Here is a 72,089-nt window from a genome sequence, read left to right as displayed (position 1 = left end):
TTTAGTCGAAAATACATTGGCATGTATGTTTGCAGATCAGAACAGTGTGGTGAAAACTAGTCCCTTGCCAGTATGACTCCCAGCAGTCATTTTCCATTGCAATTTGAATATGCTGTGCAAGACTTTAATTGTCTGCTCTGTCACTTCTATGACTGCTTTAAAAAATAGACAATGTGTCTTATTGCAGGGGTTCATAACTGTAGTAACCAGTCTTTTGTGGCCTTCTGGTTGAGGTCAGAAAAGGCCCTAAACATACCCCCACGCACTTGTGTCTATTCCCTTCCAGACGATCATGTTGGAGCAGACACTCCAGAGTACAGTTCCTTTTAATTTCATAAATATTTCATATGTTAGCATACATATGCCTCTGTAAATCTGAGAGGTCTTGTTTCTGATACTCTCGAAAATACACAGTAAATAATGTTGCATGAAAACTTCTTACTGTATCATTTATTAGAAGTCCAGTGTCAGTGAATGGGAGCAAGCTGGGGAGGAGAATGCTGACTTTAAAGCATGACCGAAGCATCAAAAGTTCCACAGGAACTTAAGGAAAAATTTCTTAAACAGTGAGGGTGACAGAGCCCTGGGACAGGCTGCCCGGAGAGGTTGTGGAGTCTCCTTCTCTGGAGATCTTCAAAACCCGCTTGGATGCAGTCCTGTGCCACGTGCTCTAGGCGACCCTGTGTGTGCAGGGGGGTTGGACTAGATGATCTCTAGAGGTCCCTTCCAACCTTAAGCATTCTGTGATTCTATGATTCTAAGCTGGTTTTATTTTTCCCAGGGGAAGTGCATCTGAAAGTGAATTTGGAAAATAGTTACTACCCTTGAATAACACTTTCTTTTTAGCTCTCACTATAGAGGAAGAGAATATAATACTACACTATAATCATTTTTTTGAAATTATATAGAACAAATATATACACACACATTTTTATATTCTTCCTTTTAAAGTGTTTCAAAATGATAGTTATTTAACCAGTTAGTGTATTGCAAATGAATTTTGACTTCCTACAAACAAATATCAGCAAGGATTGACCTCCTATAATCAGACCATGTTTCAGCTTAGCATGATATCCATAGCTTAATGTGACCTTTAGTAGGTAGTTAAGAGACTATACCTGTCTGTGAAAATGTTTTATAAAACGATGTATACTATTATAGAATTGTAGTAAATACAGCAGTTGGGTGTGCGCGCGTAGCCTTTGAGTTAGTATCTAACACAAAATAGGTTACATATGATACTATGAGTTATTTAAACTACAGGTTTGCCGATGTCAAAACAGATCAAGAGTTCTTTAGAAACACAACAGCCTTGTAACAGTCTTAGACAACAAGCCTTAGAACAGCCTTGTAAACAAGAGCATGGTTATTTCAAGGATGATTCCAAACCAGCAATACTGAACTCGAGCTAATATACTATGGCTCTCATCGGGACTCATTAGTCCGTGCTTATAGTGGGGCTTATATGAGCTGTAGTCACATAACTTACAGGTTAATTATGATTGCAGACGAAGTCTACTTGAAATATGGGAAGGTGTGACTTCATGCAGTACTTTTCTGTGTAAGATTATGCAAGTTCTACTTGTTTTACAAGTGATTTCTGTGAATATTTCAAGCTAATGCTCTGGGGAGAATGTAAAGGAACACGGTAAGTGTAAAACAAATCCAGATTTTGACACCCTGAACGATGCTTGAGGAGCTCTGTCTTCTCCTTGAAAATATTGGTGTTTTTTGAAAAGATTGTTACTTTCAACCTCACCCATAAATCTCTCTCCCCTTTCTTCATGGGAATACAGTTAAGTAAAGGAGAATATTGCTCTGGATGCTCATCAGAGCATCCAGACTATTCACTGGAATAGAAAGGAATTAAATTCATAAACGAATGCTGCTTGTATTGTATTTTTACATCATAAGAGAAGTATCTCACTTCCAAGGGTTAGGAGTATCCTCATAGCCTGTCATTCAGGACTAGTATACAACAGTTTTGTAAGACAAAGCGAAATTTTATAAAAATTTCATTTAAAAAAGGAAAGTCGGAAGTGCCAGAACAAAAAATCCTAAAGGGACTGTACTTCATTTGTAGATTTAACCTTAGGAATTAAATAGGTTTCTTTATATCGATGCAGTATTTATAGTGTGAGCCCATTTTGGTCTTCAAGACATTAATCAAAGTAAGTATGGGTCTACTGGTTAAGTGAAGAGGAGATGGAATTGCTGAGAGGCATCTTGGCCAGAAACATATTAATCAATAATGAAGATTTATGCATCTGCATATATTCTGAGTGCTTGCTATGATCAATGAGCTAAGCTGATGAACGTCATTGCAATGAATATCATTGAATTTAAGAAATATTTATATTGTTCATCTCGAAATCTTGATTGATATGATGGTAGTATTTTGTATAAACAGTGACTCAAAGAAAACTCACAGGAAAGAAACTGAAAGATGCAGTAACTCGTGTGTAATTTATTGCTTTGATCATTGCATTCTCAGAAAACTTTAGCAGATGTTGCTGCAAGTTTATATTTTAATTCACATGACTTTTGCTTAAGTTTCAGCTAAAAAATGACCTGTTTACTCAAAAGGGTAAGAAGAATATTTTCTTTCAAGTTTCCAGAAACAAACTTTTAAAGAAAACTGAATGAGAAATCATTCAGTTTTAATCTGTGGTTACATTTATATATACATTTATATGCATTTTTTTTATCTAGATACTGGGTTTGTTTGGAAAACCATAGCATTGTGTGGTTAGTGCATTTTAAGTGTTTTTGTTTGAGGTTCATCCTGATTCAGCTCATCTTAGCTGTTACCTTCATTATCAGAGTAATATTTTAAATTTCCTAGAACCATAATCCTGTTTGCCTTACTCCATTAGGATAAAAGGAAATAAAATCCTTACAAGTGAACTCAGGATGACAATATTTCTATTGTTTAATTCACATACTTATTTACACTTATTACAGTTCGACAAGCTGATTATGCATGTTGTCTAACTATATTTAACCAAACTATGAAGCCTACCCATTTTTTATGGCTTGCCAGTTCCAGCACCATTTCCCGGTATTGTTTGTATAGGCAAATAAGGGTAGCTTTGGAAAGTATGTATAGTGCAGAAATAAGTCTTATTGGACTTTCTCTGCCCAGTTGGCCATGAGATCAGACCACTTGGTCAAAAGTACCTGTTGGATATAGCTCTTATCCTTCTCTTCAGTACTTCCAGTTATTTTGTGTCCATCATTCATAAAGCTGTATTCATAATTTACAGGAAAGATATGCACTTTTTAATAAAGTAAAATTTGCAACCATTATGACTAAAATCCAATATAGTATCTTTTTTTTTCTGCCTTTTTTTTTTTTTTGGTAGAAGAACTGAGGAGATACACTTAGAAGATACCCTTTATAGTACATTACCAAATCAAAATTTAACTCTTCACTTTTGTAAAATATGAAAAGCAAGCTGCATTATATGAAACTGCTGGCATCAAATATTAAGTTTTGACACAGAAGTTACATGAAGGGTACATGCTGGGAGAAGCAGTTAGGTTGTTATATGCAGGAGGCAAAAATATTCTAGTCATTCACTTGCACCGTTTTAATCATCTCTGTTTTTTCTTGCCTTGCTCTTCTGTGGGTCAGAAGAGCAAACAAATTGCACTACATTTTATGTATGGTGCTTTTACCCCAACATTTTCCATTTATAAAGGATTTGATTTTTACAGCAAGTTTTGTCAACTCTTATTTTGGCATTAAATGATATGTTGTTCATATGGCAAAATGCAGTGACGCAAGCAGTCGCCTCCTAGCATTCTGTTTCATTGAAGCTTATGCTCAGGCATAGGTAACTGTTCTCTCATTAGAGAAATGTTGCTGTTATTTGGAAATCTCTGAGTAGACACACTCATTGAAAGTATACTGACATCGAAAGAGCTTTCCAATTGCCTGTATTACAGGGAATATGCATTTAAGAGAAGAGGATAATAAGGAAAGCGCACATACAGTTGTTTCGTAAGATATGTAAGGTAAGAATCAGCTTCTCCAGCATTGCTTTGTGAATTTTTCACTCAGAATTATTCCTGTTTATAGTATAAGCAATTTTGACATTTGACCAGAACAGTCAAAAACTTTGTACTGAGATATGTTGTTTATCCTAGATGTGACAGTGAGCCATCAGAGGCATGTTGTCAGCAGTTCTAATGCATTCAATGCAGATATGACACATTCTCTGTACCCTAAAGGACAAACAGTAAATCACATTTTGTTCTGTCAGTTCACTCTTTTTAGTAGAGATCCTTTAAAGAGGAGGTGAAATGTTTTTCACTTTTCTAACAAGAATAACAGATTTCTGCTGACTGCAAGTCAAGGCATTATATTTTTTTATATGACAGACAGATTTCTTTTTTTTAAATAGCATTTTGGAGAGACAAGTTGGTAAATGGATTAATTTCCTTGTGAATTCTTAAGCTATTAAACTACATGGGGAAAATTATTCTGTCCATTTTAATGTATTTAACAAATCTTTTGTGCTTGTTTTATAATGACCTTTAGCATTGTAGGGCAAGTATAATGGGGACAATAGTTGAGGGGTGATGTTCATGCAATGTTGGAGTGTAGGAAGTGGCTGGAGGATGTTCCACATGTGTGTTAGACCAAAGGTGCAAAAGATACCACGAGAGGTACAGCATTTCAGGGTCCAGGAAGGGCATATGCTCACGTATGCAAGACTTAAGGGCAATGCAGGTTTGAGAAATAGGAAGAGCACATAAACAGAGGAAATAAAATATATAAAGAACATTTTTTTGTTGTTGTTGAAAAATACATTAAAATAGAAATATGCCATGGAAATATCAAGCTGTGGCTCCCTGGAGTCAGAAAAAAAATGGTTGCTTTTAAAAATTTTATGTGAAATTCACTTTAGTTCTCATCATTCAGTTCCTGAAGTGTTTTGATGATAATATGAAGGACTCCCTATTAGGCAAAGAGATTGGTTAACAAGATCAAACGTTAAGAGCAAAGGCATGTTGAAAATCCAGTATCTCTTCTCATCTACCTATTTTAACAAAAGTAGTGGAGGCTCGGTTTCATATTTTCTTAACTTTTAGCTAAAAGTTCAAAATAGTTTTTGGAAATCAGGCAAGATGATTCTAACTTTCAGACAGTAGTAGTGTCCATGAGGCCCATAGAATTTAGTGGCGTTCAGGGTAGAATTTTGTACAGGATGAGCGAAGCGTGTCTTGTTAGGTTTGGCATGCCTCACGAAGAGGAAGAGTCTACACACTATAAAACCTCCAGTTTCTGTGTTTCACTCACTGCATCCCATTCCTAGTTCATCTACTGAAATTTGTTGATATGGCATTTCTGTCACATTGTTTCTTACCATCCGTTTTCTATGCACTTAAATGTCTGGGAATGCTGATGAGAAAATTGGCTTTGTTTTAGGAACCTAGGTTACTTTCAAGTTCAAGACTTTTGATTTCTGCAGAGTAGAAGTAATCTTTCTCTATTTTTCAAACTCCCATTTATATGATAAAAATAGAGAGCAGATGCACAAAATGGAATCAAAACACAGATCAGTATCAAAGTGTAAAACTTCAGTATAATGACAGACATAGTTGAGCTGATTTATCTCATCTCTCTTGGCTAATAGCAGGAAGTGGTTTATATGTTTAAATTTAGTGTACATGGCTGGTAGCTTTTCCAGGTCTTAAAATCCTTCTCTGTTTCAAATCCTTTTGCAATGCAGTCTTCTGTTGTTGTATAAGTGAGACTTGGATAACAGCCTGTGCATTATTTTCCTTACTTTATAGTGAGTATGATATTAAATTTTCCTATGTATGTGTTTTCCATGGTACATTGACGTTACTATTTTTCTTTCAAAAGCTTACAACCACAGTAGTAGAAAAAACACAAATATATTTTTTCAGTGTTAGCCCAAGGCAATTGTAAAAGTATATGTGGATATGTATGCTTCTGCTTCTTGGAAAGTGAGCCACACATGATAGAATATTATACTACTACTATTCTTCCCATGAGTATAAGTTCAGAGAGGCGAACACAGAACTGCTCACCTTAGGTGAGTTTGGGTGCTGAAGCCATGTGTAGTGAAAGTACAAATCATATGCTCAGGTCCTAAGGCAACTAACTGCACTTTCCAGATGAGGGTCAGAGCAATATCAGACCTAGTAAGCATATTACGGGATGCTCAGAGTAGAAGTCTGTTTCACAATATATGGCACATTCCCTTTTTAGTGATTTCTGTTGTAGGTGCAAGGGAAATTTCTCCTTCTGCCAAATTTGCATCTTCTTTTTGTCCAACTTTAGTCTTTCCTTCTGTTGCTGCAAATTCTAAATACCAGAGACCTTATAACTAACTGGCAGTCTTGCTTTTTCTTTATTAAGTTCATACGAAAGTATTAAAACTTAATCATTTCCACTAGGTTTTCTCTCTCTTAGTTTTCTCTAATTTCTCTTTTTCTCTAATTTCTCTATTATTCTCTGAATAATAATTCAGAAAATATTATTTTCTGTAAGATACTTAACTGATTTGTTAAGGAGTCGTATAACTTCTAGTTGCAGTATTAAGGGATACTAACATCCAAGTATTCACTGAAAAAAAAGAGCGTCTTTTCTTCCTGTCACATATAATATATACTAGTTATATGCTATATATGAAATATTAGTAAATATGTAATTCATCTAAGCGTAGAACTCTGAACAAAAGCTGGTTTTATTATGCCATCTGTTTGCACTGAAATACAATTTACAAACTAATGATATTTTCAGTATGAAGACAGCTGACCTTGTCATTGATGCAAACTTTCAAGGTGTAAAAAAAGAAAGTAAATCAAAACTTGCCTTTTACATTGGATAAAGTGCCTGTAAACAGATGATTAATGGTTTGCTGTGTGACCTGTCTCGCTAATAATGAAATATTCAAATACAATAACCTTTCCCATCTGTTCAGTGAACAGCTGCGACTTGGTGTTTGGCACCTGATCTTTGTAACAGTTAGACTCCCTCTTTACATAGGTAACAGAGGTGATACATCAGAGGCCAATAATATTATAAAGTGGGTCAGCTAAAATGACATATACAGATGCACTTGGAGCCCGTTCCCAGCTTTGGGTGAAGATTATTGGCCCTGAAGAGCTTCTAAGGAGGGCGGAAACAGCTGGAAGTCTGGGTTTTAAAAGATTCAGATCAGTGTTCCTCAGATGATGAAAAACGGCCGGTACCACACAGCTTTTTTTTTCCCCCTCTTTTTTTTTTTTTTTTTTCTTTTTTTCCACACATGCAGCCTTGGAAACTTTAAGGTGAAATAGATGGAAAGCTTGCTGTAAGAATTATGGATCAGAGAAATAACTGTCTGTAGAAGTTGGGTACACTGTGCATAATTTTGTTTGAATATTAGTCTGAAGTTACGGAGTGTCTCAGCAGCAAAAAGGAAACCCTCTTATGACCATTTCCTTTAAATTTATTTTCCTGTTTCGAAGGGAAAACTATTTTGTAGTTGATCTTAAAAACCTTCCTGAGAGATATTGACTACAGAGAAACAGGCTTGTTGACAACCTTACTGCTTTGAACACATGCAAGTGACTTTGTTCCTGAGTTCCATCAAAACGGGTTTTCTTGTTTCTTTTAGGGGTGGGAAGAGGAGGGGAAAAAGAGGTTACTTTGCAAACAGCACTTGAATGAACCTTTAATATTCAGTCTTTTGTTCTTCCCTGTCCCAAGGGCTTCCCTCTCGCAGGGAGAATTCCTTCACTGATCCTAAGCTGCCTGCTCACACCTTCTGGCTGCCTGATTCTCCCTTCTGTCTGACGTTGGGGAAGGGAGCTGCTGATTTCTCCCACACATGCTAGCACTTGCTGTTTAACACCAAATCCTTCTGAGGTATTTGCCTTCTGAAAGGTGCTAAGATTTATTTGGAGTCTTTGTTAGCTTTTCAACTCCTCCATCATATACTATGTTGGGAATGATATTTGAATTCAGGATTCATAATGTAAAGGATTCTGAGTTGAGATAGAATTGTAGAAATGCATTATTAAAATAGATGAACTTTATCATAAGTAATTTTAGCTCCTACCTACCTTTACTTGTCTATCTACTTTTCTTGTAATACCTATTTACTCTATGAGCATCTGAGCCTTAACATCAGACTGCCATTAGCTTCTCCTTAACGCTTAGTTCTGTTTAGGTTGATGGCATCAAAACACTTTCTAGAGGAACATATTTCATGGGTTGTTGCAGTTGCATTCACTTCCATTCTTTAACATTTGAATTATAATGCTGCTTTATCATTGTTTTTCAAGTTTTTCTTTGTTCAAGTTCTGTAGCTTGAAGTATTGTGAACTTGCAACATATTTCTAACAACCTGTTCTTCCTTGGAGCATTCATAAATTGATCATTTAAATGCGTCTTTCACATCCGTGGTTGTGCTATAAGATATTACAGCACCTAATTCTACAAGATTAATTTCTTTGTCAGAGACAGTTTCTTTTTCTGGTGTGTCTGTTTCACAGATTGTGAAAGTGTTCTCCAAACTGATTTCTCTTCTGCTAACTTCTTAACTGGTTTCTCATGGGTAGACTGCATGGTGTAAATCTACAGGGTACTTACTGAACCCATAAAATATTTTAACACTTTTTTTTTTTTTTTTTACCTCCATCAAAATTTTTGTTCTGCTTTGTTTTCTTTATACGAATTCTCATTTGTCTAAATTTCAGCCCCATTTTTACTCCCCAGCATCATCTTGATACTTTTTGAACTGCATTGCTTAACTGAGCTTAATCTCTAGTCTTGACACACTTTGACAACTCTGAGCTTTGGTTCCTTTTTATACTGTAGTATCATAAAAAGCTGTCCTAAATGTCCCTTTCAGTACCTAAAGGTTCTCAATGTCTCTATGTAAAGAATTTTAAGCTAATTTAGAAATCTTTGTCTGGCAGCAGTCTGCACAGGATTCTAAAGTTTTAACTGTGGTAACAAAAGAACATTGACTGTTGCTTTGTCAAATCTGCTACTGGCATCAGACATACTCAGCCCTGGTACTGAAATCTTCTGTTATACAGATAATGCTGGTAAACTTTTTCAACCTAAGAAACTTTATTTATTTTCAGGGAATTTATTTCCTGACCTTGTTGTAAAAATAATATTTGTTATTTGCCTCCCAGCTTTATGTTAGCTTTCTGCTGTACAAATTTTAATTTGCTATGACTCTTAATGCAAGTAAGTTGTGGGGTTTCTCCTCCATTTTGAATCTTTTGTCAATTATTTATCACCCCTCGCTACTTTTAAAGTGTTTGAGGTAATCTGGATTTCAGAGATGAACAAGCCAAGCATTTGCATACTTAATGTTCTTTAGAGGTTTCATAAATCTGAATACTCTGTCTGTTGTGAGGGAAAGAGATATTAATAACACAGATCTCTGAATAGAAATATAGCATGTGTTTTTCCCTCTTCATCTTTCTGAAATACATAACTAATGCTGTACCTAAAAAAATTGTTTTGATCCCTCAGCTATGTATAATGAGCAACAAAAGAGGAAGAATAGCTTGAGATATTGGAAAAAATGTAACTGCAGACAGATGCAATGAAAAAAAAAGTTTAATTAGTTTGGAACCTAAGAGTCATTCTTTGTAACAAAATTTATTGCCATGAATTCTTTAAATCATTATGGAAACTGCATGAGTAAGTGACAATACAATCATCAAGAGTGAAATAACCATTCTGAGTGCATAATAAATTTATCGAAAGTTGTGCTGATGCATCTGTTATGTTGTATGTCAGATTTTTGGTGCTTTGAGAGATATTTGCAGATGGAATGTTGGCAGTGGATACAGAACAAAAACCCTCGGATCAGTTGTATGGTGTCAGATAAGACCTAAATTCTGTTTTTCTATTTGCTTTATAAATACTTAATCAGGTTTAAATGACTTATTATGTAGTCAGAAGTAACTTGGAATGTCAAACCTCTGCACTGAAACAGGTGCAAAAATAGGACTTTCTGGCCTGAGAAAGATTTTGTATGTACAGATCATGCTGTGATCATTCTTTTTAAAAATTTATTCTTGCTTTTTCCTCGCCGAAGTCACACAAATACTTTTGTTTCTGCTTCTTTCTTTCTTTCCAAATCTTTTTAGAGTGTTTGGGTATAAGTTAAACCACAGTACAGTCAACTCTGAGCTGTGAAGTGTCCTTGACCCACAACTTTGTACTGTAATATTTTTCATCCCTGCTGAGGGCAAGGTATTCTGGTTTCTGCCATTAGATGTATATTCATTATGAAGAGCTGCCATGAGGACAACAAAGATAATTTGACACTTTTTTAAACAGATTATTAGAAAGCAGTAATGCAAAGCCAGAAAGCTAATTCATGCCCTGTAACATAATATTCATGCTAACAAATGTAATGTAACTAAAACAATGGTGTCTTTAATGTCGTATGGAGAATTAGTACCACTTATTCTTATGCAAACATTTGATTCTCATATGAATATCCATAATCTTAGAAAGACTCAGCAAACATAAAATTACCTAAGGATGTGTATTTGAAGCTTTTAAAGAATCTGAATATGCTAATGAAATGCTTTTGCCATCCTATTAAGCTAAACAATTCTGTGATAATTACTCATGACTCTAGACTAAATTTTTATTCTAAACAAAATTAAACTGTTTATCTTAAAATAGAAACTTTCTATGCTGTAGCTAACATCCTAACATTGTGTTATGAGATGTGCAAGTACAAGCAGTTATATATATTTACAGTAAACGTGTAGAAGGAAGCTCCAAAAAAAAGAGAGTTCTACTGCTGACTTTGGAAAGAACATGGGCCCTAAGGCAAGTAGAGAGGTCAGTGTTAGATTGGACGGGTAGTTGGTCGAATCATTGTGCCATGCCAAAATTCATCAAGCTCAAACTTCTTTCTTTTTTTTTTTTTTTTTTAATCCGGATATGAAAAGTTGTTAGGCCAAAGCAGGATTGTTTTAACTGCTGAAACAGGCCACATCTGCTGACTTAATTCTTCACCTATCGTTATATCTGTCTGCAGCCTCTGCCAATGCTCACATCTTAAAAGAATCACTCCAACAGTTCTAATCAAACACCAACATTCCTGATAGACCTCAAATATAAGTTTAGTTTCTGAGCTTGTAGATTTTGGGGGTGTAGGGTTTTTTTATTATTTTTTTTTTCTTTGTAAATGTGCTTTTCATTATATGGATGGGAAGGTATTCAGAAAAAGCAGACTCATAAAATAGATAAAGACAGGTGGCTTTGGGAAATGTCAGCTTGTTCCCTCTGGAAATGAAAATGAAAAAAAGTTCTTATGAGAAGGAATTTCTAATTGGCAGTCAAGAGCAAAGAGGGGCCCTGTAGGTGGTTTGATATGGAAAGATGCCTGTTTTTATTCTTGCTAAGTGGGATGGAGAAACAGTACAAATCCTGAGTGGGTTTAGTGCAGTCATGATTGCATCAGGCTTCTTTTCTGAACCTGAAATTGAAAATAACACTGGTTTCTGAATATGTTGAAGTTGTGATGCTTTTTCTAAGTCATAATTTATGTTGATCTTAATGATTTGGAGACAAATGGGAATTAATAAAAAGGGAGGGTGGCCTGACATGCTTATAAGATAGTAACATTGATCTAGTAACAATCTCTCTCTCTTCCTAGACACAAAGCAGCAGTTGTCCAAGGGGTGTTTACACTCAAGATTTCTACTTACAGCAATGGTCCTGATATTGTAGGAGACAATAATAAATACCATTGCTTGTTATAAGCCAAACATTTCTGTATGCCTTGGAATGTATGTCCTGTGTGATCATGGTATGTCATTAAAAAGAGGACTGATGACTAGGTAAAAAAGAAAGAGGACTGATGTCGTGGTAAGATCTTCTATGAGTAATATCAGGTTGCCTGCTGTACCCTGAGAACAAGACACAATATGTCTGGAGAACAGATTGTGAGTGAGGGTCCTCTTGGAAGGATTCTTGGAAGGTTTCCTTCACATTAGTGAGTGAATGTCCTCTTGGAAACAATATTCAGGATGGAAACAATATTCAGGATTCAGGACTTGTTTTCCTAATTCCTCTGTTTTTTCCTAATCTAATTTTTCCTCTTTTTTTGAGCTTTTTTTTGAGAAGCTTAATAGAGATGTGTTGTGACTTGATGGCTCATGCCCTTCTTGTAAACCTTCTTCTATTTCTCTAGGCCTTTGATATGCAGTTAATTTGTATTCATTCAGTTTTACCACTTCTATTATGTTTGTCTACATATATAGTCAAATTTGTTGTCATTACGTATCAGAGAAATTTGATCTGCTCTGAAAAACACGTATGACGTAGTTAATCATTATGCTGTATGGGCAGATTTGACTTCCCCCTTAAATTGAATTGTGAAGCAGTTTAATGCATAAAATCTCTCAAGGAAAAGTGAGGAGTTAACATATCACAGATCACATTTTTTGAAAGCATATGCTTTGGGAATTTGCTCTTAACATGCATCTTCTGTCTTCTCTCACTTGGAAAGTACTATTCTTCCATGACTGTAAAATTTACATATACTGCGAAATTAGTATATTATCCAAGCAGTTTAAGCAGTTTTATTTAGAAGGAAAAAAAAAAAAAAAAAAAGGCCAAAATACCACATACCATACTACCTTACCTAGTCATAAAATGGTATATCTCTCCCAAATACTGGGAAAGGTCTGCGCTCAGATCCATCATGTTTCCAGGTTGGTACAGCTTCATCATTTTTTCCTGCTGCCTTTCTCTTGTGACTCTATAAATCTAGTCTTTATCTGGTCTTTAACACGGTTTCTGTAATAGTATCCTTCTTTTTTATAAGGAGTACCTTTTTGTAAGCCTCATTAGCTGAGTTCCTGTCTGAAATACCTTTGCATGGTTGCCATACTCACTTCTCTTTAGCGGTAAGCTAGCCAAGAAGGGTGAAGTCTTGTGAATGCTTCTGCCTAAACAGAATGCAACACCTCTCTTTCTTTTCCACACATTAGAAACTTGAGGCTTACCCTTTTGCAATTTTCTATTAAGTTTTTCTTCCAACTGAGGAAAAACCCAACACTTGCTATTCTTATTGCAGTGTTATGTATGCCATGTGAGGCAGCAGATAATGACAAGGGTACAAAACCACGATAATATATGAGAGAAATGCATCCAATTTATTATGCTTGTTCAACTTCTATTAATGTGAGAAAAGACAGAATGATAGAGCATGTATGTATACAAATTCAGTATTTTGCCACCTACCTTCTCAAAAATTTACTTTGACCAAAACAGATCCAAAGCATCATATCTGCAAAATTGCTTTCTCTTAAAATACTAAATTAGACAACTACTGAACTGTAGTGAAAGCTGAGTAAGCAGTAGAGTTTGTAATCATTTGGGTTTTAATGATGTACAGGAAATTGTGGACATAGTGTGAATAAGCATTTTGGCAAATGTTATTCTTACTCCAAAAATAAAGCATCTAAAAGTCTGAATGGGGTTTACTGAACGAAACTGACTTTGTAAACTTATCAAAATAGTTTCATGAAGAGGTTAATGTTTTAGGCATACGTACGGTTAGATATACATAAACTTTAACAGAGATTATTGAGGACCTAAAGACCTATTGGTATACACAGTATATATGAGAAGAATACCATTCCATTATTGTAGAAATATGAAGCTTAGAGTAAATAGTATTGATATTTTCTCAAAAATGTTAACCATTCATCCAGTAGTATTCAGCCATTTAAATATCCATCTCATGAGTATTATCTGAGGTTAGTGATTCTGTGGAAAATGTGTATGTCACTTTTTGTAAATATAAACGGATCTTTGAGCTATGGTCCACTGTAATTTGGATATTATTTCTCAGTTTGCTTTTTATGAGAGTTGTAAGGGAGACAGATTAGTATGCATTAGAGAAAAAGTCAGTATCTGATCAGTTCCCAGTTTAGCATAAAGTTCAGTTATCTTGGGTACCTTGGGTACCTTGGCCTACTTGATGCCTCAGTTCCCCACATCTCTAATAAGAAGGTACTTACCTGTATTGGAAGATGCAGGGAAAATAAAAATTTATCAGAAATCTGAGCCCCCAGATTATATGGCGGTGAGCCAGAGGGTTCTACAGATATATTCATAATAGCGATTATTTTTGACTTTCCTACATTGCACCTCCCCAAAAGAATAAATGCCTTTTTAAAATTCCTACTCATGGCAACTTATTCAATATCTTTATTTCTGTCTTTTAATTATCGTTTTCCTATCAGGTACAATTCCTGTCTAGAGTTAGTGTAATAAGGTGAACTGTTCATTGCATGTTTCTCTTCCTAGATTACTTTTGCATTAAACAAATAGGATTACTTTTACAGAAGCTCAAATTTAATCAAAAAGCATTAAAAGAAATCATCATCTTGAAATTTGCCATGTCCAAGAGGGAAGTAGAGAACCACTGATGCCAAGCTGTACAAAAATGTGTTCTCATTAAGTCAAGAGGCATGAGGGCTTAATAGACTTGGAGTGAGAGTGAGTCCAACCAGCTGTCTGGAAAACCTCTGTGTTCTGCACCTGTTCAAATATGATTATTCTGCCTCAATACCCCATCCGTGTTTTTCTTTCCTTTTATATCACCTCTAGTAAGTCTCTTAAAACATTTTATTTGTCAAAAATCAGGAAAATACAGAGAAAGTGTTAGTGAACTGATGAGAAAGACAATAAAATAAATAAATAAATAAATAAACGGGATAATTGGCTCTATTGAAGTGATAAAAGTTGAAACCATGTAAACTAGAATGGACAAACTACTGGCAAGGGTACTGTGGCAAATGTGTATAGGCATAAAAACAGGCTGTATGTCTTTTATGTTTTTCTGTCATTACTATGAATTCACTCACTACTACATTAGCTAATTAATTTTTTGAAATAAATAAGTCAAATATGGCAGAAATGTGCAATAATTAGAAGACGTAATAGGATTTCTTTTAATTACTTGCATTCTTCTTAAGCATTCCTTAAAAAATGTATAAATGAAATGTTTAAACAATATTTGAAGAATTAAAGAATATCAAAGAGTATTTGAAGACTTGACCCAGCTAATGTGTCGCACTTTTATGTTGTTGTTAGAATTGCAGTGATTGCGTTTCTATAATAGGTATATCTGCCAAGCTGAAGAGACAATTCAGAAATTCATTTAGCTCTTATTTGCCATTTACCTTTTGATGATTTATCTGTTCCTTCTCTTTCTTATTGTAGCTGCAGAGAGCTATCCACATAACATTTCAACCCAAGGAACCTGTGAACTTCAGAAAATTGCTTGCTCTAGAGAGTGTGCATTCAAAATTAAAATGGTTTCACCTTTAATATTTTTAATGCAATTACCAGCTTTTCTCTTTACTAAAAATCTTCCCCACCTTTAAAGCTTGTTTTATGACATCACAAATCCCTTCCCTCACAACCCGCTTTCCTTTGATTGCAAAAGGGCAGTAATGGTGTAATGTTGATTTCTGACAATTAATAGTTTTTTGTTGTTGTTTTGTTTATTTGTTTTTGTTTGTTTTTAATAATCTTATTCTCTGAGCCATTTAGAATCCTGGCAACTAAATTTCTTCGAGACAAATTCCTCAGGTAGCCTTCACAGTGTCTAGACACTCTAAAAGCAAATGCAAAATGTAAAAAGAATCGGAAAAACCCACAATTTCCAAACTGCAGAAAGCTACAAGAAGACATCTTGTAGCATGCAGTTCAGCAAGCAAGCAGGGAGAATGATGCTGAAGAGCACTCAAATTCCTGTGAAATCAGTGGTAGGCCTGGTGATTTGTAACGCTTCAGAGCCGTTTTGCACAGGTGTCTGGTTCCAGGGACTGGAATACTGCACTACTGGAGTTTTGGATTCATAATAAATACAGGATCAGGCCACAAGGTTTGCAGCTGATAGATGTGTGTGATACCTATCATCAGGATTTTGGAAGCCTATCAGAACATCTGAAAGCTTGTAAAAACCCTTTTCCAGGATTTCTTGCCAACAGATCTACAACTACCACCACTCAGCAGCAGTAGAAGCACTGAATAATTTAGAATAATCAATCCCAGTCCTCCTGTTCGAACTGGAGGAGCAGAATCTGTAAGTAAAGATTACCTGACAGATCAGGGAAGTGCCAAGAAAGCCCAACTGAGACAGCTTAATGAAAAGAATAAACAGGGTAGGAAAGTCACCATGCAGTATAAAGCTTGTATGCAAAATATAATTAAATTCCTTTGAAGATCTCTTGAATCAGACATACACACACACGCACACACACACACACACAAATGGCAGTTATGAATTCCCAGAAAGGTCGTGTATGAAAACCTAGGCACACTTCAAAACACAATAGGTTTGAAGTCATGCTTTAATTTTTGATTTTCTTATCTTTTTTTTAAATTGCAGCCCTAAACAGGATGTTATAGCCATAAATGATATTTACAGGAAACTTACTTGTAATAATTGTTCAGATACCACCCCTTTTTCTTCCTCATAGGTGTATATATATATATATATATATGTATACACATATATTAGGAAACTTTGCATAAGTTTATAAGGAAAGGTTTGAAACAAGAACTTTAAAATTCAGTAAAAAACAGAGACTAAAGACTGAAGTCTCTGTTAGTTGCCTCACCTGCAGTGACACTGAGCTCTTTCTTCTGTAATATTGCTCAAGCTGGCAGGGGAATTACTGCTCAAAAGGACATACAGGTTGGTGGCGAAATACCCAGGTGGGATGTGCAGCAACTGTACTTCAGTCAGTGAGCTCATTTGAGACTCTGATGTTGTTCCTGGAAAACAGTAGAGTTGTTACTTCATGAAGTAATATCCAGTAGTAGTGAGTGGGAGTAAGGTTTGTCCCTTCAAAAATTAAAATGCCCATAACACAGTTGTACCAGAGCTACTTACTCGGAAACAGTTGATGTAAAGCAATAACATCAAAAAAAAAAATCTACATTCTCAGATAAATGAAATGTACCTTTTCAAACCTAATTCCATCATGGTTCCCAAATAGCAAGAATGATTCTCTAGTCTCCTAGTCCTTAAGTGCAAATGCTTGAATGACAAAAAAAAAAAAAAAAAAAAAAAATCCTATATTTGTAATTCTGCTGGGAAATACAGTAGTACAATCTTTAGTAGAAAGTATTTGCTTGAAAATACTGTATAGCTAGAAATCCTAAAAGAAAAAAAAATCTTTTTATTTGAAAACGTTTTTCTATCAAAATTTAAATTTTCTATGATAATGTCCTTACTTTAGATGTTTCGCTTAGAAGGAAAAAAAAAACCTTCAAATATTTCAAGAATGTTTAAAGACAAACCACTCTCCTACTTCCAGATGATTCTTATCTTTAAACCTGGAAATATAAACTAAAACATTTTATTAACAAAACAGCAATGAGCTAAAATAATTTAATCAAGGACATTGTAGTTGCTCTCTCTGTAGTTGCACTGAAAATGTTTTCCTCCCTCAAAAGGCTGCATAGAGAATGGGACCCTACAACCTAGTTGATTCCCCTTCCAGTGAGCCTGGCTCCTTGCAAGCCAGATTAAGAATCTTAGGAATCCTGCAGTTGCTTAGTGGTTTGGGGGCAAGGTTTTTGCTGTGCGTTTTGCTCTCATGCTTGTGTCTAACTACTACAATTACAGTAGTCTAGCTAGCTACAGCTTGTGTTCAGGAACAAAAAATATACTTATTTAAAGGAACACCAGGAAAGGGCCAATCTACAAATGTATGCCTTGCTAATATAATCTCTCTAGCTAACCTATAGGTACAGCGTATATTTTGGTCCTTATGTTTTGGATAACACACTGGAAAGAAAATTCACTTGCACCAGCAGATTGTGCCCGTCTCACATTTTTGTTTCTTTGCTTTTTATTGCCTTATAGCCTTACTGAAGTTCTGTATATTGTGTAACAAGATGGCATACAATGTATGGCTTTTGTGTGTGTATGTATTTACAGTGAACTGAAAGTTCAGTTTACAGGGATATTCTAATTTCCTGAATAGTCATTTTGACAAGCTTTTTTTTTTTTACATGTATCTGGAATCATATATTAATGGTTCAGTGGTAAACCAATCTTGATACTAAACTGTTTATCTTTGGTGTTAAATACCACCACTCCCCCACAAAACAGAATACATGCTGTTAGCACGTACAGAAATTGCGAACATTAGCTTCACAGTGAGGAGAGTTGATGGATTGTTTCTTTCTGCTTCAAAACTCACATATATCACATACCTCACATACTTCGAAGCAGTGTGAATTATTAGTTCATACTTTACGTACTGTTACACTCGACACCAACAACTAACGTGAGCTTTGAAGTATGGTATTATTGGAGATCTTCCAAACCCGCCTGGACACCACCCTGTGCCACGTGCTCTGGGTGTCCCTGCGGGAGCAGTGGGGTTGGACTAGATGGTCTCTAGAGGCCCCTTTCAACCCCAACCATTCTGTGATTCTGTGATTGCCAGAAAATGCAAACTAAGCATGGTGATATAGCACCTATTCAAAGTGATTCATTCATCTATCTCTAGAAATGCATTTTGTTCTTAATGCATGGGTATTAGGAGGCATTCTTTCGCTGCTGCACAGGTGTTGCTTTAAATACAATTTTTTACACTGGGAGAACAAAGAAAATTCACTGGTGCCTGAAACAATACATCAGACAAGATGATCTACGATACAAAGCAGGCAGAAATACTCTGTGGCTCTTCGACTTTTCATCTGTGTGCTCCCTGTTGACCTGTTTTGTTGTATTGTGTCTGTCTATGCCTTTTTTGTTTCTGAATTTATTTCTTTTTCTGTAAAAAGTGTGTGGCTTTGTAGCTACAGAATAATTTAAAGCATTTTAAAGACTTATAAAATTGGTGGAGACAAAGTGCTTCGTAGCCCTCTAAATAGCTTCATAGCTAATTACCATGAGACAGATATTAAACTTTTTATAATGTTTGGAATACTTATAAGCTGTTATAAATATTTAGAAAACAAAACATAAAGAGTTGATGGTGATCAGTGTTGATGCTTTCAGCTCCACAGATATTTCTTAGGATGACTACATATGTGGCAGGTCCAGGCCCCCTAATATCTTTGTAAGTAGTTCAGACAGGGCTAAGGACTTTACTCCCTTAAAACAAACATAACCTGTGATGTGCTGTACACATGAATAAACAAAATGCATGGAAAACACTGGTTCTTCTGTACACCTTAAACTGTTGTCTTCTGAAGGAACTGTCAGGCTTACTCATATACTGATCAGTTTGTAATGGCTCCTGATACCTGGATGCCTGAAAAGTGTTATTTGCATGCAATGTACAATCTGATTCTAGGGGAAAAGCTGCCCTATTCCACGTGTGTGAGACAACCAAGATGATAGGGCTGAATGATAACATCAGAACCAGAAAGGTAGCTTCAAAGAAAAAGCAAAACAAAACAAACTCCACAGGTGTGAAGTGGCTGATGTATATTTACTTGGAGAAAATACCATCCTGGAAAAAACAGGGAATATAATAGAAATTTTATTAAATAACTATCTGTGCCATAAAAAAAAAGATATTTTGTATGTGAGATTGGCTTATTAGAAGCTAAACAGACAAATTAAATCCTATCCCTCTGTAAAGTTTAGCTCTGATTGTGTGCAGAGCCCTTTGACTGGCTGCCTGTGTCATTCCTGCACCTTCTGCAGCAGGATCAGCCAGGCCGGTGGTGAGAAACAGGCTGAGTTGAGTTTCTTTATCAGGATGGCCATGGTGAGAAAGGAGGGAAAAGGTAAAAATGAGCAGAGTGGCTTTCTTCTCCTTGTATAAAGGCTCTACTTTGTTCTTTCGTCATCCCATTTATTGTGGTAGGCAGCACTTTTTCCTTTTCTCACTTATCCTCTATCTCCCTAAAAGCGCTCAAGCTACAAAGAGGATACCGAGTAAAGACTTTTAGAAACCCTACAGACCTAGTAGCAGCAGATACTCAGACAGCTTGCTGTGTTAGTGAATTGAACAAATCAGTTCTCTAATTTGTTTCTATCCTTATCTTAATAATTCTTAATATTTGTTTTTTTCCTAACCTCCTCTTAACACTGAGTCAGCCTTTTCTTGGAGCTCTCATAATTTCAAGATGTAGCTCCAGAGCGCTAATGTTCAGATCAGTATCCCATCACTATGTGTGTGAACACAGGATAGCTTTTTCACCCATATGCATTGCTTCACTACATTGAGTTACATCTACTGTTGTAGCTGAAGCTTCAAGGTGATTGCCTTGTGAGAGCAATTCTCCATAGTATTTCCTCATCCTTACTAGCCTGAAGTAACAATTTTAAAACAAGAAAAATTAAGTGAGAATAAGGGCTTGGTTTACCTTTGCCAGGTAGGTTTCTTCTTTTGGGTTTGTTCTTTATCCATGTTCTATTTTCAGTAAAGCATGATATGCTGTTTTCAAACACTATATGTAGTCTTCAATACTGACCTTATAATTTAGAGAAGATTTTATAAAGTTTTGTCTATTAATTCTTCTCTAGCTAATGAGCAATGAGAAACTACCTAATTTTTCCTGCAATAATATCTTCTTGAATACTTTTCCAAAACCTTTGGAAACTGGTTTTGATTCTTGCATATGTGATTGGCAATCTATTAGGATTTTTGAAGTGATTATGACTAAGGTATCAAAGCATTGTATATGAATTAAAAAGAAAAAAAAAGCAGAAAAGCACCACACAATAGTTCAACTTCATTGTGTCGCTGTAAAGAAAGATTCCTCATGTATTATTAAAAGAAAAACAGCTAATTAGTTTTTTAATCTTCAACAATGTTTAGTTCTTTCATGTAAAAAAGTCTGATATTATTCTAGTTGTCAGTGAAATATAACTTTAAGAGGCAGACAGAATATTTTTTCTTTTATGTTACAAGAAAAAATCAAATTTAAAAATGTAGCTGAGTATGCAGTCTTGACTGTGAATTCGTGTTGCTTCCTCAAATAAACCAAGTACCTTTATATGTCACATATACCATTTAAAAAATCACCATTGGTTCTGGAATGCATGCTTCTCTACATGTCCAACTTACAGCACATAAACTGATATGTCATCACCATAACAGATGTTTATGATTTCAAGGGTAGGAATTGATGCCCAGTAGTTTAAAATTACATCTATGGTGATTTTATACATCACAAAAAATACGCCTCCCATACAGAGAGAACAACTTACCTCTCACTAACCTTGATTTGTCAAGAAGCAGTTCTGTCTATTTACTCCCAAATTTTAGAAATGGTATAAAAAGATGCTTCATTGACAAATACTACAGCTTAAAGCTTGTGGGCTTGTAACTGGTCAATATCTGGATGCAGTTAATGCTGAGACAGCTGTCATAGTTTTCATATTGGAAAAATACGTAAAATGTCTGCAGATGTACAGAAGGGTGCTCAATTAAAACAGTAGAGGCTTTCTCTCTGCTTGCCCACTGCAGCCTTACACATTGGACTATGTTGATTTTATCCTGTAGACAGTCTAGTTAAATATAAATTGTCATCACTGAAGAGTGGTAGGTACAAATCTGTGATTTAAAAAAAAAATGTATTTCGAAATTCAATTTCCTTGAAATTATACCACACCAGTATTGGGACATTTGGGTGATGAACTTGACCTTTTATAATTTAAAAAATTTAGAAATGAATGCAGGTTTCCTAACATTTGTCATGTTTACATATGCTAAAAATTGTTCAAGATTACTTGTGAGCTTTCATTTTCCTGAGGTTTTAATAATTATGCCTTGAGACAGTCCCAGTTAAATTACATTAAAATAACAAAACCAAAGCTTTTAAGGGCAGGTGCTCTCAATTGAGAAATTATAGCAAGTGACATCATGCCACAGCATCTTCAAATTAAACAGAGCTATGTAGATCAATGCTAGGCAAATGTTTGAACTCCAAATGTCCTTAAAGACTTGACAATGTTAGTATGTTATGAAGATACTTTTTGCAGTGCAAGGCACCTTGCTCCTTGGCTCTTCTAGGAACTCAACAGGAACCAGGGCTGTACCCTTGGGCAAAAAGGAAAGTCTAACTTGCTGCTGAAAGAGCCAGCATTCCCATCTCCCCTACTTGGAGAAATTCCCCATAATATTGGAGACTTCATCTCCTCCTCATACTTTCTGAATACTACCAAATGCTTTTGCAGTTCTCTTTGGTGACAGTTGTAGAGTAAGAGAAGAGCTGTAATTAACTCTTCATCTGAGAACAGCCACTGTGAGCATCTGAGAACAGTCACAAAACACAGCCACTGTGGCATAAAATAGAAATTTAAAATACATACAGCATATGTGCTTTTGCGCTGTTATATTTTTGAAGTACTAATTGTATGCTGCCAAGTCATAGACATCTTTACAATGTCTAAGCTCAGTATGTCATTAGATTCTATTCCTTTCCATAATTTAGTGTCTTGATCACAGAACTGAAAATAAGGGGGGGAAATGAGAAGCTGCACACAGTTGATTTAAAAATACAACAACCTGGCTTTTCCAACTTCCAATGAAGCATTGAATCAAACAATCATTTCTACTTTCATATATTCAGGCCTAAATATTTGTCATATTTATTATGAGTGAAATTCCCTACTATTCAGATGATCTATGCAAGAACTTTACGTGCTAATTGCAGGTTAATAGAGGAATTATGCAAGTGGATCATAGGCCTCATAAGTAGCATTGTGAAAATTCAGACTTTTGCTTAAATACATTCTGCAGTATTGTTCTGTGTGCAGTACTAGTTACCATGCTATAGTCATCCAAAAGCAGAGAGTTCAGATCTACCATTGCTTGATACTGCAGAGGCTTGACTTGAAAGATATTTCTCTCTGGTTGATCAAATTGAAATTTGAAAATGACATTCTCCATACAGCTGTTACCGGGTGTACGGGGATGGGGGGGGGTGGTATTTTTCTTCATTGTGAGTGACTAACACAGTCAAATCATTAATCATGAAGTATTTTTTAATTAGTTTTTACTGGGCATTTTATTATTACATTGTGTAAGATGCTTAAGATGTAAGATGACTAAGAAGGAAGTGAACTATAATATTCTGTTAGGTTATTGTCATATGTAGTATGGAGTGAAAAACTGTGGAATATAATGCATGTGTTGATAACCTAGAGGACTGATTCTTGGAAATTGTTTGATACACTGGTTTTGTTTAAAAAACAAATACATGCCATGATACAAATTTAAATGTGTATTAGAAGTGTATCTGAAAGTATAGTCATTTTAACAAAAAAAGTGTTTTTAATAAGGTTACTGGATTCCATAATTACTTTTCTCTAGTGATTTGCAGTGTTAAAATACGTTTTTTATTATGCTCTTCTTCCTAGTCTTCCTCTGCTGTCCTCCAACTGCTACCTTTGCAAGTTCAGCCTTCCATCTAAATACCAAAATAAATTCATTTTGTCCACTCTGTCTCAACCTGTAAGAAGGATCAGTATGATTAGATGCTATTTCACATTTTTTTTCTGATGATGATACAAAAGCTGCTTCTTTCCTAGTTGTATGGACTGGTGGTCATAGGAAAATCTCACAGTTTTCCAACCTGTAAGCTAAGTAGCTAAAATTTATCTTATTTCATCTGAATTCCAGCTGTCTTCTCTGAAAACCAGAGAGACAGTGTGGCTAAATACAGCTAGCTTACATCTGTGAATCTGAAGGGGAGAGAGTGCTATATTAATATAATTATATTAATAGCACAGGAGCACATTGCCTGTGGGATGAGAGGCCCTACAATGGCACTGCTTTTCTGCAAATAATCTGTTTTCACCCAATTGCTTTCTCAAAGAAATTGCTTGTCCTGCACCCTGATATCCTCCAGACATGCCACTTAACACTGGCAGAGTGTTTCAGGCCTCATCCTACTCAACCCAACATCAATTGTGGTTTCAGACCCCAAAGGTATTTTGGGGATGTATAAAAGCTTGCTTAAACCTTCAGGCATGCTTGCTAGCTCTGACAGTAGTTAATATTGAAACTGCCACTTTTATAATTACTTTCAAAGTCACACTCTAAGAAGCTATTTCTGTCCCTCAAGAAAATGCATATCAAGAATTTTTTTTTCCTAAACAAAAACTGCATTATTTGCTTAGTTGAAATTATGTTTTGTTTGAACATGTGGAAATACTTTGAAATCAATCATTGCTTTCCACAAGATACCTCAGTATCTTAGAGTTTTAGCACATTAAAATAAATCTTGATATTTATTTACAAATGTGCCTTATCCATTTGTCATCTGCACTCTAGCGAAAAGATCTTGCTCAGTGCTCTGTAAACTGATAAAATTCTATACTTAGAGCTTAAATTGTAAGTGGTTCATAGACCTTGCATGCTGAGGTAAAGATTTGCCTTCTGACCTGCTATGACTGTTTTGAATCTTCATATGTTGACTGTATTCTTATTTCTCAGGAGGGGATTGTGTGTCTATTGTGGTAGATGCTATACTATACTTGTTTATCCCATTATATCTTCAGAGTATCCAAGTAAGTGTTCAGGATTTTTTTCATTAGAAAATTGCAGAAATTTTAAAAAAGGTTTTTATTTTTGAATTGTTTGTAAGATTGGTTTAATTGGTATAAACTTTAGGAAACATAAGAGTTTCAGGATTTTATTGGGCTCACTGTTGTTTTAAATACAATAAATGGGAGTTTGGGGTATCAAAATAGAAATTATTTCTGTTATTTCTGCCCTCCTTCCCCCACCCACCATTACTGTGGAGATATATTGCTTACATTAAAACTGTGGCACCCAGTTGTTCTACCTAAGACCATGCCCTCTTTCCAGCTGTTCGTTATGGCAAACATAAGATCAGTGGAAAAAGCAGTGGAAAAAGCAGTTTCAAAGAGTTTCATAGCTTGACGCTTCCATTTTGTCCTTACTTAGAACTTTTTTTTTTTTTTTTTAGTCTGGAGAGGTAATTTTATCTCATCATTTTTAGACAAGTTCCAGTGCATAATTTTCATTGTGTTCAGTGTTGACTTTAGACTTCCTAAAATCACCCCAGGCAGGTAGTTCTATTGGGGTAAAAAATGCTCCCTTTCCCATTTTTTCCCATTACCATAATTTTGTATCATAGTAACATAGTATCTGGGTTTGGATTGTTTGTTTGTTTGAAGTGAAATATATGCTTATTACACACTACCTGCATGAAGCTGTTGAGCAGAAGATCTGATTCTAGATTCTTGTATTGATTCTGGTTCAGTATATCTGTTGAAATGTGTAGAGATAAAAGTCATCACTGAAGTTTATAAAATTGGAAATATTTTTATGGTAGAACTCATGAAGAAAGAAATTCAGAAGAAATTATTCAGCACATTGAGCCTTGATGTATCTGTATTCCCCTGTTGCTTAATAGGAGGGGCTTAGTGGCTTCCCACATCTGTATCTTTTCTTACGAACAAACTGCAGAGGATGATAAGAGGCCTGACTAGTCAGCCTTTTTCTTCTTCCCTTCCCTTCCCTTCCCTTCCCTTCCCTTCCCTTCCCTTCCCTTCCCTTCCCTTCCCTTCCCTTCCCTCTCCTTCCCTCTCCTTCCCTCTCCTTCCCTCTCCTTCCCTCTCCTTCCCTCTCCTTCCCTCTCCTTCCCGTCTCTCCCCTCCCTTCCTCCCTCCCTTCATCCCTCCCTATTGGTTTACTTACATGAGAGATCATACGAGCAGCAGTGCTGCCGGGTTTTTTGAGCATCATATGCTTCATCTTTGGTCTGCAGCACTATCTGGTAAGCAGGGTTACCAAATTAGGAACAGTTAAATAAAAGGACAATCATCATAGTCAAATGGCTGTTCTACCTGCAGAGATCAAACTGCATTCATGTCTGCAGTCATTCAGATGGTAAATGCCAAGTCCACGCTAAAAGGGGGTTAGTTGAGGAAACTGTTATTGATCTTCAGTCACTAAGCATGCTTACACTTCGGTTGTCTGCTGACATTGAGGCTACAGACAGATCTTATTTTCTTTTCACTTCTCAGGTTGCTCATTCCTTCTCATCAGTTGAAGATTGCTGTTTCCACGCTTTTTGGGGTGATTTGACTGAGTTGTCCCTACTCCGCTCCAGACGAAATTAACCAAATTGACTCAAGCCCCTTGTATAAACTAACTTGGCTGTTTTTATTGTTTGTGTCCTAGAATACCTGCATTTACTCCTTACTTGGACAACTGAGGAGGGTTAGGAGTATGGGTCCTTCCAACGCAGGACAGTAGCAAACAGATATGGAGAGAAAGTGAAAAAGTTTGGGTTGTTTGTTTGTTTTTGTGATGGAATATTGATCTGTGGCTTGAGAAGGGGGGTTACTACTTAAAGTGTGATGCTTTTGTGGTAAAGAAATAATACTTGCTGGAGAGCTGTCTAAAATCACAGGCTCACATAGCCTGTGACTCATTAATAGGAATGCTTTATTTTAGCACTTAGAAAAGTAATTTTAACTCATAAATTAACTTGTGGTCTATTGGTTCATAGTACCATAGAACCAGACTGTCTTGTATATGCTCAGAAAACTCAGTTCTGGCTTGGTTTTAGCACAGAGGTCTGTTGAAATATATAGTAAATTCTATGAGAAAGAAATCTACTGTTCAGCTGTTCTGATTTTTATTGTATCTGAAGTAACAGAACTATTCCTCTGCAATGTGTGTTTAAGTAGGTTTACCTAGGTTTTTATTTAAAATATTTATATTTCTTTCTTTACCTCTTTGTCAGGGATTTATTTTCTGTTTGTCTTTGCTTTGTTTTATTATGTATTATCATGTATTATTAAACTAAAGGAACTTTAAACACAGGAAACCAAAATACTAAAGGTTTAGAAAGCACAGGCTTATGAAGAGATGGGAACAGAAATGAATTTGCACAGTATAAAGAGTTATATCTGCTTTCCACTGAAAGCTGTATTGATGGAGGTGTAGACTTTTGTTGTTGGCTGAATTCTTTCTTCATTCTGGTGTTTCAATACAAAAACACTACTCTCTTTTTTTTTTTTTTTTTTTTTTCCCCTACCAGCATAGGATTTGATTCTTTTTAGTCTGTTCCAGTATTACTGAAGCTATTATCGTATATGGCTCATAGTCTTCCAAATGATGGTGCTACCATCAAAAGTCTTTATTCGTGATACATCATGACCACCTCTGAATAAGATTATTTTAAAGGCTCACTCTAAATAATTTCTTGATGTTAGTGATTTCTGTACTTTTATCTATAGCTGACACATAAATAAATGGTAAGGGATGAGCTTTCTGTAGCTGAATAGAAGATGACTGTGCTACACCAAAACTGCAACTAGTCATAGATATTAGTCTCTTTTGGCGGCAGCCGCTATGAAAGTGCAACTACGCTTACTATTGACGTTCTTGAGAAAGACTGCTAAGGCTTGGGAGTAAACATATTGAGGAAAATTATCTGAAACTGCCTAGGAATGCTGAGCTTGGATGTAAATGAAGTTCCTTCTCCAGGGGAGGAAGAAATAACTGCAAGGCCCCTGAACAACTAGTTCTTTTGCACAAATGTTTTACTTGTGTGCCCTTCCCATAGTGGGCCATACAGTTTACTGACAGATAGTGTAAATAAAGTGATAGAAATGCTTGTCTTCACATTAGAAGTATTATGGAGACTGAGAAATGGGGAGATGACTCTTTAGGAGAAAAAGAAGCTTGGCATCTAGTTTCATATAAGTCCCTACACACAAGCACACATGATGACCTGAGATCAAAGGCAAGGAGACTTACCCCTGCCCTTTGAGGGGGAGAAAAAAAAATAAAAAAAGGACTTAATGCTTTGATACAACGAAATCAGAGAGGCTCAGCAATTGTTTGCCTCAGGATAACGTTACCAAAATCACCAGGGGCTCCATTACCTCTCCATCGATACTCTGTTTTGGCAAAGTATTTTGTTCAAAGTATTGAGCAAAACTTGATTTTCAGTCCATGGGCTTGGCCATTTAGAAGACCTCCAGTGTTCTGTTCTGTCTTTCTAAAGAAACAGGGCCATTAACACTTAGCAGGGTGAAGTGGGTGTGTTGGGGGGACCACGTTTTACTTTAATTTGACAACTTGGTATAAATTAAAAGGCTCTCCCTCAGGATGGAATGAAACTGGAAGGAGAGGATGATTTGTTGTATTTGTTTTTCCCCCCAGAAATTATAATGCTACATCTTCAAAGAAGAAACAGAACAAAATATCTTCCTACTGATTTTGTGTGCTCATAGATGTTCAAGGATTTTTTTCATATAAAGTCCATATTTTGAGTTGTTCATCACAAAACAAGGAACATCAGTGGTAGAACAAATGGAAAGCAATATTTTGTTGCATCTAGGTTTCTGCCACAGTCTGAGTAGTTGTAGTCGAGTATTGTTTGCATCTTCTGCCATGTAGATATACTATACATTTCTAAAACAAGATTTGCTTGTTTTAATGTTAAAGGTTAAATTAATTATGTAATGTAATTCTTTCTAATGGCTTACACTGTAAAAAATTCAGGTGAAAGTATTCATTTTAAACAGATATAGGTATTATAACCATTTGATTCAGTACATTTGTATAAACCTGCCCAAGAACAATGAAGACATTTTCATTTATAGGTTTGTTAAGAGGCAATTGTACAACAGTTTAATAGTCTTGGTTGAAAAACATTCTTCTTTTGGGGAATTTGCAGAATGACCATGAAAGTATTTATTCCTGGCATATTTATTGTTTTTAGGCTGAATACCTAAACTTTTAAAATACTTATTGGCTAAAGAAATTGTTAAATCCTCAAGGAAGTGTTAGAGAGGAAAAATGGTAGATCAAGACAAAGATTTTTCTCAGCTCTGATATCTTTATCCTAGAGTCAAGGAAACATCATTATTTTACTTTGGTGGAGCAATGTGTTTAAAATTCTATCATGAATAAGAGCATCTTCTTTAATTGGAATAATTTGGTAATGTAAGTGTTCTGTAGTTGATTTGAAGGAGAGAATGAGATGCTCATTGAGGTTGAAGTTTCACATGCTTAAGCTTTTTCTGGGCAGGAGAGGATTTGAGGGTGTCTGATTGTGTGCCTAGAGGGAGTTTTTTTTAACTCCGAAGTTTTAAAATATCTGGATTCCTTGCTGATCCAAGGTAGGAGGCATATAATTAGTTTTAATTAGTTGCCTAGTTTACACATAACATCCAGTTTTCTCCTGTCACTTTCATACTGTATAATTAAACATATGTATGTGTGTCTTGTCTGATTGGCAAAGATTGCCGCTAGATCTACCACTCCTATTTATGTATAAGAACTGAGTTGTGTACCTCATTCAATGAAACACTTATCTTTGGCATGCAGTGGATCAATTCCACCAGTCTATTGACAAGGCTATAATACATGTCAATACATGTTTTGGGAAGTGATCCAAGACATCCAATAAATTTCAAGAAAGTGAATTTTAACTTTTATTGTTAAAGAACAAGATCAAAGACTTTTTAGTCAGACAGGAAGATGTGAGTAACTGTAAAACGTCAATGTTAACTTGAGAAATAATTTAAAACCAACTTGTGATTGAGTTCAGAAGTTTGTGAGCTTTTTTTCTCCTCTCCCCAGTTTTCTCATTCCCCTACTCCTAACGCTAATGCTCTTCTAGAATGGTTCCAGTTTTGTAGCTGGTTGCAGAAAATATGCCTTCTCTAAATTTGCTGCTTAAAGAAACACACAGTGTCTCAGTTCCTATGAAGCTTGCTGCATCTGGTAAATGGGTGACTGCGAGCACCTGCTGTCCTGCCTGGGGACAGGTGAGTTGACAGCATGGAGCTGGAGAATGGGATTGTGGTTCAAATAAAATTCTTATCACACATTTTCTGTCCTACACCAATAATAACTTAATCTAGCATGATGATAGAGAGTGAGGCTGCTGAAAGGAAGCGCTGCAAACTGTGGCTGACCTGGAGCACCTCCTTGGAAAAGCAGTGGGAGCGCTGGTTTGACACAGTGATTGCAATGGCAGTCATTAGCTGTTCACATGACTTGTTTACAAAGAACTGAGAAAAGGAAATTTCCATAATGTTGCAGCTGTAAAATGTAATTGAGTTTAGCTGATTCTGAATTTTATGCATTACGTGAAAGAAAATTCTCCTGTATTTCAGGTTAATTGAGACTATGTTAATGGCTTCCTAGAAAGAGTAATAGACTCTTCAATGACTATTAGTGGAGTCTAATTGGTATTCACAGTTGAGCAGTAGTCAAACTCTGATGCAGCGGGAAATAGATATAGATTATTTTTATTTGATAGAACCCAGTACTCACTTGTCTTTTGCTTTCTGTTAGCTCTGTGTTGAAAGCTTCTAAAGCTTGATATGGCAAAAGGGAAATTTCAGCTATTGCTTTTAGCATGTCTCTATATTTTGAACATAAGTGGTACAAACATTTTTTATACATTGGTATCATGCTGCATTTTTTGCCTTTTAGGGTTGACATAGCTGAAATAACAGCACCATAGAATTTTGAAACATATTTCAGGATACCCTCTGATCAGGAACAGCTAGACTGCTCCTAGTTTGTTACATCCTGCAACATGCTTAACAATGCCGTGACCTGCTTGGGTATTCTGTTCTTTTATCACTATATATGTAAAGGTTTGGAAGAGAAGGTGTCAAAAGTCCATGAAAAAAGTCATTCACTCAAAAGTATTTGTTCCTAAACTGCTCAAAGAATGAACCTCTGAATTGCCTTCTATTTCATAGGTGCATGTAAGCAGGCACAGGACACAGCTCATTCTTTCTCCTCCATCTGGAAGGTAGAGAAAACTGATTTTATATCTCAGTGCCCAGACTAGAAAAATGGCAGTCTGTAGTTACAAAAGAGTGTTCTCACTTATAATTGCATCAAATACACAGTAGAACAGGAACACAAAAGGTGTTACATGCCAAATGCGGGGAAAAAGGAAAATAGAAAACTATGCTTACCGTAAATTAGAAAAGAAAAATAAAGACATGAACTATTGGCTCCAATAAGAGGTTACAACAAAGCCCAAATACATTTTCAAGATATTCATTTGTCAGAAAGTAAAGTCAACACTGTTTTTAGTGTTTGGTAGGTTTGGGAATGCCAGATGATTTTCATTAGTTTTAGCTTGTGTTTAATGCATGGTGACTAATTAGGTGCTTCTTGCTAGCATACTAAAAACCTGAATCCTCTTTCAAATGTCTTTTAGTGGCTAATATTTACCCTTGTATTGTACAGGTAGTAGCTGTTGTTCCCATGAGAATCTGAATCCTGTGATCACAGGATACAATGAGACAGTACATTTGCAGTCATAGCTGTAGTCTTGACAGTGTGCATCTTCTTATGGCTTTGTTCACTTTATGTTGCTTACAAAATAGCTTCATTGTTGTCATGAATGGTATGTCCTGTTAGCAAATTTATACACACCTGATACATTTCTGTCTCATTAACAGCTGATTTATATTTTCTTTTTCTTTCTTTCCTTCTTTTCTCTCTCTCTTTTTTTTTTCAATCCAGAAATAAGCTCTACAACAGAAATCATATTTTCTTGTTGGAAACATGGCAAAATTGTAAAGTTTAAATAATAATATTTCTTCAGTCATGGTAATCCTTTAAGGCAGATCTAAAGATTGAACAATGTTCAGCAAATTTGATTTAAGTCACTTCCTTTTCTACATATAATTAATGGCAGAGAAGAATAAAATAAGCCACTTATTGAGTGGCCTAACTGTCACTTGTTAATATTTTGAACATTAATAGGTTCATTGTAGTGCCTCCTGGTGATGAGGAGGAAGGGGTTGTATGTCAGCACATGCTTCAAAGCCTACTTTATAGAGTAAGTCCTAATTATTTTTTGATACTATGTGCAAATGTTATTTCTGAAGTGGTTACCAGGACTCATTAAGCCCAATTAAAGTAAGAATAGTCTGTCACATAATGTTAAGGTTAAAGTAGGATGTGTTTGTAAGCAAATGACTTTTTTCAGGAAGAAGTATTTGTTAGGTTTTTGTCTTTTCCTAAGCATTTTGTCTCTGAATCAGTTCATTACACGTTGAAAGGAGAGGTTGTGTTTTGACATGCACTTTTCACACTGAATGTTACAATCTCTCCTTGGGAAGAAAGCTGATTAAAATTATATTGTTCATTATTATGGTTGCAGTAGAAATTTTTGTTTCAACTGAAGGATGAATATTTTTCCAGCTTTCAGGAATCAGGAATCTCAGACTCTGGAGACAAGAGAGAAAGTATGGAGAGAGGAAGACTTCCTCTTGGTTGAGGAGGATCATTTAGACAAACCTGACACCCACAAATCCATGGGTCGTGATGGGATGCACCCAAGAGTGATAAGGAAGCTGGCAGATGTTATTTCTAGGCAATAGAATAGGCTAATATTTCATGATATTTGAAAGGTCATGGAGAACAGGAGAGGTGCCTGGGGACTGGAAGAAAGACAATGTCATGCCAGTCTTCAAAAAAGACAATAATTAGGACCCAGGGAGCTACAGACCAGTCAGGCTCACCTCCATTCCTGGAAAAGTAATGGAGCAACTCATCCTGGAATCAGCTCTAAGTACATGAAGGACAAGAATGTGATTAGTAGTCCACATGGCTTCACCAAGGGAAAATCATGCTTAACGAATTTGCTAACCATCTATGTTAAAATGACTAGCTGGGAAGAGGAGGGGGAGAAGAGTGGATTCTGAATACCTGGACATAAGAAAGGCCTCTGACACTGGTATCCCATAACATCCTCATAGGAAAGCTCAGGAAATGGTAGATGAATGCAGACTGAGGTGGATTAAGGATTGGCTGAATGGCAAAGTTCGGAGGTTTGTGATCAGCAGCGCATAGTCTAGTTGGAGACCTGCAGATAACAGTGTCCCGCAGGGTCCTTTCTTGTTCCATTTATTCATTGGAACCTGGATGAAGAGACAGAGCACACCCCCAGGAAGTTTGCTGATGATACAAAACTGGGAGGAGAGGCTGCTATGATTAGAGGCCTGTGCTGCCATTCTGAGGGATCTGGACAGGTTGGAGTGTTGCGTTGAGAGGAACCTCATGAGGTTCAATAAAGGCAAGTGCAGGGTCCTGTTCCTAGGGGAGAATAACTCCATGTACAAGGACAGGCTGGAGCTGGAAAGCGTCTCTGCAGAGAAGGACCTGGGAGTCCTGGTAGACAACAAGATGACCATAAGGCAGTAATGTGCCCTTGTGGCCCAGAAGACCCATTTCTCCAGGGTGCATTTGAAGTGTTGCCAGCAGGTCGAGGGAGGTGATCCTCCCCCTCTACTCAGCTCTGGTGGGGCCACACCTGGAATCCTGCGTGTAGTGCTGGGCTCACCAGTACAAGAGGGACATGGAACTATTGGAGAGGGTCTGGCCAAGGGCTACAGCAATGATTAGGGACCTGTAGCATCTCTCATATGAGGAAAGGCCTGTTTAGCCTGGGAAAGACTGTGAGAGGATTTTATCAGTGCGTACAAATATCTTACAGGAGGGTGTCAAGAGATTGGGGCCAGACTATTTTAAGTGGTGCTCAGTAATAGGATGGGGAGCAACAGGCACAAGTTGAAACACAAGAAGCTCCATGTGAACATGAATAAAAAAGTATTTAATGTGATGTTAGCATAGCGCTAGAACAGGTTGCCTAGAGAGGTTGTAGAGTTTACTTCTCTGGAGATCTTCAAAACCCACCTGAACATGATCCTGTGTGATGTGCAACGTAATTTTGAAACATGTTTAAGATTTGGCCTAGTGTCTTGCAGATATTACCAAGGTCAATTGGTATGGCTGTGTTCTGTTTGAAATCAGTGCTGCTTCTCATGCTGCCGTAGCAAAAGTGCTAAAGTTACTTTAAAAAAATCTACTGAAAAGAGGAAAATATTAGAAAACTGTAGTTATAATCTGAAGTTAGTGCTGTATAGTTTTAAAGAACTGCAACACTGCTGAAGAAGAGAGTTGCCCTCAAAATCTTTTTCATTCCTCTGGTCCTCAATGTCTTGTGCCTCTAGTCAGGGATGATTTTTTTTTCCAGTGTTCTCTGCTCTTTATTTTTTTCTTTCCTTGGATGAACACATTTGTCATACCTGATGCACATACACACATTTTGACATGAGTCATTCATTGTTTCAAGAAGGGAATAGGAGTTCTTTTCCAGTGGAAAGTATAATGCTCTAATCTTTTTGATATTTGGTATTTTTTGTCCCCTTTTTAAAGTAAACACAGCAAGTTTAGGAGGTTTTAGATAATTGACTCTCTAATTATTATTTTTGAAGCATTGTGGCAAGAAAATAGGATAAATATAAAAATATTTAAAAGTCTGAGATTAAAAAATGATGATAACTTAGTTCTTTGGTGTTCCAGAACTTGGAACTTCTTCAGCTATTTTAGCTTTCCGTTCTTTTGGAAAAATGGAACAGAATTTAAGAGAAAAAAGCAGTGCTGCCTACTTTGAATGTTTCAAGAAGTGAAAACAGGAAGTGACAACTATCGAGTTGTACTCATTTGGTAAAGTAAGTTCTATGTCATGTTGCACATTATTATAGCTGAAACTTAAAATAACCAACTTCAGCAAAGAAATTTAACATGCAATAAGATGTTCTCCTGAACTGGGGAACTGAATTTGATATGGACTGTCAGAAGGCTGCAACTCTGGACAGAAGTTTTGTGGTATTGCTGAGAATCGTAGTCCAATTTCCATTTAGGGTGCAACACACTTCCAGGAAGAGACACAAGTGTGGGATTCAGCCTCACATCTGATGGGGTCAGAAGGGAGACAAAATGCAAAAAGTGCATAATACACTTTTTTTTTTTGGTCTGTCTACTACTTTTTTGTGTGTTTGAAGGCTCTTTGATACTTTAGTCTTTATTAAGTCATTATTAAAAATGTTGTCTACATTATTCCACCTGAAAAATTCAGCTCATAATATGATTCTCACTGTATAGTGGTAAGGAGACTATCTAAAAAACATCTCGTAATTGACATTCTAGTAATTTTAGACCTTTTGCTACAACTTTATTCAAGAAATTAAAGGGGCAAGAGAAGATGCAAATAATATTTTCTGATTGCACCTCTCCCAACTTACAGCCTTGATATCTATGTCACAGTGTGCAGTGAGAACGGAAAGTGAGGCTCTAGAAAAATAAAAAAATAAATAAATCAGTATTTTTTTATTGTGAAACATAAAAGAAAAGAAACTTGAAAGAAAGGGGTTTACTGGAAGAATATGTTCTTTATTCTTGCCAATTTTTTGTTGTTGTTAGGAAGTAAGTTCTGATAGGATAAAGAATGATGGCAAAATACACTGAGTAACAAAAATCTGTCAGGAGGAAGCTAGCAGCTTTTAGAAAGGAAACTGTATTATGAATGCAACATTCAAAATATCAGTAATTTCTAGAATTGCTAATCTAGAGAATTTAATCTGTAAGCACATATTTTTTATATGTGCTTTTCCTGCTTTCAGGAAAAAAAAAAAAGCAGATGTTCTGTACAAGATACTGTAACAAGATAGTAATTTTCACTTGTACACACACAGTATGTGCCTATGTGTATCAAGGTTATAATTTGTAAATGGGAAAAACCTTTGTCTATCACCAACCTACCCTGAAAGAAACTGCTGGCACCTTTTTGATGCTTTCGTAATATTTTCCTTAACTTTTATATGCCGTTAGTCTGTGAAAATATAAATTCTTATAGCATAATATAAATTCATCTGAAAAAAGGCAATTAAGATTCTTTGCTCAGAAACTGTCTGTGGGTAAGAAAGGTCACCTGCTTATTACAGTACCAAATTCACTCAAGATTAAAGACAAAAAAGTGGAATAATTAATGCCTGTCAAAAAGTAGATAGTACTTCTAGTCTGAGAAAGGGTTTGTTCCCCTTTCTTGACTGTCATCTAGCATTTGCTTGCTTTGGTGTCATGTATTACGCAATTCAGGGAAGCCTGACAAAATTTTAGAGATAACTCCTGCCAAACTGGAGAGGGATAAGATTTCTCTCTTCAGTCATTACTTTGTTTTTTCTCTCTTGCTTGAGGGTTGCAGAATTTTCTGCAGGTACAGTTTTCCTGGATCATTTTATGGAGCAGAACTAGCCAACTTAATAATTCTAATAAAAGAACAAGCAAACAAAAAAAGGATTTTTTTAGGGCACGAAAAGTCTCACTTACCTCAGACTAAAATAGACACATACAAAGAATTCCATCTCAGGCCTTCTGAAGTAAATAGGTAAGCCTGTGATGGTTAGATCAGACATTCGCTATCTGTAAATTTTAATAAGGTTGATGTTTCTACTCTACAGAGGGTACCTATATTAATGGCCTGAAATTTTGACTAACACTCACTAAATGGAAATATATATATTTGAAGCCCATGATAGATCATCATGAGCTATTCCCCAATCAAAAGCTGACTTACCCAGTCACACATTATGGCTCACAAGACTGTATGTTGAATGAAAGTTGCTGCTGAATGAGATATAACTTGTGAATTTCTCTACTAGAATGTTTAGATTTCTCTCATCTTACTCAGTCCTAGATTCTCTATGTTCACATCTAGTAAGATGATACCTTATGAATAATTGATATGTATTATTATTTTTAAAAATCACTTTTTCATAGGCTTTTTTATTTAAAAACAATGGAGTATGGCTTAGAGTCTACACATTTTTCTCCATAGAAACAGTTATGCAGTTAAGCATTATGTTCTATCACTTAAAATGCTGATTTGTTATCTTCTTTATTTTTACATACATAAGTAAACATGTAAATATATATACATGATGTTTTTTCTTTTTCTTTGAAAGCTTTGCACACACAAATGCACATGCACACATGTACGTACCTACTTAAATGCATTTATGTATATACGTGTACATGGATATGTATATGCACAGTCTCCAAAGAAGAAAACATTTCTAAGCCCACAAGTTAGAGGTGCATTTTGTGCAAAGATAACATCAGTGATAGTGGGTCAGACAAAAGGTTCTTAAGTCTATGTGATCGGAAAGTAATATGCTAGAGATGGAGAACTGTGTTACCATATAATGAAGTATTCCTAGGACATTTTACTTCTTAAACAGTTATGTCATATGGGAATCCATTAGCCCAGGAACTTTATCTTTGTACTTTATAGTCCAAGGTACAAATCTGTTTTACAATTTTATTTTTTTACTTAATCTGTGTAATTTTCTACTTAATCTGGGTAGGCCTGATTAGAAATTTATTGTAAGAATTATTTCATTCTGAGTGCTTTCAACCTGCTACTTTCTAACTTTTAGGATGCATCTAATTTTTTGTCTGGGAATGATTGAACAGTGAATGCTTAATCCTTGGTTGCTCCCTCTACATTCATGGTTTTGGAGATCTCTGTTATATCTTCCAACATGCAGCTTCTCCTCTGCTGAAATGTGTCTTAATTGTTCCTATGTTGAAATAGTTCTATTTCTTTAGTAATCCTTAATGCCTTCCTCTGAATCCTTTCCATTTTAACAGGGTTTTATAAGATGAGGTGGACAACTGTTTATGAAGTCCCATTAGCTGAGGCAAATATCTCAAGCGCATTTTTAACTCCCCTCCCTCTCATCTGTTTCTGATATTTTGTTCCTTTAATAATCAAGCAGCTGTAGATTTGAATATGTAGCTTTTGGGTGTCTAGACAATGTATTTAATTTGATAATTTCTTCTGACAGTGTCAGAAGGTCACAGCTTGAATCTAGTAGTATTTATGCATGTCCTTTAAAGCCATATGGAGTCAAAATGTAAAATTGAGGTCAAAGGGATATGAATCAGATTCATTAATGTGACTTAATGTATTCCCAAATATAACCTTAATTTAGATGAATTGATTTTAGCCCTTCTCAAAGTATTTAAATGTAAAAACTCCCTCATTTTCTTAGTTGTTTTTGTTCTTATAATTATATCACATGAAATTGACGTCTCCTAGTTTAAGAACTGCAGATTAAAAGTATTAGACTCTGTCACTGAAAACAAATTCTTCTTTCCATGTATTTGTGTGACCTGTGCCTATAAAAGTTTATTAAACTCAGCTCCAATGAAGGAGGATTTAAGATTTAATAAATTCATGATACCTGTCAGTAAAAAACAAACAAACAAACAAGCAAACAATGAAAACTGTCATTCATTAAGTAGTCAAAAAAAACCTATTAACTTTTCAGAAGGTCCCTCTGTGATAGTTTCTCAATAAAGGGGTGTTAGTTTACCCACTGGAATATGCAAATAGCTGTAATAACTTCAATATTGGAAATAATTTAAATAAGTATATACATTTTAAACTGATATACATTACAAACTGCGTACACTTTAGTTGGTATGAGACATAATTTAACAAGTATGATAATCATCCAATTTTGTAAAGAGATTAGTGTTTGTTCTAGCACAGTGATAAAGAATATGATTAATATCCAGCCCTCAATTTTACGCGTGTGTTTCATTGTCTGCATAATGAACGGAAGGAGTTAAGTGGCTTCTATGACCATGGGACTCTATTTTGTGACCACCAGCTAGTGTGGAATGATGGGCTCCATCTCAGCAAGAGGGACACACGTCTCTTTGCCAAAAGGCTGGCCAACCTGGTTAGGAGGGCTTTAAACTAGAGGAGAAGGGGGAAGGGGAGTGTCACACAGACACGGCGAACAGTACCACACAGCCAAGGTCAAATGGCTTCCAGTGGGAGTATGCTAGTGGGGAGGTGAGGATAGGAAATGATCACAGAGGGTCCTCTTTCACCCCTGCTGGGAAACCTGCAGGCTCGGTTGCTTCCCTGAAATGCCTGTACACCAATGCGCGAAGCGTGGGGAATAAGCGGGACGAACTGGAGATCTGTGTGCAGCCCCAACATCATGATCTCATTGGAATCACAGAGACGTGGTGGGATAGCTCACACGGCTGGAGCGCTGCCATGGAAGGCTATGTGCTCTTTAGGAAGGACAGGCTGGGAAGGCGAGGTGGTGGAGTTGCTCTTTGTGTGAGAGAGCAACTGGAATGCATGGAGCTTATCCTGGGGGTGGATGATGAGCGAGTTGAGAGCTTGTGGGTAAGGGTTAAAGTGCAGGCTAATGGGGGAGACACTGTGGTGGGTGTCTGCTACAGGCCACCTGACCAGGACGAGGAGGCTGATGAGGCCTTCTGTAGTCAGCTGGATGTTGCCTCTCAGTCACAGGCCCTGGTTCTCATGGGGGACTTCAACTACCCTGACATCAACTGGAAGGACAACACGGCCAGGCTCAAACAGTCCTGCAGGTTCCTGCAGTGCATTGATGATAACTTTTTGACGCAGGCTGTGGAGGAGCCAATGAGGAGAGGTGGGCTACTGGCCCTCGTGCTAACAAATAGAGAGGGACTTGTAGGAGATGTGAAGGTGGGGAGTAGCTTTGGCTGCAGTGACCATGCGTTGGTGGAGCTCAGGATCCAATGAGGAGGAGGCAGGGCTGTAAGTAGCCTTGCAACCATGGACTTCAGGAGGGCCAACTTTAGCCTCTTCAGAGACGTCCTTGGAAGAATCCCATGGGCTAGAGCTCTAGAAGGAAGGGTGGCCCAAGAGAGATGGTTAGTTTTCAAGCAGCACTTCCTCCATGCCCAGCAACAGTGCATCCCTGTGTATAAGAAGTCAAGCAGAGGGGGCAGGAGACCTGCGTGGATGAGCAAGGAGCTTATGGCAATGCTCAAGCAGAAGGCGGTGGTATACAGATTGTGGAAAAAAGGACAGGCCCCCTGGGAGAAATACGTGAATATTGTCAGGGAATGCAGAGATGTGACAGGGAAAGCTAAGACATGTTTGGAACGCAATCTGGCAAGGGATGTTAAAAATAACAAGAAAAACTTCTTCAAATTAACAACAAAAGGAAGATCAGGGAAAATGTGGGTCCGCTGGTGAATGGGATGGGCACCCTGGTTACGAAAATCACAGAAAAAAGCAGAGTTGCTGAAAGCCTTCTTTGCTTCGGTGTTTACCAAGGGCAGCCCTTTAGAGCCCCAGGCCCTAGGGACAAGAGAAGAAGCCTGGAGAAAGGCTCACCCTGGGTAGAAGAAGATTGGGTCAGAAAGCACCTAAGGAAACTGGATACCCACAAATCCATGGGCCCTGATGGGATGCACCCCAGAGTGCTGCGTGAGCTGACAGATGTCATAGCTAAGCTTTGAAAGATCATGGAGAACGGAGGAGGTGCCAGAGGGCTGGAAGAAAGCCGACGTCACGGCAGTCTTCAAAAAAGGCAAGAAGGAGGACCCAGGCAACTACAGGCCAGTGAGCCTCACCTCCGTCCCCGGAAAAGTGATGGAACGGCTCATACTGGATGTTGTCTCCGGGCACATGGAGGACAAGAAGGTGCTCAAGAGAGGTCAGCATGGATTCACCAAGGGGAAATATTGCTTGGCTAACCTGATAGCCTTCTGTAATGGAATGACTTGCCGGATAGATGACGGAAGAGCAGTGGATGTCATCTATCTCAACTTTACCCTCACAACATCCTCCTGGGCAAGCTCCGGAAGTGTGAGATAGACAAGTGGACATTGAGGTGGATTAGGAATTGGCTGGATGACAGAGCTCAGAGGGTGGTGATCAGCAGTGCAGAGTCTAGTTGGAGGCCTGTAGCTAGCGGTGTTCTGCAGGGGTCAGTCCTTGGTCCACTCCTGTTCAATTTATTCTTCAATGACCTGGTTGAGGGGCACAGAGTGCTCCCTCAGCAGGTTTGCTGATGATACTAAGCTGGGAGGAGTAGCTGATACCCCAGAGTGCTGCGCTGCCATCCAAAGGGACCTGGACAGACTGGATAACTGGGCAGTGAGAAATCTCATGAAATTCAACAAAGACAAGTGCCAGGTCCTGCACTTAGGGATAAAGAACCCCAGTACAGGCTGGGGACTGAACTTCTGGAGAGCAGCTCTGCAGAGAGGGACCTGGGTGTCATGGTGGATGACAAGTTGACCATGGGGCAGCAGTGTGCCCTTGTGGCCAAGAAGGCCAATGGGATCCTCGGGTGCATTAAGAAGAGCATCTCCAGCAGGTGGAGGGAGGTGATCCTGCCCCTCTACTCAGCCCTGGTGAGGCCACATCTGGAGTATTGTGTCCAGTTCTGGGCCCGTCAGTACAAGAGGGATGTGGATCGACTGGAGAGAGTCCAGCACAGGGCTGCAAGGAAGATCAGGGGCTTGGAACATCTGGCAAATGAGGAAAGACTGAGAGAGTTGGGCCTGTTCAGCCTGGAGAAGAGAAAGCTGAGAGGAGACCTGATCAGTGTATATAAAAGTACTTCAAAGGAGGCAGTGAGGAGAATGTTGCTGGCCTCTTTTCAGTGGTGGCCACTGATAGAACTAGAGAAAACAGCCAGAAACTAAAGCATCAAAAGTTCCACAGGAGCTTAACGAAAATTTTCGTAAATGTGAGGGCGACAGAGCACTGGAACAGGCTGCCCAGAGAGGTTGTGGAGTCTCCTTCTCTGGAGATCTTCAAAACCCGCTTGGATGCAGTCCTGTGCCATGTGCTCTAGGTGACCCTGCGTGTGCAGGGGGGTTGGACTAGATGACCTCTAGAGGTCCCTTCCAACCTTAAGCATTCTACGATTCTATGATTTTGTGATTCTATTCTATGATTCTAAGCGCATGTGACAATATTTTCCTGAATGAGGGCCAGAGTGATATAACTAAATCAAAATCCTTGAAAATGAGGGGAATTTTGAAATGGACTTTAACGGAAGAATAATCACACTTTAGTCTTCATGCAAACAGGGAAGCAAGGAGATGTTTTGTATGTTTGGAGTGTTAAGTTCTTGATTCTCATCAAACAATGCTACTTAGATACTGTTGATACTTGTTTTTCTTTCTTTCTTTTTTTTTTTTTTCATAACTTGACTGCTGATAGACCTCTCTCAATCTTAGTCTAGCCACTATGGATGTATGCCACCTAAACTGTCTATAGATCGTTGTCAGTTCAACTAAAAACAAAAATACACATTAAAAAAACCCCTCCCTCTCCCTTCCTAACACACAAACTGTGTAACAGACTCTAAGTATAGGTATCCAAAGGACAGATGACTGAGATCGTTGTGCATTGCCCTGCCCAATTGGTGCAAGAGAAACCTTTCCCTGACACCCTTCTCAGTTGCATCCTTGTGTCAGATTATGAAAGGGATCTTGAAGGAAGGTGTTGAGGGGCAGGATTTACATGGTGAAATAATCAAGAAGGGTTGAAGAGCAACTAGATTCTCATTATTCCTGTTATCTAATTATAATGTTTATAGGAAACGTAATATCTTCAACCAGGGAACTGAAGGATTGGATTAATTAATAACTTTGGGATGTTGATATGAAACATTCAAAAGGCTTACATTCTTGCTTCAGTTACTAAATTTGAAGTGCAACATTTCCTAGGGAAAATGTTGAAATAGATCCATCTCTAGGTAGCCAAATTAAGTAGGGATTTGGATATAGGATGCCTATGCTTTCTACTATCAGGCATTCTTTATCACTGACTCTTAAGTGCAGACTGAAGAAAGATGATTTTTTTTTTATGATTTTATGATTTTTTTTCTTTCTTTCCTGTTTAAAATTTTGAAGTCCTTATTTTTATCCTGATGTTGAACATCTAGCATCCTGTGGAAGCAAGAGAACTATATCCTATAAAGCCTTCTCAAAGTGGAAAAAAAAAAGAATTTAGTGTTCACTGTCTTTATTTACTTAGAAACGAACACAAGATTCCAGAAGGGACAATGACGTGAGATTCGTGATGCTTTATGAGAAATAACAGTGGAAGTTTACAACTGATCATAGTTTAATTAACATTAATAATAAAATACATGAAGAGGGAAAACCCTCATTTTGAGAAAGCAGGGAATAACTTTGTTGGCTAATACCTTTCAGAGAGTTGGAAAAGATTTTACCATCAGTGTTGCAAGAAAATTACTAATTGTCCTAGCCAAAGGATGAAATAGAAGAAAATATTACAGATAATCAGAATGTGCTTGAGTAAAAGGATATTTTTTTGCTATTTCTCCTTATATCATTGCAAACATGACATAAATGTGGAAACACTTTTAATCTCTCAGCACTGACTTATCAGCTCAAGCACCAGAATTCAGATGCATTTGCTAATTCTGTTTGTCACAGGATTAGGTTTCCACACTTACTTTAACTAAAGCATTTGATATTTAACTCATCTTTCCATAAATTGTGCACTTAGAAGCAGAGTAATAGAAAAGTCATCAGAAGTTTTCAGGGCTTAAAAAATCTCATTCACCCATAAAATCAAAGACTGGACTGCGTCTTATATGATTTAAATATTTAATTTCTTATTTTAATACTCTGTCGTTCTAAAGTTAAACATTGTGTATGGGAAAGCCTTTTTCAAAAAAAAAGCTAATGTTTAATTTCACAAAAGAGCTGATTTCCTTCACATTTTAATCTTAATAAATATACATAAGTCTGTACAAGCTATATATTTGTCATGTATCACATTCTAAATATTACTTTTGATTTTAAAATCTGTTTTTTGTATGCTATGATACTTTGTATGCCATGATACTTTTCCACTCTGTTCATGCTTCTTTGCAAATGGATTATGAATCTAAGTCCTGCTTATGTCAACGGGAGGATTCTTCCAACTTGTTTGGAAAGTCCTGCAATGGCACAGAGCTAATACAATATCTCAATTCTGGTTTTGATACAGAGACTTTATAGTTCAGCTTATAAATATATCAAACATCAAAATAGTCTCGCTTATGAGTGATCTTTAGATTGAAATAACAACCAACTAATAATTCTATAACAACTATAGAATAATGCAAAATGGAAAATCTTGAGATTGTGGGGGCTTCAGAGGACAGAAAAATACAGTTAAATATGAGAGTACTATGAAATACTGGGTTGCTTCATTCTATTGTTGCAAATCATTAATTTATTTGCATCTTTAAGAGAGCAGAAATTAAATCAATTAAAATATTTACGCTAGGTCAGGAACATTCACTACAAAATGATTTTCAAGTTTTAACAGGTTTGTAAATGAACTTTCCTATGTTTTACTGAAAAGAAAATGTAATTTTGGCTTTTGTGCGAAGAGCTGACATCTGCACATTGTGTATACATGTTCCAAAATGAGCTGCTTTAGTTAATTTTTACAACTGATGGTTTTGAAATATTCTTGGGTTTTTGCGTTTTTTTTTTTTTTTTTTTTTTTACATTATAGAAGCTCTAAACATCTATAGCCAAAACCTTATTTTGTCTCTCTCTGAAATTTAAACTAGTTCATCTTTCTGACAGCTCTCTTAATATGCACTCATGCAGCATATTATATGTTTTACCTACTGACTAGGACATTAATATTGTACTATTGATAAATAATCAGTCCTTGACTGTAAAATAGACAACTTAAAATGCAAGACTGTATAGGACAGAAATGCCTCCTAAGTGTATGTTTTTTCTTGTTTTAATTATGAGCCTCCACTGTGGAATGAGGAACACATTAGTTTCATTCTCATTCAGATTGTTTCCTTGAAGTAGTAAAAAAGTTGATGGAAGACTTTTCCTGTTTGGAAGAGAAAAAAATTCACCCTCTATACTCATTTTGTAAGCAATCAGACCGCTTGCATTTCCAAAATAATCCAGAATGCTTCATAAAGGTTGTTCTGAAGAAAGGATCAGAAAAAAAAATACTTTAACAAATAATTAGTTTAGATTACTATAGAAATAATGGTTAACCCATAATAAAGCTGAAAGCATTAAAATCCCAATAATTATTTGACAACCATTAGCATAGATATAATTTATCCACTATAAATAGAACTCTAGATATTTTACATACTGCTGTGTGCAAATCGTTGTCAAATGACATTTTAATGGCAACCCACTGTATTTGGTGATGAGTATTTCTCTATTTCTGACCACTGTTGGCTGCTCTTCTCTCTTGTCTTATTTTACTTTATACATGATAAAACAAAAGAATAGGAAAACAGTTAAAATTACTTATTTCTCATTTTATATTCTGCCATCTCTGTACAGACATTTGTCTCTGAGAGGATGCTCTTCTCATCACAGTATAATAATTGCTCTAGTGACTACAGGTATAAAACATAATATTGTTTTAATATTGTTATCACGTCTCTAACTTAACTTGAGTTGATGAGGTCCTGACAAATCTGCTGACTTTTCTTAATGCCATTTACAGGAATGATTCAATTACATATATTGTATAGCTGTTTCCTCCAGAGGGAGTATAAAAGAGATAAAAACAGCCTTCCAGGTTTTTGACCAGCTCACTCTCAAAGAATATTATTCATCCTAGCGTACAATCAAACAAGTATCTGAGAAGATTTTCATGGCCTCATCAGTGAAGATATTTTTATTTCAGACATTTATTCGCTAATTACTTTGGAAATTTAATCAAATCACTGTACAAATTATGATACACCTTAAAGGCATTTTAATGGGGTTCAGCTTTTTGAAGAGAAGCAACATATAATGTCAACTCATTGTTAGATTGCTTGCAAAGTATGTAAGTAGTTATTCAAGACAAAATTATACTCTTTTCAATATTGGAGAATGCAATGCACTTTTAAAACCTAATGTCAATAAATGTGGTGATATGGCATAATGCAGAAGTGCAATTAATATCATATGACTTGGTTTGGCCAATATTTTCTATTCCGATATATGGTGGTTTTATTCAGAAAGGTCTATACCACCTTACACACATAATATATGTTATATACAGATAGGTTTATGTATATATTATATGCTTTAATAACAAAAATTAGCAATATTAAAACCCCAAACCCTCAAGTACTCAAGGATGTTTTAAGCCAATTGGCATATGAATGATTCTGTGTCTTCTAACTAAAGGAGTTATATGGAAGAGAAAGAGATTAAATGTACAAATGACTACCTGGTAAAGAGAGCTTTAAGCAAGGCATGACAGAAGGAGAAGATGACCCACACTCAATGAGAATGTGATGAAGTGGTTTGGCAAGCAAAAGGTGAGGGATGAGCATTATGAGGAAAGTTCACTTTCTCTGAGAAATCACCTCTCTGATGCCTTTCTGATGTAATGCATGTAGCATGAGGAACAAAGTGGGGGAATAGATCTGCATGCTGCTGCAGGGCTACAGTGCCAAGACCGAAGTACAGCAGTATATAGAGTCTTTAGGAAGAACAGGCTGAGAAAGTGAGGGAAGACAGGCCAAGGAAGTGAGGCAGGATTAAATGCAGAATTAAAACCCTATGTTCTGGAAAAGTGGATTTTGTCCTGTTTAGGGGTTTACTTAGAAAAACTCCATGGGCTATGACACTACAGAGAAGACAGGTCCAGGAGAGATGGTTTATTTTCAAGGATCATTTCTCTCAAGCTCAAGAAGGGACCATCCAGATGAGCAGAATATCAAGCACAGGCAGCAGGAAGCCTACATGGATGAAGGGGCTTGTCACTAAACTCGATAATGTCACTAGACATGAAAGGAAAGCATGCAAGTGGTAGAAGCAGCGTCCGATGAATAAGCGGGAGCGCAGAACACTGACTGTGCAAGGATGGGCCTTAAGAAAACCAAAGCCCATCTGGAGTTGAATCTGGTGAAGCAGTTTAAAGAGCATCTGCAGAAAAAAAAAAAAAAAAAGGGCAAAGGGGTGGCCATACTGCTGAATGGGGCAGTGAATTTGGTTGCAAAGAACATGGAAAAGGCAGAATGCCTCCAAGAGACAATGGGCTCAAACTGAAATGCAGGAAATTCATTTTAAACATACAAAAAACCCTTCTTTCCATTGAGCATTGCCAACCAGTGCAATCTGAGGTTGCTCAGAGGAGTGGTGGATTCTCAGTCCCTAGAGGTGCGCAAAAGTCAGCTTGGACATGGCAGAAATGTTCTGCCTGAGAAATTTGACCCTGCTCTGAGCAGGTGGGACACACTTTACAATTTTCAGAGGTCCGTTCCAATCTCAACTATTCAGTAATTCTGTAATTGAGTTGCATCAAGAAGGAGGTTTTCTATACCTGGGTGCTTTTGCTCTAAGGGCAATGAATATGCAAGGTAAATTGGAACCACAAATGTATGTTAGTATGACTCAATTCAGTTCACTTGCTGTAGCCAAGTAAATAGTAGAGGAACATCAATGTGGATGTGAATTAGCAAATCTCAACCATGAGTAAAAGTCTTCATAAGGAAGGTAAGGCAGATGGCAGATTTGTCAGTGAGGTGCTATCAGTCCTTGTTTAGAGAAGAGGGGATAGCTGTTAATGGAAAACTCAGAAGAGAAGAAATTTGAGGGGAGAAAGCAGTAGCGTATTGAAAAGACAAAGATAAGTCAAATCCAAAGAGAACAAGCAAGTGGCATCATAAGATTAGTGGACTAGAGAGCTGTCTTTAGTAACTATATGTGCTTATACTAAAGGCAAAATCACTTCTATTAACCTTTTGAATCTTTTGAGCAATTCTCTTTACCTGCAATTCTACCTTTATCCTGTTATCTCTTCTGCATTTGCTTCTTCCTTTTTGTTTCTATTTATTCTTTTCTTCAAGCTAGAACCAATTACACTATTCAGTTGCTAACTACAGAGATGTTACTTTGGTCTCTAATATTTCCTTGCAGAATTGTAATAGAAATATGGAGACTTTCCTTAATTATTTCTGAGGTCGGTAGTTTTACTGAATTTTCAACCTTTAGTTTTGATGTTCATTTTTTTTCATATTCTAACTGCTCTTTTAGATTTAAAAGTTATTTTTAGATGCAACACAAATGTGTTTCCATATTCACAGCTCCACTTGAATGTAAATCACTAGAAGTGTTTAGAAATATCTCATTCTCAGATATATAGATTATTATGAACACAAATACTGAGAGGTCACACAGAGGTCATTCTTATAAAAGAGACGTAAGTTTTGAAGTAGATTTTTTTAAAAAAAGTATTCTGTTTAAAGTTATAAATGATCCTGAGTAAAACCTAGATGTAACTCTGCAGAGTTTCCTTATTTTTCATTTATGCACTTTATTGAAACTGTTATAAAAAGCTATTTATAGCATAATTATATATGTTACTAGAAAATTCCATGCACTGAAGATGTCTATATACTGTAATCAAATGATCTCTCAGTCTTAAACTTAGTCTTATTAAACTATGTTTCTGGATCATGAAGCAGCATATCAGAACTCTTCTGAAATATTATTTTTTCAACACTTTTTCTGAATCAGGGCAAGAACTAGATATGATAGTCCACTACTAGTCATTTTGAAAACCAAAAGAAAAGGTATTATTTTTCTTTACTGTTTTTTCAGCAATATTTCCTTGAAAGTCTTCATATAGATTATTATTGTGAGAACTCTTGTAGAACAGGTGACTGTGACTTCTCTTTCTTGACGGTGTTACAAGATAAGTCTTGTTTACTGAGTTTACAAGGTTGAATTATGAACATAAACTATAAAAATTCCTCTGTTTTTAACTCAGTATTTGGTTGTACTTAAAATGTTGATCAAAGTTCTCACATTAATGAACAGACAAGAAGTTACCTCTCTACAGGGTTCTTGATTTTCCCACAAATTTTTCCACTTTTTGATAGATAAGGAATTAAACACATCAAATCCCTGAGGAATTTGGATACAAAAAACACTTTAAAAAGTTCAGTTACGTAGTTTCTTGAAGCTTAAAAATACTCAGTGCAAAATAAATATTGTTGATTATTTTTGATGGAATTCTGCTATTTTCCATTAATTTCATTACCTTCTTTTATTCTCTTCTGATCTTGCCCCATATGAACTTTTTTGAACTTTTTTTCTTTCTTTTTATTTTATGAGCACTACTGTTATCAAGGTAACGAATCCATCCATATAGGAATCTATTGGTCTATGATTTGTCTTGTTTTTTTTTTTTTTTTTTTTTTTTTTTTTTAAATCTGGTTACTTTTTAACACAGCATTCATTTTTCTCTGCTAATGAAAAATTCCTGGAAAATAAAGACTATTCCAAAATATTTTTATCATTATGTTTCCAAGCTGAAATTTAGAATAAGTTGGACTTCTAATCAGGCCCTTGTACCTTTTACGCTTTGATCAGAGGGCTTGTAAACTATTGTCTGCACCTTTACATGTTTTTCTTTTTTTAAGCTGTCATCAGAAAGGTCTCTGAAATTTATCAGTGATCAATTATGTCTTTGATCTTCCTAGCTCTTCTGAATCTGAGGATGAAGTGTTATTCTATTCTCTGCTTATTTGTCATGAAAAATGACTGCCATTTTATGTTCTGGGTATAATCTTTCTCAGGAGAATGAAGTGATGAAACTGCAATCTAGAAAGTACTCTGTACATCTGGTCACACACTTCAAACCTTTGACTAGCCTGAATTTCGGTCACATGACCAATTCTTGTCTTCCTTGCCTCCTCTTACACCCCTCTTTTAGTATAAACTAGGCATTGGATGCTAACCCAGTCAAAACAGAAAATACTGAAAAGGTCAACCTTATATAGTTGTGTTCTATAGTATACAACTAGTTCTACTATAGTGTTCAAACTATAGTGTTCTATAATTTATATAATTCTATAATATATAAGGTACTATAACAGCAGCAGCATCTCTGCAATATTTTATGGTCTACAGTTTCAAAACCTCACCCATTTGGCAAAGAATCTGATGACAACAGGATTAGATTTTAATAAGAAAAAGCTATTTTCTCTATGAACTGTTTTGTGCCTGCATTAATTTTAGGACTGCATATCAGGCTGAACAGACAAATCCACTCAAAGCAGGCAGAATACATTTATTTACAAAAAAAAAAAAGAAAAAAAAAAAAAAAGAAAATCTCTCTCAGGCCACTGGTGCTGTCAGACCCTCTAATAGCCATCAGTCAAATGAATGATCAGACTACTCATCTCCTTATATAGCCCATTCAAACTACACAAACTCTTAATGAGCTAGCATAGAATTGGACTCAGAAGTGAATTACAGGAAGATTACTTTCACAAATTTCCATACTTAAACAGCAGAACGGCAGTGACTATCGGTTGTGTGCTGTGGTAGCAACTGAAGTAACGTAATACTGGAGGTGTGTGATCCTTGCCTGTTTATTTGGAGCAAGGGTAGTTGTCTTGATCTCTTGTTTTGACAAGACCTATTTTAAGTGACAGTGTGGTACTATTCATCATTCTCTTTTAATGTAACAACTACAAATATCTCTTGAAGTGTGCTGTTTGGAAAGCTCTCCAAACCTGAGCTTTCACAGTTCAGTTCAAATAAAGGATATGCAATAAGAAAATGTTTTTATCAAAAGGCTTCCATCAGATGTTGTGGAGACGATCAAGATCTGATAGTTGACGCTTGACTATCCACCGTACTGTAGCACATGTGCAATATTAGATGGCTCCTTTTTTAGCCATTGCATTTTCGACCTTACTTATTACTTCTGGAGGTTTTAATCATACCACCTTTTTTTTAAATTAGTTTCGATAAAAAGATTTGAAACAGTTTGTCTAGTAATTCACACTAAGAAATATATGCACTGATGTGTTTATACTATTATATAATATTTCTAATATTAATTATCACTTTTCTTAATAACACTAAATTCCATGATATCTATATTCAGTGCAATATGTCCTGTAAAGGTATGTTTCAAAATAATACACTAATTCATTTTTCTAATCAACAACAGAGATTACTAGACTTTTGAATAAGAGAAGGATAACTGATAGAATAGCTATGTTAAAGGAATTTTAATTTCATTTAAGTTAGAAAATTCTTAAGAAGAGTCCCTAGTGCAAGGTCTTCTGCCAAGTATAGTAATACAGCATCATATAACAGACTTTTCTATTTTTTTAAGGTTAAAAAATAATTATATTTTAATTGCTGTGTTAGATAAATTCTTGGTCATTGTGACCTCAGTAGGAGTTTTGCTACTGACTTGAGTGGTAAGGTTTAAATACATGCAATTTTCTGATGCTGTAATTTCTCATTTCTTTTTTAGGAATAGATAAGTTGACTTATTATAATTGAAATATTTTTTCAGCCTTCAGGTATATGATACACTTTTATGTATATCTGCTTTGCACCTATACATGCTTGAAAAAGATGTGACAGATGACATATGTTATATGATATTTTTAGTGTAGTAGGATGCAGTACTCCAGATGTTGCACATTCTAAGGTGGCTAAAAGAACTCATTAAGATGGACCAATTAGCAAAAAGTAAAGGTAAAATTGGAAAGTAGAAGGCATGCCTTGCTTTGCTTATTTTTTTCTCTGTTTTGTTGTTTTTCAGATTAAACATCAGCCGTTCAAGCCACTTTGGCATATGCCACAGAGAAAATAAATCTTGTAGTATAATTCTAAGAATTTTGAGCATAGTTAACAAAGTAAAAAGACAGAGGAAAGGTAAAGAACAAGAAAAAAAAGCAATCAATATTGAATTAAATGGTATGTTTTCAAGATTTATGAAAGTCCAAAACTGTGAGTTTGCGTGGTCTTCGAGACCTTCAAGTACTTCCCATTTACCTAATATCCATCCATACAGGACGTCCTACTTGCCAATATAGTGTCCAGCCAGACTTCAGCAATTCATTCAAGGAAATACTTATCTCATTTGAAAACCCTCTGACTAGATTGCTTTGTGGATTTAGACAAGGAGACTTCTAACACCCTTCACACAACCTAAATCATTAAATGAAAGTTGTTCATTCGCTTTCCATGCCACCATATGGCCTTGATGAATTAAAAAATGTAAGGTTCTAGCCTCTAGAAGTGGAGGAATGAGTAGCCAATATAAATGTTTCTTGATATTCAGAGAACATTGTGCAACTTACGTTTGATTTATTCTCTTCTGTGCCAGTTGTATTTTCTCCAGTCTTCACCAACTCAGTTTATTCATTTCAGTTTTACCTTCTACTTTCATCTTTCCAAGATTATTTTCTTCAAGCCTCCAATTTTTTATTTTTTCTTTTTACTTTTTCTCCAAAGTTGAAATTCTTTTGAAACATGGAGATTCTAACATTTTTTCCTGACCTTTTTTTATTATTATTTCTTTCTTTTCTCAGAGCACTGCTTTTATCATATAAACTCTTTGCATAGTGGCTTTCACACCTGAATAATATTTTGAGTGTACTGCTATAACAATAATTAGATAGTAGATATTTGCTTTTAATTGAGAAGATTCTAATCTGTATGCTTTTTTTTCCAAGCCTTCATTTTCATAAACTATCAGAATAAAGGTTCTGTTGCTGCTTACAAACAGTTCAAGACAGGTTGTGTTACCTCTGCTTTAATAACTGCTGTTATATTACAGTGTTTGCAGTCTATTCTGCTTTTGTCTTGTAGACAAGTCTTAAGAAAAAGGGAAAATATTTAACATTATAAATTATGGGTTTGTTTCTTTTGAGTGCCTTAAAAAAAAAAAGACCATAATTAACAAGAAAAGGCACAGAAGCATCATATTTCAATGCTTTGTTTTGAAGTGCCGAGGCATTGCTGATCAGATTGTCTTGGGCTATGTCTAAGTCCCTTGCTGTATCAGGTGGAGATTTTAGTTTAATTCTTCTGTTGTTGGTATTCACTTCTTGCTTCCCATCATGATAAGGCTGGTCTCTAGGGGGATCTTGCGAAGGTGAAGTTAAGTTCACAGAGAAGGTTGTCAAGATGTGTAGTGGGGAAACGTCAGTGAGGCTTTAGTAGTAAATTAATCGTTTAATCCAACAGCTCCTGTCCTCATTAGGGAGAAAACCAGCTTTGCTTTTTACATCTTAAGGTTAAAAAGAGGAATTGTTTCACTGTTGCTGAAACTTTCTGAAGGAGACTTGCTAATAAGTTTTTTTGATCCAGCCTGTGTGTTATGCATATCAAATTTAAAACTGAGCTCTCTACTGAAATTTTTGTATATGCAAAGCCACTAAATGTCATATTTTTTCTTAGCATTTGTTTTTCGCCTTCAAACTTTTCTGCCTGTGGAAATTTAGCTCACCCCTTTGCTGCAATCCATAGTTTGTGAAAGAAAGTGTGATGCATTGGGAAACCCCAAGCAAACACATCCATGTGATGAACAGAAATGGAGATAAAAGTCAGATGAAAGAAAAAACTGAAATGCGGGAGTCAAGTAATGACACAAAGAAGAGAAAGAAAGGGAGAGAGAGAGAAAGGAGAGGAGAGGAAATGACTTTAATAAAGGAGAAGAAAGGGAAAAAAAAAAGTGAAGGAGCCTCCCTACAGTAGAAGTGATAAAGAGGTAAACAGAAAATATACTCTGTATTCTTTAACATCAAATATAAATGTAAAGCTATTCCATTAGAGAGAAGTAACAGACTTTTGATTAAACCAATAGCATATGTGTAGAATAGCACAATTGTGGCTATTCTGTTTCTAGTACACAAACACAAATGTCAACATTAAATATGTTTACAAATATTTGTTTTAATATATACAAAATTAATTCATTTTTATTATGCACTCCACTTATTTCTGAGGTATTACATGGCATGTTAATTTATGTTTATGCTTAATATTTTCATGCCAAAATTATGTTTTTTTGTTGTAATTCAAATCTGATTCTTAGCTCTTTTTACTATTGTGTTTCAGTTGTGTGCAATTTCAGAAATGAAGCTCAAGCAATTAATAGTTAGATATGACCCTCAGTGCAGCTGTAGACCTCACTACAGATTAGAAGAGCACAGGCCCAGTCTGACAGTGGTTCACTGTCTCATTTTTTCAATTGAAATGCCATTCTATTTTCTAGTTTTTAATTGTCTGTTCTTTTCAGTACAACTACTTTTTTTTTTTTTTTTTTTTTTTTTTTTTTTACAATAATCCTCATATGCTATTTTATAGTTCTTTTTGCTGAACAGTTGTTTTCAATAGATGTCTTTAAGACCAGGATTGTCTTTTCCAGGGGCTTATTAGACCTAAATTTTAGGTGTATATTCTAGACCTAGATATCATGTATTTTAGATCTAAATTCCATTGCCTTCTTTTGCATTCCTCAATTTCTCAGCATTGGTTTCTGGTACTCTAGCTGGTTATGTACAAAGTGAAAGGAATTCCCCCCAGGGGTCAGTCCTTGGTCCAGTCCTGTTCAATTTATTCATCAATGACCTGGATGAAGGCACAGAGTGCTCCCTCAGCAAGTTTGCTGATGATACCAAACTGGGAGGAGTAGCTGATACCCCAGAGGGCTGCCATCCAGAGGGACCTGGACAGACTGGACAACTGGGCGGTGAAAAACCTCATGCAATTCAACAAGGCCAAGTGCAAGGTCCTGCACCTGGGGAGGAATAACCGCAGACACCAGTAAAGGCTGGGGACTGACCTTCTGGAGAGCAGCTCTGCGGAGAAAGACCTGGGTGTCATGGTGGATGATAAGTTGACCATGAGGCAGCAGTGTGCCTTCGTGGCCAAGAAGACCAATGGAATCCTGGGCTGCATTAAGAAGAGTGTCTCCAGCAGGTCGAGGGAGGTGATCCTGCCCCTCTACTCAGCCCTGGTGAGGCCACATCTGGAGTATTGTGTCCAGTTCTGGGCCCCACAGTACAAGAGGGATGTGGAGCTTCTGGAGAGAGTCCAGCGCAGGGCCACAAGGATGATCAGGGGCCTGGAACATCTGCCTTATGAGGAGAGGCTGAGGGAGCTGGGCCTGTTCAGCCTGGAGAAGAGAAGGCTGAGAGGGGATCTAATCAGTGTATACAAATACCTCAAGGGAGGGAGTGCAGAGGACGGTGATGCTCTCTTTTCAGTGGTGGCCACTGATAGGACTAGAGGAAATGGCCGGAAACTGAAACATCAAAAATTCCATAGGAACTTAAGGAAAAATTTCTTACCAGTGAGGGTGACAGAGCACTGGAACAGGCTGCCCAGAGAGGTTGCGGAGTCTCCTTCTCTGGAGATCTTCAAAACCCACTTGGATGCAGTCCTGTGCCACGTGCTCTAGGTGTTCCTGCGTATGCAGGGGGGTTGGACTAGATGATCTCTAGAGGTCCCTTCCAACCCTAAGCATTCTATGATTCTATGATTCTATGATTCCTATGTAAAGATTGGTTTAAGTGACTAGCCCCTCATTTCATTAATTGACTAGCCCTTCATTTCATAAAATTATATGTCAAGGAAAAGATAACTTGCAAATATTACAGGTGTTAACAGTGATGCCAGCCTTTCTCTTGCTGCTGCTGCCACAACAAGAGGTAACTGCTTGCCTGGACACACCTGAACACTTCACCCAGGAGGAGGCGGAACTGCAGCCAACTGAAATAGCAAAAATAACATGCTGTGTTTTTCGGAAGAGGACTGATAGAGGTAAATGTGTCTTTTTGATCTTTTACTGGATTAAGTCCCAGACGTTAATTTAGGTACTTCTGTGCTTATTATTATTTTATATATTTTACTATGTGAGCCACAATAGCAAGCCCTGTTTGAAAATACAGTTTTATACTTGAAACTGATTTGAGTAAGAGTATTTTAGTTTTTGATTCCAATTTCCAGCTTGTGCTAGTTTTGTTTTGTTATTATTAGTTTTCCTTTAGATGATCAAGATTTCACCAGGGTTTAAGTGCAAACTTTAAAACTTTTTTTTTTTTTCTGGTAAAAATGTTAACTTGTAATTATGCCTGCTTAATTTTACTTTTCCTCTTATTATTTTTGAAACCCCCAGATAGCTTATGACACCTCAGTTTATTGTTAACCACAATAGTCATATGTTACAATGAAGATGTAAGTAGGATACCAAATGAAGAATTGTCTGCTATACAGGAAATGATTTTGCCTTTCCTGATATTTCCTGTATTTCCTGATATCTACAGTATTGCATAAGTGCTGGAGAAAATGACCAAAAAAAATCCACTTTTATGTTCTCCACCTTATCAATTTAAGATACAAGATATTAGATAACAAATTACATTAGTACAAGTGAGGGTTGCATATTCTCAAGTTCCTTGATGATATATAGGGAAAATATAAATAAAATATAAATAAAAATAAATAACCATGGATATTATTTTCTTAGTAGTTGCTTCCTGTTGATCCCAGTGTGCATCATTTCCCTCTCCTTCATTTTCTTATATTATTTTCAGACTATGCTCTCACAATGAGCATATCTTGAGAAATGCAGAATGACTCCCATCATCAACAAGGGGATAAAATAGTTAATTCTTTTTACAAAATAAAGGGAGATTAATCTAGAAAAGGTTAATGCATGATAATTCTTGAAACTAAAGACATATAAAACACTAAATGAATCAAAGAAAATGCCTATGCTTGAGCTGAAATAGGACAATAATTAACCTGACTTCTATAGATGGTTGCTTTTGTATATCTGATGAAGATGTTAAATAGAAAACTTGGGTGCTGACATTATTTATAAGCACTGAGTGTGTAGCCTGAAAGGGCACAGGAATTAATTTTTCTTTTGAAGATTTTAGTACAATTTTCAGACCTGGAAATTTAAGAGTATCTATACTTAAGATAGTTGACATATGATTTAAGAAATTGATTTTCTTCACTTATTTTTTTCTTATTTTATTTAAGGAGGTTCATTTTTAATTACTTTAGTGCTTCCAACAATTATTTACTGTTAGTAGAATTTACTTTCTTTTTATTATTAATTGAATATATAGTAATATTTTGTTATTAGTATTAAATGTACTTGGGGAATTCTGTTACATTTTTTATGTATGCATTATCCTAATTATTTAGTGAAAATCAATGGCTGGATGAAAAACTAAGCTGAAGGTATGACAAGTGAGAGGATGTTGTTTTCATGCTTACTAAAGATAAAGTGCATCTTGACAAAATGATTGCTGATGACCAACAATTTTCCCTCAAGTTTTAGAAACTCACATTTCACTATAAAAAAAATAAAATCAACAGAAGACCCTGAACTAGTCACTGCCTTGAAACAACACCTCTGGTTTTAAGATTTCCATGCTTTCTGATTTAAGATTTTCTCTGATTTTTAACATTTCTGTACTTCCTATTTAAAACAAAAATTACTTTAAGAATATTAGCTGTTGATCCTCCAAATTCCAGACTTTCATTACAAAGTGAAACATGCATATTCTTTTCTTTTGTATATCCAAACCTGAGATAAACAAGTTTAAAACTCTTTTTGTCCTTGGACAAGTGTTTGAGATGCACATTTCCTTGGGAAAACAAGTAAATACTTTGAGCTGTAGAGGAATTAAATTAATCCTATTCTAACACTAGGCATCAACTTGTCTTGCAGGAATTCAGCTATGAGGCTTGATTCTCAATTCATGTGATCTAAACATTGTTCTATCCTTGTTTTTGTGCTTGTTATTTCCCCTAGCATTTAAATTCATGTAGGTATACTTTTCTTGATTCAAAATGACTTATTTTATCAATCCCTTCAATATTACAATAGTTAAATCTTAATATTTTACATCTTTACCACCTACCATTTACTTGTACTCCTTTTCGGTTTATCTCAGTTTCTTGCTCTCTCTTCTGTCCTCTCTCATGCTTTTATTTTGACTTATTTTGACTACCCATCTTTACAAATTATCATCACAGATTTTAGTATCCCTCAGTCATCTTCTGGTCACAGCTTACATTACCTTTGCCTTTGTTGCCTTATTTTAGAGCACAGTATCTAAATACTGAAGACACACAAGAGCAGAACTACTCTGCTGATGTTGGAGTTTACTTTCTGAAAAGCTAGGTATGTGATTTTCTCTTTTGAAAGAGTGACACAAATATTATGGATTGCAAAAAATGCTAATTACTTCAGTATAATTGGAACTACTGATTGTAACTAGACATCTTCAAAAGCCTCGCTTCCTCAGAAGAAAATAAAAGAGTATTCTGACAGTGATCGTTTTAAAATGATGCAGGCTGCTTGTGATTGTAACTGATATGTCTTCAGTATTGAAATTACCTCAGATTATTCTATGTCTCATACTGCCTTCATACCAGATGTGAACTTCCATAACTGATGATGAAAAGTAACCTAAAATTATTCAAGGTACTTTAAAAATATATTAACAATTCCTACAGGAAAATGTGTTTGCAAGCTGTTCATTCATACAGACCAATATTTACATAATGTGAACGTGAATTCTTTGGGAATTTGAGATAATTCAGTTTTCTGGTGTTTTAACATAACTAGACAAAGAGCTGTAATGGAATTAAATTAACAGGTGTGTGGAATAGGGAATGGTCAATAGGAATTGGAATGGTCATTTGGAAGTTACTACAGAGCATAATGATACAAATTATTCTCAAGATACTGAATATTGGATAGCACATGACTGAGCCTGGATTATTATGACATGGCAAAGATCCACTGTTGAGAGTCTAAGGTGAATATAAGCTTTTGCCAAAAGGGGAAGACTTTCAACTTCTAGCACTGAATAAATACATTGTATTGTCTACCTGTGAGGCCTTTCTTTTTACATTGGTCTAGCAATTGGCCAAACTGAGTCAAATAATGAGGGGTTGAAAACATTCCTGCTTAAAACAATGTGAAAAGGGAGTCTTCAGAGAGTCTCTTCTTGCCTTTTATATCTTTTTTAGCATCTTTTCCTTTCCCCAAACTGAACCATTCTCACTAGCTTTTATCATGTGTTCATTCTGTGTCCTTTTCCTCTCATGAAACACCAGTGGAATTCAGCCGAGCGTTCACACTCAATGGAAAGGTATCACAATCCTGAAATGCTGGAAGTACAAGAGTAAGGGGCAAGGTAGTTACTTAATCAGTAGTTGCATGTTAAGATATGTCCTTCCGTCTTAAACACAAAGCGGCTTTTAGTGCTTGAACTTTCAAGATGTTGAGTGCTGTGATTCTGATCCAATAAAAAAATTAAGTTTATCTGTGAATATATGAGCAAGGCAGTTTGCATATATTATAAATAATTTTAATGGTTTACATATATTAGAGTTCTTATTGAGCCAAGCAAGATGTGGCATCTTGCCAATGGCAACTTACATTCCACTAGGAGACCTTCCTGTATTTCTTCTTTTAAAAGGAAACCTTTCTTTAAAGAAAAGTGTGAGGAAGCTATATTGTGTTCCAAAAGGTCCCATGGTCTAAGCAATCTGGAGCAAAGGATTTCTGGATTTATTTTTAAATATATTTGTTCTGTAAGTTGAGGCAGTAAAGTCAGCTAAAAACAGTATTACTGAGAAACAAATTGTAGTACGTTACTGTGAAATGCGGCAATTTGAAAGCTGTAGTGGTCGTGGGGGGAGGGGAGGCAAGCAGATATAAAATCAGTATCAAATTCACAAACAGTCTGTGGACCGTAGGTCTGATCGCCTTCCTAGGAGCGAATTGAGTTCCCAAATAGTGTGATCAACTATAAGCTCGACTCTGGCAGTGTCAGATTCAGTCAAGAGTCCGTCAGCTGTAGGTCCGATCGCCTCGGACAAGTAGTCAAGTTCACAAACAGTATGATTTATTCAAATACAACATTTACAAAGCAGGTTTCGGATGTCAGTACAGAAAATTCTCTACTACAGCGTGGGGTTTTTCGCTAGCTCTGATGTACAAATGTGCAGTCATCACTCACCCCAGAAGATGGGAGAGGGCTCTCAGTCTCGAGGCTCCGCAGGCAGAGTCCCAATCCAAGGGGAGGAAGGGAGATCAGCCTGTCAACTGACCCAATGGTTTCTTCTCTCCTCCTTTTCATCCTTAGTTCACCTTTTATACTTTTCTTTACATTCAGGTGGAGCTTGAGTGACTAGAGTCATACTTAATATTGTTATTGATTGGTGAAAAAGTTTCTCGCTTTCATTTAAAGGTACAGTCAACCGAAAATCTAGAGCGCATGCTCAGTGAGGAGTGGTCGTACCTCGGAGGCGGGTAACTTTTGGTTTTGACATTAACTGTGGTTTTGACATTATAATGAGCAAAGTTCAAGCAAAGCTCATGCGAAAGGAGTGATTTGCCACCTTTGCTGGCTCAGCACCGGACTTGTTATCGTATATCTCCCATTAGACAGCCACTGTGCAGCTTATCAGCAGCCCAGCACAGGTAGTGCAACAGAGTTTGGCTGCGGTGTCTTCACTCCGCTCCACCCTCTGTTACTCCCCTTTGCAGTTGTGAGGAGGGCAGATTGTGCTGCCCAGGGAACCATGGAGGAGCTGAGTCCAGGCCTACCAACCATCCTGGAAGTGGCAACTGTGTTACCAACCCAGGCAAGCTTTTGTAATGCCAAAACTTCTGTTAGGCCCTAGTTTTCCTCTCAGTTCCTGCTTTCAAACAATTCTTCCACAGTTACTGAAGTATCTTGCTGCCCCAAGCAGCAAGACTAAATGCTGCTAAGACAAATTTAGCAAAGTCTAAATGTTGTCTTTGTTTCTGTTTCTATTATTCTTTCTGAAGAAACCGTAAAAAGGACGATACAAGTTTGAGGGGAAAGAGGGGGGGGGGGGGGAAAGCCAGGTTTAAGTTTTACTTAATCAAGCATTTAGTCTCTGTATCTTAAATCACCAAATGAAAATACTCCTTGAAAGATCATTTCACTTATTTGAGAACTTATGGATAACCAATAAACGTTGTGATTTGAGATTACTACACTTATTTGAGAAATGTGCTCTGCTATCTAACTTTCTGTTCTCTTGCCTCTTTCTAACCATGCTGTCTAAGTGGATATATGTATCTACTTATAAATTCAATGAAGAAATATGTATGAAGAGTGATACACATTCAGAAGTACTCAAAGGTAAATCGCTTAGAAAGCACAATTGATCTAGAACAAAACTGGGCCAAAAATCAACATAAAATGAAATCAATTTGTATGCCTTTTTCTCCACTCCAGATATTAAATAAATCAATCAAAATTAAAGTCTGAAAGACGACAATCCCTTCTGCTTTCTGAAAATGATTAGGGCACTTCAGTTGTTCAGTCCCTCCATCCCTCCCTCCTTGAATGAGATAAATAGATCTCAGATTTACTCTGTAAATAGTAATACTACTGTTAATCTTTAACTGTATTATGTGCTGCTAAAGGATCAAGTATTCTTAGTGGAGGTTAATGAAAAAGAAAGAATGATAATGATAAGCATTAACATTTATAAGTTTAATAAATAGAATATTTATTTTATGAGAGCTCTATAATGATGAAGTATGGTGTCCATTTTGTTTAGCCAAACTATATCTTTAAAGAAACCTCTCTTCAAAGGATAACATCATTGGGGAGTAACTAAGCTTTTTTTAACACTGAACAATTTTATATTATCTGTGGAAATGGCAGACGTGTTATGCCACTGTTTATGGAAGAAAGGGGGAGGAGAAGAAAGGTTTTCATCCCAGTTTGAGTGAGTGAGATTTCTCTGCAGAATATAGATAGAGGGAATCAATTACTTCAGAATGTATATGAAGATAATTTTGTCTTTGTAGATAATGAACTGGTTTTAGTGATGAAACTGAAAATGAATCCATTACTAATAATGAGGCTGAGAATGCAATAGAATACACTACCTCTTCTGGCAAAGATGCTACATAAATCATAGGATAAGAAATAAACAGAGAAAGTCAAGGACATGAAAGCAACAGAAAATTTACCCTTGCATAATGTACAGAGGATGGTAGTTGAAAGCTTAAATTCATATTATTAGCCTATATATTTATAAAGACATGAAATGTTCTGCACTACAGGATTAATCTATATTATAAATTGCAGTTACTGAATTTAAAATGTTAATAACGAATACATTATATATAAGAGCATGTCCACATTCATGGACATATGCTATTATTATTTCAGCATAGTGTGTGCTCTCTGGCAAAAAAAAGATTTATTTCAAAAAAGATCTGCAGTATTCTTAATAAAATAAATTGAGAGTGCACAAAGAGATATTCTTCTTTTTCTGCATCCCTCTACTACTTTTCTGCATCTCTACTACTTTCATAAGAACTAAAGAGAATTTGTTACCCAGTCTTTTCAATTCAAGGATTGCTTTCTTTCATATGTCTTAGGCCACAAGGTGAAACAATGGTGACTAAAAGAATGGGAGCTAAGGCCTATAGATTCATGTATTTTCAGATAGCAGGGAGCTGTTAAATCATTCCTCTGACTGCCTTGTTAGCATCACCTGTAATATTAAGTCCAATATCTTGTAGTGAATTAGACAAATCCGTTAAAAAAGAATCCATCTTCTGAAAACTTCAGGAGATGTGGAAGCCTTCATATCCATTTCCTTCATATCCTTGTTTAAATAGTTGCTTGGCCACATAAATGAAAAGGGAGTACATCTCTTTTGAAACAATTGAATTGCCTTTATTCAGCAATTACCTTTTTTCCAGATATTTTTCCATTTTGCCTTTTTTTCAGGCATTACCTAAGAAGTCAATTAAAAAAAAAAAAAGCCTTTTTCATTCAGTATTTTTTCTGTGGTCATGCCAATATAATATAGTTAAACATTGATTTAATTTTCTCACAGATACTATTGAGCTTACCTCGTCATTTTCACAGTATCTGAAGTCATTTTTGAATCGCTTTTCTGTACCCTCTCCAGACTTTAAGCAGCTTCATGAACAGTGGACAAGTGTGATTCTGGCTTCATTTGTCCAATTTTCTGTTTTTTCAAATGGCCACCTTGATTGCTTGCCTCTGAACAACTTTCTGATGTACCCAGAAACATAGGTAACATTTATGACTAGTTGTATTATTTTGTGTTTATTCCCACATGAGGGAGACATAAATGGATGAGATTTAATATCTTGTGTACTCCATCATATGTTTCTTTATAGAAGACAGAAAGGATGAACAGTGAATCTAAACAGAATTTTAGATTTTGTGTTTTTTTGTTATGTTTATACATCTGTTTTAGTTAAGATGAGCAACTAGAGCTGTTCTTGATGGTTTAAACCCCTAAGCTTAAGATCACCTTTTAAGGAATCTTAGTCCTTTAGGTATGTAAATATACAGCCTTGAAATTTGATGTGGCATTTAATTGAGACTGGTGCAATGAGTATGATAACTGTGTCTGATGTATCTTGTTTAAATGCAAGATTTTTTTTCAGGGGCCCATTTCTTGGTTAGCAATTTGTTAGAAATAAATCCATTATGTTTCTAAATGTATGAGCTATACATTTCCATCCAGAAAGTATAAATGTGAGAAGAGAGACAAACAATAAAGTTTGAAGCAATTTGTTTACCAAAAAAAATATAGGTAATGTTTCCACTATCAAAAAGAAAAAAAGAATTTCAGTCATATCTATCTGTCTACATATATATTTGAAAAAAACTCTCAAGTTTTCAGAAAAAAAATGACAAATTTGAAAAAATACAAATTACTCAGATCATTAGAAATAAGATGCTGTCTGTAAAAAGCAACAAATTCTCAAAACCCAAGTGATTCTATTCTGTTGAGCATTCAAATACAATGTAATTGAAGCACTTCTTTGTACAATGCAAATGTTTATTAGCTCAGTTTCCCAGACGTTATCTAATGAAATAGGATGTCCTTTCTTGAGGCAAAAAGGAGAAAATGTTATTATTCATGCTGCTTCTTAATGTTTATTTATTCTTGGAAGTGTTTCTTACTAGCAAGAAATGAAAGACTAAAGCAGCTTTTGTTCTGTGATTTAGAGCAGAGATGGGTAGTTCAAAGAAAGAACAAAGTATTCAATTCTGATTATAATGCAAAGGACTAGGGTAAAAAAAAAACTTAGTGTTTATCATGTTATTTTATTTGAAATATCCCAAACTGTAAAACAAACCAAAAAACTCACAGTTTCAACTTAAATATCTTGAAGTGTGAGGGTGGTAATTAATAATTACTCTATTTTATTTACATATCCTGTACTAAACCAGTTTCAGTGTTCCCTCCAGGTTCATGAACCTCACTAATTTCAGTAAGAATTGTGTTTCTAAATAATTCTTCAGCTTTGAAAAACATTCTAATAATTCTAAAAAACTTTACTGGAGCAGGCAACTGCACATACACATAAATATACACACACTGTCATATACATACAAGTGTATTAATATTTCAAATGAAGCATGTCTAAAGCACATAAGTTAAATGCTTATTTTGCTCCTTTTCTCTTCTTTTGTCTTTGTCAAGCATTGGCAACATCCTTGACTCCTCCTTCCTTTTCCATGTGGCATCCTGAAGCTTTGGTCTTTTCAGCTGTATTTGTTTTATTAGGCTTTGTTGAGACGGAGACAATTTCTGACTATATTATTAAGATTTAAAAATATGGATGTATCTTCTCCAACCTGTTATATGAAAAAGATGGGGCTTATCTTTTGAATGGCTTTTCCTTTTGTGTGCTTTGATTAGGATTCTTTTTATTAGGATTCTTTTTTTCAGATAAGAGAAAAGGAGAAAAACCTCAAATGATGTCAGCATTTTTTCCTTCTTCTAGTAACTGAACTCAGTTAATGAACCTAATTTTCCCTTGGAGAAACTCACTTTTTAAAGGCCAGGATTTTTTCCTGCCTTAGAAGCACAAACTTTTTTAAAAAGTATGTTTTCCTCAGAAAGTTTATTCTCTGCTTGTATCACAGTGTTAAAACAGATGCATTTGATTTCTTGTGAGTTTTACTCTAATCTTCCTGACTTGCATATACATATTACTTACAAAGTAAAAGTACCTCAAAGTATGCTACTGAATTTTTTTTAGAGTTTTAAAAATGTTTTTATTTTTGTTTGTTCATGTTTATTTCAAGGTTCTGAGAAGGTTTTTTTTTTTTATTTAGAAACACCGTACAAAAATGGATGCATTGTATTTCATTTGTATTCTTTCTACTCTCTCCCCTTCATAATTTGGCAACTTTGTCATTAGATCAGATCTAAGACTTTCACGTCTATTCAACATCAAATTAAGTACCACTTAATCACTTGTCATAAGGCAAGTGCACTTCTCTTGAGCAAAATTTATGTTAATTTTGTCCCAGTTGAAAATTTGCTGCCATTCACAATCTTGAAGTTGAATTGGTTCTCTTGGAAACATCCCAATTAAGTGAATTTACCAAATAGTTATATTTATCAGTATTTATTAGATGAAATGTATTATATGTAGGAAAGAGGAAGCCAAGATAATGCAATTGAAAACACTGTTTTCTTAAATATGCATTTGTTTGAATCCTGCTATGAATGTGCATGCTCTTTGTCCTGTCACTTCCCTCACAATGTCATTTCTTGTGTAACTTCAAGAAGACATATGATGGAAACTAGTTTTTCTACATTTCCTTTAGCTTGGCAGAATGCGTGCAGCAAGTATCCAACAAAACTGCCTCCCTGTATGGTCTAAATTTATTCATTTTTTATTTAATTAGGATGAAATTCTATAATTTTGAAGAAAAATATGTTTTAGAAATCATCAACCTCTTCCCAAAATGAGTAGTGAAAACATTTCCAACATACCAAACACTTCATTGTTTAAAACTATATTTTGATCCTTTGTTTCTGCAACAGGTTCATTTCTTTTAATGAGGAATGTAGTAATGCTTTTGTTAACTTTGGTCAATGCTATGCATGCAATTCCTTATCTTTCAGAAACCAAGGACTAAAGACAGTTGGCAAATATACTTAAAATTGTTATGATCATAAAAAGAATGAATAAACCAATATATTGCAAGTATTTTTCATTTTGTTGAATCATTCAGTCAAAAAAAATGGAGAAAACTATACCGGAATCAATGCTGAACATAAGCAAGTCAGCCCTTTCTAGCAATCCAGCAATTTTTGCAGTCATCGAGCAAAAATTGGTTACTCTGTCATGAATACTGCCATGTGGCATAGTTGGTTTAGTAGAAATACACATATCTGTCACTACCCGTTTCATTGACTTCCCATGTCAAAACTGGGAACTTGTGCACAGAAGACTTCATCCCAGGAAAACAGAGCAAGCCTCAAATCATTGATGAAACTCGGATATGTTGGGAATATTTGCTTGTTCTGTGAAAGAATGCAAAACACAAATTGTGATGTGTAGGTCTTCGATGTGTTAGGCAAGGAAGTTACGAATCCTCCTCCTAGCAGCCAATAAATTTTAAATGACTGCAGTACATCAGCCTTTCTGGTACTAGCAATAAATAGGCAGACAGTCTACAGACAATTAGTTGCCAGTTCTAAGTGATAACTTCAGTGGTTTTTTCACAGAGTTATTCCTCTGCTGAGCAATAATGATTGATTGTGAAAAGATTTACTGTTATCTTTTGCCTCTTATTTGAAACACTGCCAGGATCCACAGTCCGGATCCAAAGTACACCCTCTGATGAAGTCTCAGGCAGCCTTCTGATGGACTTCTGTAAGCTTTGAATGAGCTCTCATATTTTAGCACCAGCCAAATGCAAAGGAAATTACTGCTTTTTATGATATCTATTAAGATGTGAATTTTGCTGTAATATAATTTCAGATGTTTTATCTACAAGGAAGATACTCTTTTGGGGAGAAATTTCAGTAGAAAGAGAATGTAATAAAGGACTGCAACAAGGATGATTATGGCAGCTGAAAATTTGCATTAATAGAAAGTCCTTTAGTTTTACTCCTTATTTTAGCACTAAAATGTTATGTGAGTACAGTAATCACAGAAATAATAAATATCTTCTACAGGTTTTGTGTTGCACATTCCAAATAATAAGCAGACTGTCATTTGATTGCAATTTTTATTATCCAGCCATGAGTATTCACAGAGAAATTAAAAAATGATTTTCTAATTAAACACTACGTTTTGATCTTACATAACTGAACAAAGTGCAGATTCAGCCTTCATTTTCCTGACAAGTGAAGATGCGAACAGAGGGCCACATATACAGAAGATAACTAGTTACACCAATTACCTGATCCAGGATCATTTTGTGTGCCGTAGTAAGTGTAAAGGGACCAGACACAGCAGATTGATCTGCGCTTGCTGGTGAAGTTGCTCAGTCTGGGCCCTTCAGAGCTAAGAGGAAGGGGCTGGCTTAACCTGGAACTAAACTTCGTAAACTTTTGTTTATTTTTAATCTTTGCTGCATATTTGTGGTTGTATATTGCCGTAAAGCTCTGATAGTTAGAAGAAATGTAGATTTAAAATTTGGATGTCAAATTTGCCCTTATTTCTGTGTGGATGAAGTCAGCCTGTACTACACAAACTACCTGGAAAAAAACAGTGTTTCTGGGTGTGCCTGTGCAGAGGACACACACAGAGGCCACCTGCGAACTGCCCTGAGATGATTATGGATGCTTCCAGACACTTCCAGATGGTTCCCACCCTGCCCCTTCACCGCCTGGAAGCACAGTCAGTCAATTACTGAGTGCAATGGTAAAAGGGTGCATGCTTCTGTGGTGAAATGCTTGTAAAGGAGATCTGGAGATGGTTCATCTTTTAAACATGTATACACTCTAGACCACATTATTTTATACTTCTGCTAGTATTTCACAAGTCTTCTGCTAGTTCAAGGATTTTTATGCTAAGTTCTAGACATGCTAAATAGTGAGGAATCCTCTGACAGCTGTAAGCAAGTTGGGACAGCAACGGCAAAGATTCTTAACAAGTTCCCATTTCGATTTCAGGAGCTGAATCTTCCCCTTATTCCCCGATAGCAGCTTTTCTGAAAAGCATTTCATGTGCTTTTCCACTTCTTTTAAATTCCTGACGACTGAGGCAGAAGTTCCTTCTGAAGAGCTGTAAGGAGGTGGAATAAAAGAGGGGAAGAAGAACAACTGTTGGGGTGTTGTCCTGAGATGTCTATGAAGGTCAGTTGTACCGTGTAGCTTCAAACTTTTTTTTATAATGTTTTGTGAAAAGCTAACAAGTATTCTAGTATTATTTCCTTTATTTATTTCCTCCTCTATAAAAAGAAAAAATAATATTTGCAGCTGAGAAGATCAGAAAAACATAGAAGAAAATTTTTGTAAACATGTGTTCCAAAAGGGCTTCCTCATATTTAGCCAAGCCTCATGTAAAAGCAAAAAAAAATTTTTTTCCTTTTACAGGCTGATAATATTTGCAGATTTTCTTCCATGAAAGAAATCACTGGCCTTTCTCCTATAGACAATAATTCTATTATTAAAACTTATGTTTATATTGTTAGCAATTCTGACACGTTTTGGAGTATGCAAGCATACCATGGTGCTTTCCAAGTGCAGCTCTCAGCTAACCCTCCAGCTACTCAGAATGGCTCTTGTATTTTAGTTGGTGGCAAGAGTGAGTTAAACATGATAATTTAACTTCAGAGCTGAGCCTGTAGGAATATATTCAATTCAGAGACCATACACAATCATTTTCTCGCTGATGTTCTGCTCTGTTAAGGGGCCTGCAGCAATGTCAAATTTCATAGTGTTCTACTCTCCAAAGCATGGACAGAGTGACTGGGATAAGAAAAGACAAGAGAAGCAGACTTCAGAATGAGCTGGAATCAGAGGGATAGGAATAGTGATGTTTCAGTATAGTCGGGGTGTCTTATTCTACTGTTCTGACACTAATTAGGACTCAAAAAGGGAATAGAATGGACATTGTGTCAGAAATTGCTTTGTTTTGTTTCTGTAGGCCATTTACTAATAAAAAGCTTGGCAACAGAGTGAAGCTAATGACATATATATATATAAATTTTCAGTTTTAGCCTATGATGAAAAAGCATTTTTCATGTAATGAATAGATGTTTATTGATAATTGTTGTATGTTTGCATCATTGGAAAATAGACCATTATGTAATTGAAAGTACAATTCCACATTTGTGACAGGCCAATTTTCTGCAAGAACAGGAAATCAGTGCCATTTTGCTGCAAATAAAAATTAAAAAAAAAAAAAGAATTGTTATTAAAGCTTTTTACTACCGCTTAAATGGAGCTAAGCAGCAAATGTGTGCTGTTTGCTGCCATAACAAAATGGTAGCCTCAACTATCTTTTTTGCTGAATGTTGCTTATTCATTATATATCATTTACATGTATATGTGTATGCAGTCTTGAAATAACTACATCATTTTTCTGTGTTTCTGGGTGTAATAGTATGAGGATTTAATAAATGATGTTTGTTTCACATATTTAAACTAACTACTTCCTAATAATGGTTGGTGTCATGTCCTGATTATTCACTTAATGAGCTTGAGTGACACTATTCACATAAAGGAAAAAAAAAAAAACATGGCTTTTTTCTTTTCTTTTTTTGTGAGGCTTGTCTAAATGTAAGGATGACTGTGACATGTAAGTGTTCATTGATTGATTTTCTACATGGATTTTGGAGTGATAATGTACAGGAACAATAATCTTGTATTTTCATCATAGCGTCATTATGATGCGCCTCTTTACAAGGCAGGTAATTTTTACAGTACTAACAACAACTTCCAATCTAATGGACATGCAGAGTTTCATACTCGTCATACAAAGCTCAGCCACTACATGCTCTTTTGCCTAAGTAAGGAGAAGTTCTCCATTGTTCTTTGCTGTCATTTCAAAGAATTAGTTCTGTGGGTCTTGACTCAGCTGTTTTTCATAGTATATTCTTAGATGTCCTTAATCATCCTGGTGATGTACATGTGTTGGAGCATATGTTCTATCTTCACCATGCACTCCTTCTGCAAGTTCTCCCTGTCCAGTCAGACTCAGTGGATATACAGGGTAATAAGATCAAATAATGAGCTATTCATCATCAGAGACCTTTGGACTATTCACATAATGAAAGTTTTGGAAGTGGGTAACCTTTTCATTTCTTACTTCATGGAGTTTTTCTCCTAAATAAGGAGAAAAACAATCATCTTGCCTGTCGTGTTTTAGAACTATTGGCAGACTGGAAAAGAAATTTCTGTATGTGGTGTTGGCAGATAATATTGATAAGGTTGTGTTGGTTGTTTGGGAACATTGATAGACTAATTTGTTTACATATGTTTGGTCTCTGGATTGATTTTCCCACGAATGCAGTACAACTAGAAGATATTTCTGCGTATAAATTAAGCTCTAAAACTTTTTCAGGTCTGAGTAGTATAGGCTGCAACAAATGTCATTTATGTGCAGTATCTATAGAGCCCAGTGTCCTGGGTTCAGAAGTAGGTTGCAGGTTTTAAATCTGGATGGAAGGCATAGTGAAGTTTGGGGAATGTTCAATAATGTACTAATCTAGCTGCATGTATGGACAGATATACAAAACTAAAGATGGCAAATTCGCTATTACCACTATCCGTGTTTGATTATGTGTTAAGATTGTGGAGGGAAAAAAAGCATTCGTTAGTAAGAATTCTTATTAAAGATAGTAATATTGCCTCTGTTATATAGATTTATAGTAAAACAGTTTATATTAAAAGAATGTCTCACAGTGTTTAGAACAGGACATTTTAGTTGTTACAAAAAGATTTACAGAACAAAATCCCACATTAAGGAAAAAAAAAATGTAACAGATAAAAGCTTGGGATTTAATAGTACATCTGCTTCTGTGCCAAATGTGGGCAGGTTACTTACAACTAAACTTGCTAAAAGTTGACTGTCTAGCTAAAAACACTGAAAACATGGGTGTATTTGAAAGCAATACTTATTCTGGGGCTTCCAGGAAACATGTAACATGTTTTCAATTTCCAGAAAGCTCTACTTTTTGGGTACTTACACTGATTTGGCTCCTCATACCCTTTCACACAATACAGGTATCATTCCCTTAAAAAATACTGCTGTCCTCTAGTCTGTTTCGTCAGTGGTTAGGTTTTCTGTCCAGGAAATGAAAGACTTGGATTAAATACATTCCTCATACTGGAGGGTTCAACCTGCATGTCTAACTTTCCTAGAGATTGTCTGTTGATGTATTTGCTGCAGCTGCACTGTTCTGGAGATCACTGAGCCTGAGATAGTATGTCAGTACTGTAGTGATCAAGATCTTCAAGGGGTTCAAAGACTTACTTCTAGGACTGTTTGTTCAGTTTCCAGGGACTGATTGGTCATTTTAAATTAAGCCATTGTTAGATAAAATGCAGATAGAGATTTATGCCTTCATTTCTGCCTCTTGCCTATTTCATAGGAAGGGCCTGTGGTTGAAAAGAAGGAATTTTCTTGATAGGTACACTTAGTGAGCTTCCATGTGGGAAGTTCTATCAGATTTTTTTTCCCTCCATCAAAAAATCCATGAGGCTTGACTCATCTGCCAAACTGGGGGATTTGCTGTGTATAATGGCATTCAAGAGATGCCCTCTTTATCTGAAATCCAATATTTTATTCCCTGCATGGGAAACAGATTGCAGGAAAGAAAGTAGATAATATTTTTTGCAGGTTGATTTGAAGGGAAAGAAAAGGCAAGTCTGACGTTTGCAGTACAATTCTCAGGAGTCACACATTAATCAGTACTGGGTGCTTGCACATATTGCAAGCACAGCTGACTGTGTACTAATAATCAAACAAACACAACGTCATGAAAAATTGCTATTGACTGCCTGAATATCACATTTCTAGCATTTCCCACAGATACCAGAGAATGTTCAAATCACACAGTGAAGCCGTACTCACTTGTATCTAGACCCAGCCCATGTTAAGTCCTGCGCAAACTATTCTTATCCTATTTGAAGTACTCATCATTCTGAATTCATTAGCAGCCACTATAATATCTATCATAAATTAATCAATTATGACATCTTGGATTTGAAGCTTCCACTATGTTTTCTGTCCTTTAATTCTCATCGCAGAGTCTGAAGAGAATTTAGATTTCTTACAGCGTTGACCTTTTCCTTAATTGTAGATGCTTCACTTCTTCCTATTGCACATTAAGTATTCACACATCTCTGGTAGATGAGATGACTTAGATATTCTCAGAAGTGATGATTACATATTAAGTTTTATTGATAAAAATATTGATTTTAAAGATAATAACCAGATTCTTCACAGCCCAGTACCTTTTTTAATCACTTCAATGTGTGCAAAGGCATGCAAAGTAGGTGGAAAATGGTACTACTTTCATCTGCTAGACTGTTACATTAATTTCAAAAGGTTTATATAACTATGCAGTATTGAAGGAGCCTGTTCTCCAATGAATTGGGCCTTGTTTTTATCTAGTATTGGAAAATACATGATTGAGTTCCTACATTGGTTAAACCAAGTGTAGTGGTCAGGCTAAAAACTAAGAACACGAAACTGTGGTGCTAGAGATGAAATACAAGTTTCTACTTCACAGTTGTGATACATGACATATATTTTTATGATCACAAATGTAGTATGTCAGGAATATAGGAATGTATTAAAATATATGTTTACTTTAGGAAAAGAGTTTGTGAGCATTAGATTTTCA

Source organism: Tinamus guttatus, unplaced genomic scaffold, assembly GCF_059628265.1.
Source record: "Tinamus guttatus ecotype Peru unplaced genomic scaffold, ASM5962826v1 Tinamus_guttatus_pri_ptg000222l, whole genome shotgun sequence".
NCBI lineage: Eukaryota > Metazoa > Chordata > Aves > Tinamiformes > Tinamidae > Tinamus > Tinamus guttatus.
Note: the sequence above shows the minus strand (reverse complement) of the source record.